Source organism: Amphiura filiformis, chromosome 2, assembly GCF_039555335.1.
Source record: "Amphiura filiformis chromosome 2, Afil_fr2py, whole genome shotgun sequence".
Lineage (NCBI taxonomy): Eukaryota > Metazoa > Echinodermata > Ophiuroidea > Amphilepidida > Amphiuridae > Amphiura > Amphiura filiformis.
This window is the reverse complement of record NC_092629.1, coordinates 10,743,849-10,815,937: the sequence shown is the minus strand read 5'-3', so window position 1 is coordinate 10,815,937 and position 72,089 is coordinate 10,743,849.

Sequence of the window (72,089 nt, the reverse complement as noted above, 5' to 3'; positions counted from 1 at the left end):
TCCGACCACGCCAACTCATGAACTGTGAAGTTTCTGATATTTTAATTGATACGAAAGCCAAAAGCGTGAATTTGACAACCGTTTTGAAAACAGTGTGATGAAACGTTAATGGGTTAACCCAATGTGCATTTCCAGTTTTAAAATTGAATTCAGGTTTCTTATAAAGTCAAAATTTCCGCAACTTTACTAATTTCAGCCTGTTTTTGTATACTTTTTGCTCAATTTCACGCGCATTTTCAGTTGTTTTTAGGAAAATGCAGTCTCATACTAAATATGATTATCACAAAGAAAGTATAAGGCCATGTGTCATAAATTGGGACTCTCTTTCGTGACAGGCTATTTTCACAGGTGAAAACATCAGTTTTGAGATAAAATGGTTATAAGTTTTTATATGACGGGTATGTAAAAGTATACATTGCTGGAATGCATAAAAACACAGATTACAATAACATAAACTTGAAATCAATATTCAGGGTGTGCGAGAAATATACATGGTGTACCAATTAACTTTTTAATGAACATGTCATATAGTTTTAAATTGCTCCAGGAATATTTTCACAATCTCAGGAGGTCAAAATCAAATAGGGATTGAAAAAGCCCACCAGAAAATATATAGTTTGTATAGGGTGCGATGCTTGCTTATATGTATACAGGGTGATCAAAATTTTTCAGTAATGGAGTGACCAATAAAGCAGCTCGCTAGTCTAATCAATGAATTTACAAATTTATATATAGCTAACCTTCACAAGCGCAACACAAGCTTAACCTTTAGCGATTCCTATTGACACATTCATGCTTCTATTAAAGATGCAAAGATGTATTTTTTGGTGAAATTTATTAGTAACGAATTTGAAATTAGTATTAACTCACCGTCGATAGTCCTTTATACTTCAGACACGATTGTTTGATGTGGTCATTTATTAAAGTTTCTAACAAAACATTATAATAATGTTCAATTTTAGACCTGGACAATACCAACAGCTATACATTTTTAGCTGTTTTAACATCAAAGTTATAGTCGAGTGTACAACGTGTTGAATGTACAATTGAATCATGAAAACAAAATACTGTAACTAACAAATTTATATTTGTACTTAATTGTATGTTTTAGAGTAACGGTACAGGCAATCAAGAGCCGGAGTTCAAGTTTGGATCATTCACTTATAAAGGAGAATCCAAGGATGACGAACCACACAAGGTATGGCTGGAGCAATGCAATGTTCTCTAAATACAAATGACCCCATACCTTATGGTGGTACTACATCCCCTGATAAATTTTGTGACTAATTTTGCATTTTTCTGAAAAAATAACTACACACTGATAACAAAAGTTATGTATATTATAGGGGCAAGGAATTCTAGCGGTACCTCTTTTCTTATCATAAATAACATACCGCTTGTCTTAAGTCACTGAAATTCCAGTGTAGTAACTGGATTCCTTGCCCCTATAATATACATAACTTTTGTTACCAGTGTGCTATTATTTTTTGAGAAAAAGCAAAAATAGTCACAAATTTTTCAAGGGTGTAGTACCACCTTAACGCAAGTTAATTAGCGATTCCAAAGTTTTAAAATTAGCTCGCCCTGGTTATTTACACGTAAGCGTATGCACGAAGCACCCCAAATCTCATTCAATTCGGTCGATTAACAATGAGATGTGCCAGCGGTTGCTGGGAAAGGCCAAAATACGCAGTGCATCATGGGCAAAAGTCGACAACGCCCGCGTAAAACGATACAACTCTTGCACATATATACATGTATAATGTGACCGTCCACCATAAATGTGCTGTAATGTCGGCATTTTCACTTTTTGAGATATTGAAAAGGCAACCTTTCCTCAGAATAAGCTTTACATATTAGTACATGTCCCTGTTGCTTGTTTGCATGGTAGTAAAAATCAGCAAAAGAGTTTTGAATTCCAGTTTCTACTGGTTTTTTTAGGTTCAATAGACCATAATCTCAAAACAAGCTCTGCATACAGATATTACAGCCCATATACGTGGTGGATGGTCACATATGTGTTATTGTCTGTTTAAATACACACTGAAACAAAAATTTACAATAATAGTAGATGAATAATGTGTCCGCAGTAAAACCGTAAATAATGGCTGAGACATCAAGATGCCAAGGAAACGTTAATGCAACATCCTTTACTTACAAAATAGTGGGATTTAAATATACTACAGGGCAAATTATTAATGTCTATAATTTATATTTTGTTTTGTTTGATTTAGCTTTGGTTTGAAAGCAAATAATACCAATCAATTTACGAAACAAGACTACAGTTGCTACAAGCTGCACACTATCACAAAATAAAATTGCTTTTTTTAAACAATTGTATATGGTAATTGTTATAGACATAGACAGCACTGTCTTAAGGCCATATAAAATTAATATTTTGGTTCTCGTCCAGAGGATTTTCATGAATTGATGAGGGAGGGAGGTGTTTTTTTTGTTTTTTTGTTTTTTTCAATGTAAAATCAGCATTGTCAGTAGTTTTCAGTCTTTTCCAACAGTGCTCGAGGAAACGATGATGCACTTTTTTTTTTTTTATGTGAGATTCTGAGGGATAAACCCTCTAGAGTACCACAAAAAGACTTGGAAGTGATCCTTGTTCTCTAATAAACTTATTTATATGTATGAAAATTCATAAATCATTCCAAAGTCTAAAATAATTAACAAATCTAAAAAATCAAAAAAAAATCTGTCAAATCCCAGAAATTGAGGAGGGAGGGGACGAGAACCAAAACATTAATTTTATACGGCCGAATGCAAAGAGTGAGAAACTCACTTTCCAAAAGAGTAAAAACCCTACTCTGTCAAGGTATTATATAAGGTAAATTACTCCTTTTCGAGTGATTTTCACTCTTTTGGAGGGATTTTGACTCTTCTCACTCTTTTGGAGAGTGAGATTTTTACTCTTTTGTACATTAAGGGAAGTGTAATGAGCGTGAACCTGGTTTGGATTCCAGAGGGCGTGTGCCGGTAACAGACACGGCCAGGGGGGGGGGGGAAGGAGGATTATGGCCTGTTGACTAACTGAATACTACTATCACGGATTCAGGGAAATATGATTGCCCAAATACGCAAATTAACGTGGTGTAGGGATTTTTTGAGCATCTTCGCTAGAAATATAAAAACAAAGAGAAACATAGACATTCATTTGATCTGCGTCATTTCATTACAGACTGAAATCACTCTAAATGAATACCATACGAAGAAAAACATAAAATCTAAATTTTAGCCATATATATTCCAGTATCTATGGGCCGTTTTTGAGAAAATTTAGCTTTTGTAATAACCTCATGGAGTCAAAGTTCAATCACAGGTCCGGTTAATGTTGCTATGTAAGCGATCCGTTGAGTCTGTTGCTGAGACTGTAAATTGTGTCGATATCGATTACCTAGGCAGCAGACGACGTTCGCAGGAACCTGAATCTCGACCTACTCCCCTAAAATCTTTATCAGGTAATGAATACGGAGTCAATCACAAATATTAGGGGACTAGATCGGGTTGGAGGGTATTGCGGATCCTTCATCCTGTTCATGTAGGGTCCTAGATCATAATTAGGCCTGTTATAAATCATTATTATATTACTTTTTAGAGGAGTTCTTGAATTCTATCTTATTTATTTATTATATTCATAATCCAGGGTAGCACAATTCAGCCAAATAGCTGGTCAAACATGCGGCCCTGCGATACATTTACACAACATTAAAATGCAACAATTATCAACATGCAATTTATATAGAATAGGCCTAGCCGGACTGTTACAGTAGGCCTACAACTATTTATACAAAATTAAAATACAGAAATGCATACAATTTTCAAAGTAAATAAAACACATCATTAACAAGTACATGCTCAGAATCTTGGATTCTATGCCTATACCTCCAAATCAGTAGGCCCAGGCCTACTCCCTGTAGAAGTAGGCCTATTAACCGGAGGTGGAGGGGGTACGGGCCATGAATAGGCCTAGGCCTATATAGGGGTCATAAAAATATGGGGGAAGGGGCGATTTTGCACTAAAATAATAGCCTATTTGGGATTGGGACTAGGCCTATAATTGGCCTAGGCCTAAATATTGTTTGAAAAATTAGTTGATTGACATGCAAGCAAAAGGCCTACAAAACTTTCGCGCTCTCCAAATGGACTTTAGGCTTAGGCCTAAGGGAACAAAAGAGACCCGTAGGCCTATTATAGTTCAGATGTTTAATTATATAGGCCTAGGAATATAATTAAACACCTGAACTTTGTGGAATCTAGGTCTATTATAGGCCTAGCTAGGCCTATAGGGGCCTAATAATTAAACGGGAATTAAACGCCTGAACTTTGTGGAATCATTTGTGCGCGGAAGGGGTGTCATAACAATTTTCAACCAGAGATAGGGAGTTTCATGGGGCCGAAATTTTTTTTAACCGGTCATTGTCTCTGGTCACTGACACATTTTGGGATTTTGGGCCAGAAATTGTGCAATTTGCTCATAGGGCCATTGCATTGTATTTGAACGATTTATAAAAGTAATCTATAGGCCTAAGCCTACCACTCATGTCCCCTCTCACGGTGTGGATGAAAAACTGATAATCTAAATCTCAAAAATGGGGGCCGAGCAAAACATAGGCCTATTGCAACGTTTCCGTACTGTTATAGGTGCCATGCCCCATAAATGTATGCCAAAAGTTTCCCCCTCATTTCAACCTCCATATAATTTTGCCCCCCCCCTTTTTTTTCTTGCCACACAAACCCCACCCCCTCCATTTTATCCTCCCCAGGGCTCATAATTGCATAGAGCCCCTAACCATATTTTGTTTGTTATTTCTAATTGGAGCGATGTATTAAGTAATTATCATAATCGGCTCGGGTATCGGGAGAGAGGAAGATTGGGATGGGGACAAGTTTTGCTGAGAATAAGTTTGGTATAGGCCTATGAATATTAAGGGATGGGGTATGAACGTTTGGACAGTATTTATTTTGGGACATTAGAGCACATCAGACATCGAACTGCATTCTGAATACGAAGAATATCCTTCTGATATCAAATAATTTTGATTTTTTGAAATTCGCAATGTAATACACATTTAATGGCAAATGATTAAAAATTGTAATTTAACAGTACTCAAAGTAAACTTTATAAATCTGATGATTTGTGCCCCCCCCATGGTGTCATTCAGCGAAACCTGTCAAGCTTTTGGTTAAACAGGAGCCTAAATAAATTGAGTAAAATTTGGGGAAATTTGAGGGAAAATTGCACAATTCTGGCTCAAAAGGATAATTTGGTGAGAGCTTATCTAACATTAGTTCAAAACTATTTGAGCGGGTCACTGGGTGACAGCAAACAAAAAAGAGGGTCGGTAATTGGGTGAACATTAATTAAAAAATGTGGGTCAATAAGCCACACATCACTGTCACCTATTTCAGCGAGTTCCCCCATATCAGTGATTGTCCCCCGCATTGTTCTACAAAATATTAAAGCGGCTCGTGCATTGATTTGAAAGGCCTAGTGATTAACCTCTAACATGTCTAATTTTGGAGAGTTCTACTAGCCATGAGACAATTACTATTAAAGATCTGTAACACATGCTTTTTTTATTAATATGTTTTATTGTTCACATTGTAGCTTTTCATGATTTTTACAAATTTCAATATTTATGACAATACCAAGTATAACATATTTTATTATTGTATGTACACTAGAAAATTTTTAATAATGCTAAAATCAGATTCGAAATAATTATTCTTACAGACCGAAAATTGAAAAAAATTGAAATGTCAGATAAAAATGCAATTATTGGAAAGCCTGACACTTGACTCGTTTCAGTCTCCCATTTGTTTTTTATCAGGCGAGATACAATACATGGCAGACTGGTTTGTGTGGTGCTGGGACCATGTATCAAAATGATTGGTACCATCAGTTTATGGATGAGTCTGACACATCAACATTCAACTTGAGATCCAAATAATTTGTAAATTAACTGCCATAAAAAGTCATAAACTATACATTCTGAATTTCAAGAGTTTCCAATGTTGCATTTGGCTTTTCGATAAATATCCAAATTGACGGGTACCACATTTTGATAGAGCCTGTAGTGTGGGCCCTGTTCTCACCAATGGTCAAATCATCAACATTACTTCCAAACTTCTGTAGAGTTAGAACATCCAAGGCATCATCATTGATCACTAATCTTGCTGTAAAATGGAATGAACAGGACCAATGACATTGCCTTGAGGAACACCTTACACCACCATGAAGTAAGAGCAAGTCTTAATATGAAGTTGTAAGTTTTTTTTAAATTTATACACTTGGATTTGACTTTCAACATTTTGTAAATAGCTGCTTTTGCTGTTTGTTTTGCAACAGACTTGTAGTCGTGTCACTAAACTTGAGTCTTGAGTATTCTTGAGGTTGAGACAAGTCTTTTGGTCTGAAAATTGAGAAGAATCATAACATATTTAGTGAAGGCATAGACTTTGTGCTGAAATGCATATTTTCCAAACTTGGACTTTTCAACTACAAAAATTGACATAAGGCACTATAAATGGTACATTACAAACATTTATACAATGTATTTTCATTTTGAAAACATTTCGCAACCACATCAACTTACAGGTTTAATTTTAATTATTGCTACTACATATTTATCAGACTTGTACCTGTGTCCACTTCATTCAAGTCTGAGCCGAGCCCAGTCCATTTATATTCGAGTCAGAGCCAAATTCAGGTCCAAAAAAGCTATGACCTACTCCGCACAGTTGACACTTCAAAAACTCAACCTAACAACAATACAAACAACAATACAAACAACAATACAAACAACAACTAAATGTACAAAACAACCATGATAATTAGTAGAGAGGCCCTGTTCTACGGGCGAACAGACCTTTCAAGTAGGGTCGGTTGGTCTGCCTTTTTTCATTTTTATTTTTTGGAAATGACCCAAAAAATCACCAAACTCTTTAAATAATTTGCAATTTGAGAAAATACAAAAAAAAAAAATTTTGTTCCTGAAATTTCTGAAATTTGGGTCGGCATTCATTTGTACAAGAAAAAAATTGTCCCCAATTTGTTCAAAATCTGGGTCGGTCGGGCCCGTAGAACAGGGTTTTCTTTTTTCGTTGCCTTAGAGACTCATCCTTCTGTTTAACCCGGCTGGCATTTCCAAATGACCTGAGATATTTGGGTTGAACAATATATATTCATATTTGTTATGGAGAATGCATGTCACATGTGTATTCAATATTTGTTAACAAAAAAATGCATCTTTATATCTTGATGCAACATTTTGGGAGAAATGCATTATTTTGATGATAAAAAATGAAATTTAATTTTTTTTAAAGATATTTGAAATAAAAAGTATACCAATACACTGGTATGAATGTGTACATCAATAAAGTCAATAATGGCAATTTCCTGTAACCAAAGGTTTTTGACCTAAGACCTCTTGAAAATCAAATGTCAACATAAAATCGTTTTTGGCAGTTTTGCCATCAAAATTCAACTGAAAAATGGCGGGAAACATGGTTGCTATCCCGGGTTGCTATGGTAGCTGAACAAACTGACTTCTACAAATATCCTGAAATTGTGGTACCATTTTTAACATCAAGAACATCAATTGTAGTTAAAGCTTTTGTATAAATTGTAGGCCTATAGCAACAAAACAAATTTTTAGCAATTTTTACCCAAAAATTGCACTGGCAATTTACAGCCCGAAACAAGCATTTTATGCTGACCTTTGATTTGCAAGAGGTCATAGGTCTAAAACATATGGTTTCAGAAAGTAGCTACGATTGACTTCTTTGATGTACACATTCATATCAATACAGGTATACTTTTTATTTCAAACATATAATTTTGTTTTTTCCATAATTTACCATTGTAAAATTAACTTTTTTGGGTCAAAATTGTACAAAATCACCAAAATAATGTATTTCCCCCAACTATTACATCAAGATATAGAGATGCAATTTTTTCATTAACAAATGAAGAGCTTTGTTTCAAAATCCCTTACATCCACTTGCCCATTTTTGAGAATACATCAAAAGATCATCAAAAAAACCCACTGATATATGCAGGGTTGCAACAAAAGCAGTTTTTGGCGGGATGCTTGGGTAGGATGAGCATCCCGCCAAAAACAGCTTTTGTTGAAAAACAACTATATATCAGTGATTATTTTGATGATTTTTTGATGTGTTCTCAAACTTGGGCAAGTGGATGTAAGGGGTTTTGAAACAAAGCTCTTCAAATATTGAATATATGTAGGGATGTAGCTACAGTGGGGGGTGGTGGGTGGCACTGTGGCAGAGCCCACCACTCAGTTTTGGAGGACACCAGTCAGCTGCAACTTTAGCACTGGAGGCCAAAATTGCACTTTTTATTGGATTAGTCAAGAATTTGGTCCATTTTGGCAAAAAATGCCAAATATGCAAGATTTTCATTAAATGCCACCCACAACAAAAACTATCCTAGCTACAACCCTGTACATATGACATGTATAATTCTCCACAGCAAATATGAATTATGAAGTTCATACTTAATTTACAAAGTTAAAGCTATTTTAATATTCACATTTTTGGTAAAAATAGTACTCACAAAAACTGCTTTTTTCAACACAAATATCTCAGCCCATGTCACTTTTCAGAAATAACAGCCAGGTAAAATGATAAGATCGGAGTATGTAGATACATTTTAACACCATTTAGAAGCATGAAAACCTAAAAATCACTGGCCTCTCTAAATCTTAAATCATAGGACTTGGTATTGTGGCCTGCCTGCTATTATAGGCCTATGTAAAAGTGTTAAAATCCAAATAACCAGCCCAAAGTGGTCTCTCTTTACTAAATAGCTTGACACACACAAAAATTATGTGAAACCATAAGCCCTATGTACTACTACAGTCATGATATGTATAAACTCACAGATAGATGCAACCAGGCCTGCATTAGGTTGTGCACATGAAAGGCAATGTATTCAGAGGGGACCAAATTACAGAAAAAGATGCAAATAATAATACCGTAACCACTCGGGTATAAGCCCACCCCCTAGATGGGGCAATTTCACTTCAAAAAATGCCTAAAATGGGTAAAAATGGGTGTGGGCTTATAACCGGGGAGCCCCGGGAGGGGCTATAGTAGTTGAATTTAAAAATAAGAAAAATCTTCCCCATTTGTATACAAATGCCCAATGTATCAGTAAATTCTATCATCTTTGTCAATTTCTTTTAAATTTTAAGTATGGAATGTTAATTTTAACAATTTAAATATTTGTTCTAAATGTGAAAGAAATCATTGATATGATTTAAGAACTAAGCCAAAATGACATGGGCTTAGACCCGAGTGCATCCTTGTAACTTGTTCCCCGAATGGTTTGAAAAATAGGGGTGGGCTTATAGACGAAGGTGGGCTTACCCGAGTGGTTACGGTAATATAACAATTAAAATTCACCTTTCACAAAATATCAATAGAAAATGTATGCTGAAGACTGAAGTTCTAATTTACCATTTTATTCAGCAAATATTCAGTTTACTTTTTGCCAAATTTATTGCCTGAAAATTAATTAGTTAAATGTACACATTATAGGTTAAAAAAAATGTTGGTTCTCGTCCCCGCCAAATTGTTTAATTTAAGACTTTGAATGCTTTAGGAAAATGTTTTAGGTACAAACAAGTTTACTAGAGAACAAGGATCACTTCCAAGTTTTTTTGTGGTACTCTAGTGGCCGGGTTTGTCCCTTAGAATCTCACATTTGAAAAAAGAAAGAAACAGGGCCTCCTCCTTTCCTCAAGCACTGTTGGATAAGACAACAAACTACCCAGCAAACACAAAACGTTTTCGACATAATTCGCAAAAGGATATAAAAGGTTGTCAGAAAACGTTTAAATGTCGGGTTATATAAAGGGTATATTAAGGTATAAAACGTTTTCATAACATTAAAAATCATTTTAATAATCTACAGCCCAGCACACACAAAAAGTTTTACAGAAAACGTTTAAATGTCGGGTTATATAAAGGGTATAAAACGTTTTAATAACATTCCAAAAATATTTTTGAAAACTTGCTACAAAACATTCTAAACAGAATGTTATTTTGGGGAGTTGAAAAAATATTTTATGCGAAAAATGTTTGCCCAAAATATTTGCAATAACGTTTTAAAAACGTTTTCATGACCTTTATATAACCCGACATTTAAATGTTATTAAAACGTTTAGAAAAAAACATTTTAAGAACATTTCTGTGTTTGCTGGGTGCAAATATTTTAACATAATAAGTGTTGACAAAATATATGGCAAAAAATGTTTGCAAAAATAGTTTACAATAACATTTTTGAAAACATTTAAAAAATATTATTGTAGTGTGTTTTCATACAAAACGTTTTAAAACGTTTTCATGACCTTTATATAACCCGACATTTTAATGTTATTAAAACGTTTTTATGTAAACCAAAAGCCAAAATATAACTTATTAAAAACGTTTTTAAAACGTTTTTGTGTTTGCTGGGTACTAACAATGCTAATTTTACATTGAAGAAGAATACTAAACACCTCCCTCCCTGACCCTCATCAATTCATGAAAATCCTCTGGACGAGAACCAAAACATTAATTTTATATGGCCAAGTTATAATATTCATTTCCATCTCAAATTACATGATATGAAAGACAGAGGATATAACAGTTCATTGGCTTAGGAAGATTTTCAACATGGGGGGAGGCTGAAACTTGTTTGCCACACTGGGGGGTTTCGCAGTCAGAAAATTGTGCAAAATATAGGTCACAAAGACCCATTTTCTCTCTATTTTATCACAATGTTTTAACTTCACCTAGGATTATTGCGGGCTGAAAGGTATTCCAGCCCGCACCAAATTTATTGAGGGGGCTGAGTCCCCAAGCCACCCCCTTCCTAAGCCTATGTAGTTCATGAATGTGTTACTAGTACAGTGTAGTATATCACAGACATAATGTATTATACTTTGTACTTAAGATCATACTTTTTATGATACCAATTCCAAACATCTTGGACAAAAGTGCAGTGCATAGTGAATGAGTGATTTCACTGATTTGTGAACACACAGTAACACCTCTAAATGAACGGTCAAGTAGGTACATATACATACATGCATCACAGTACTACCAGTGCAGTGCCCTAATAAGTGTACATATAGCTCAAGAAACCATTAAAACCATGTATTTATAGATGTGGAAATAATGTTACATTATGAAATGCAGCTGAATTAGAGCCACTGAAATGACTGAATACAAGTTGGGTCAGGGGCGGATTTAGAGGGGGGGGCGGGGCACCCGGTGCGTGCCCCTCTAAATTTTGCAGAGCGGCGCCTGACTTCATGTATTTTTGCATTTTGAGCGGCGCTTGACTTGGCTCTAGCTCCCTCTATTGAAAATTCGGGTCAAATGGTCTTAGAGTCAAGTCCGAGTCACCAGAATCTTGAGTGAAATCATTGAAGTCTCGAGTCTCGAGGCAAGTCATTTGGAGTCGAGTCGAATCCAACTCGAGTCAACTCCAATGACTCGACTTGTTACAAGTCTTTTTTAGCAGTGCTTGTTCCCATTCAAAACAAACAAAGTTTAATGTTTATGTTTAGGAAAGAGAACCATAATCTTTAAACTGATTTCCAATTGTAGATCAGCGTTGTGGGTTGATTTGATCTTGGGCAACTAATGTCATAGGTGACTTCCACTCTGGTACGATATCCAATTGCCAGGAGTAGATGATGCTGGAGGGGGGGGGGGCACAATTTTTCCGGGCCATCCGTCTCTGGTTTTTGTTTGTTGCTGTAGGCCAGTTTCTTCCAGACGTGCAAGTTCATATTCTGTCAAATGAAATAATTAAAGACAATACTGTGATACTTGTAATATTTGGCTATTCCAGTTGAAATCCATACACCCCTATGGAAGATATAGGTCACCAATTCAGGTAACCCTATTTGAAATTCACACTCCTTGTGTGCCTCGTGGAAGATTAAAGTAATAATCAGGGGTGTGAGTGACCACAGATAAAAGAGTCTCAAAATTCTGAAATTTGGAAAGCTCCTATAGTTTTGTACCGAGGAAGTGCAGAAAAAGAAATAAAAATAAAGATCAAAAAGTCTGAATAATGCACAATTTCAATCATAGATTCTTATTTGCTCCCATACAATGTTAGTTTTCACTGATCACATATGTCCCCTTTTAACTTCGAGCCAACAAATGCGGTAAAACAAAGAAAATTGCTATTTCATTATTATAGTGCCTGTAATTATCATCAACTGGAATAGCCCATTGCAACAGTAAGGGACCGTTCACAAACACTTGTTAAGGGGCGGCCTGATGCAAAAAAGGGGGGGGGGCCCTGACATTTTTTGAACCTCCTAAGGGGGGGGCTGAAAAAATGACCACAAATTTTCCTGGAAAAATTTAGTTTATATTCTTTTCTATGGGGTTGACTCATAATTTTCATGTCATAAAGGAGGGGGGCCCTGAAATTTTTGAGGTCTGTAAAGGGGGGGGCCCGAAAAATTTTCGTGATGAAATTATTTTGCATCGGCCCCCCCCTTTACAAGTGTTTGTGAACGGTGCCTAAGCTTACAAGAATGTTTTAAAAGCTAAACAATATTGTCACATGGAGAGCACACAACAACATTTCTATTACTGCTGTTCGTTTGTATGTTGCAGTATTTTGCGGCTTTTGCACTAGCCAGCCAACCACTTGTCCTGATCATCACGTAAAATCTGGTAAAATTAACTAGGTGATGTGGACGGGCTCTCCACATCACACAATGCTACACCGCTTGTTCATCAATCGAATGAGGTGCCGAATTGATGGTGCCGAATTGATGATGACATACTTCAATTAGCAATCAGAACCCTATACTTCCTGTTTACATGCCAAATTGTTTGTTACTGGTCAGTACGCAGAATTTTGGGGGGGGGTTGTGGATTTGGAAAAAGTGGACCAAAAGTTGGACCTTTTTTAACCAAAAGAAAGCATTAAAAAAGCATTGTAAATTGGGATTTCTAGTGACTTTTCCAAATGGGGGGGTAAAAATGCTGTTTTGTCAAAATAAACATGTTGTTGCATCTTCCATTTATTTATTAGATGAAATCACAGTATTAACAAATGCCCAGTAAGCCCTTAAGAGGGTACTACACCTGCCCAATTTTGTGCCTATTTTTGCATTTTCCTCAAAATTATAGCGCATGGGGACAAGTAAGATATGTATATTATAGGGCAAGGACTACAACTACTGCACTGGAAATTTTATTTCAGCACAGACAACAGTTGTGGAGTTACAGTCGAAAATGAGGAAAACCAATATTTGATCAATAAATCAATAACTACTTGCTTTGAGTTGCTGAATTTTCAGTACAGTAGTTGTAGTCCTTGCCCCTATAATATACATATCTTACTTGTCACCAATGTGCTGTAATTTTTGATAAAAATGCAAAAATAGGCACAAAATTTGCCAGGGGTGTAGTACCCCCTTAAATCAAATTACAAACTTATACTATAGAAAAATTATCAAATTCGTGGACATCGTGGAACATACTCTTTGCGTGGCTGTGCGTAGTAAGCAGTTGTACGCAGATAGCCTCGCTAATATGGACGCGTAGAGTAGCGTTGTACGCACGTGTAGTTAGCATGATTAGTCGTGGTGTAACAAGCGTAGTTGAATGTTCCACGATGTCCACGAATTTGATAATTTTGCTATAGTTGTACATACCAGGTCTTTGTGCTATTTGTTCACTCTGTAGAGTAGATCTATGTAAAATCACATTCTCCTCACAACTGTGGCATGTGGCTAAAGTAGTTGCATTCTGCAACAGTTCACACTAACCTAGCTGTTGGCAAAAGTACAAGAAACATGACTTCAGGTCAAGCTAAAAATCATAAAAAACAATAACCTTTTTAGTCCTAGCCCAATTTTAATAGTCGTTGAGTAGACCAGAGTCAGCACCTATGTTAGGCCTATATAGATGCCATGACATGGGTCTAAAGAAATCCCAACTCACACTTGTGTAAATTCACATTAGGGTGCGCCAGTCACACAATACACAACACAGACATTGTGTCCACGAAGCAGGAATCGCTGAGGTCTCTGGACTTAGGACCAGACTAAACCGGTTTTAGGGGGCCCCAACCGTCCAACTTCCCTCAGAGATAGACTAATTATAGCTTAAACGTGTATCACTTGTTGGGAGTGAAATTGTACAAAAGAATGCATGCGTACTGAGATGCGTCTAATGCATGAGCCCCGAAGGGGGAGTGCATTAGACGTATCAACATCTCAGTACAATTGCATTAAGTGATTAAATACGCATTTTAACCTATTTCATACACAACTAAAAAATCCTGTGATTTTTGTAATTTTTATAACAAAATTGTCATTAAGATGTTGGAAAATACAAACAAATTTTATTTAAATGCCTCGACCCGCAAGAAAAATGAATGCGTCCGGAAGCACTGCGCGTACTTTGCTGAGTACGTGCCCTTGCAATTATACAATATTTATGCACAGCTAGTAATTGTGTTCTGTTTTCAAATTAAAAGAAGAAAATGTGATGTAAATTGAATTAAAAAAGTGAAAAGTGACGCGGTTATGAATGAGTAGGTAACCCAGGCAAACCTTAGTTAACACATTTGCTAGTCAGTCAAATTCGCCGACAATGTCAATGCATTTTTACATAGAAATTTAAAACAAGTGCCCGAAGAAAGAAACCTACATAAATATGTTTTCTATACTTCACTTGACCCAAATATATGATTTTTTATGGTGATAAGTCACCCGCACATGGAATTTTAGAGGATTTGGATAGCATTTCCATTAAAAAAGCTGCTATCATAATGAGACTAAGATCTAGAAACACCCCCGAAATGCCGTTTTGGGGAATTTTGCTAGCTGAAACTTTTGATGAAAGTCAATCTTTGACAAGATGTAACTTTGCTACGGAAAGTGCTATGAAAAAATGGTTTTCAGTTTTGGCTTTGTTTACTCAAGGGCTTTAATTTGATATATAAAATGATGCAGTTTGATGGCAAATTTAAATTCACCTAGCATACCGGTACCTAGAATGAGGTTAATGACTTTGCATATGTTATTTTTCGGGTATTGTGAAATATCTAAACATTAATTAATTGTGCTTTGGACCTCGGAATATCCCTCGGGGCGCGGTTCCAAAGCACAATGTTTAGATATTTCACAATACCCTCAAAACAACTGATGCGCAGTCATTAATCTCTAGACTAAGTGTTTATGGGTACATACTACATAGGCCTACACTCAAGTGTTTACGGATATATGCTCGCAAGTGAATATGGGTATGCACACGCACATATTTATGGGTAAGCACACATTTTTGTGTAGGGGGGTGCATGCGCAAGTGTTTGTTGACTACGCACACACAAGTGACTCCACTTTGCAGGTACGCACGTACGCAAGTATTTGCGGGTACCCGCGCGCACGCAACTTGTTATGCTAGTGCTACTCACTGCAAGCGATCATATGCTAGCCCGAATGCAAAGCAAAGTTAAAAAGGCAAGTCTAACATGCTATGCTAGAGAAATACTTCACTTTAGTTCAGAATCAGTCTTCAACACACGATTTATGGGCTGCAGGCAGTGACTTCTCATTTGAACTGTACATGTATGCGTCACATGCGTAGACTAGTACGGCCATAATGCAAACGCATGTGTGTACTAGGGTGGTTCTTATTTTTCAAAAGTCTGAAATACAATTTTCTCACCCCTTCAAATGGTGATCCTGGATGAAAAACTTATTCTCTGAAATTTTCAGAAATATTGAATATGATTTAGAGGTAGCTCACAAGCCCTCAATGTGGTCGCGAATTGGCAGAATATTAGCCATCGGACATTTTTGAGCAAGTTTACAAAGGTGTATTTTCAAAATAAAGTGTTTCTTGATACTCAATCTTTGTAATTGCATTAACAATAACTATAGTTTAACATACAAATAGCAAAAGATATCTTGTATTTACTTCCATTGTTAATTTAAACCAGACCAAAAATGGCATTTCGTGCCACGCACTGCTAAATACTGCTTGTCGGCCATTTTGAGCAATTATGAAGGCCACTAGTTTTATAAAAAGAGAATATCATGATGCTCAAAACTTTGTAAAAGCATTAACATTAACTACTTAAACATATAAATAACAAAAAATATCTTGTTTTGTCATTCATTATTGTTTTAAACTCAACCAAATATGGTACTTCGTGACATTAATACCCCGAAAATACTGTGTATCGGCCATTTCGGGCATTTTTACAAGGGTCTATTTTCAAAATACAGTGTCTCTAGGTACTGAATCTTTGTAATTGTATTAACAATAAGTAGTTCAACGCATATATATGCATGTAGCACTAGATGTCTTGTTATTACTTCCATTATTGTTTTGATATCAACCAAATATGGTACTTGGTGCCATTTGACCCCGAAATACTGCGCGTCAATCGGCCATTTCGGGCTATTTTACAAGGGTCTATTTTCAAAACACAGTGTCTCCTGATACTAAATCTTTGTTTTTGCATTTACACTAACTAGTTGAACACATATATATACAGGCATGAGAATTTTCAGTTTAAAAACTGAATTCAGTTTTTTTTATAGTCAAAATTTCTGCAACTTTATTTAATTTCAGCCTGTTTTTGGTACTTTTTGCCCAATTTCACGCGCATTTTCAGTTTTTTCAGTTTTTTTTAGGAAAGTGCAGTCTCATGCCTGTATATAGTACTAGATGTCTTGTATTTACTTCCATTATTGTTTTAAGATCAACCAAATATGGTACTTTGTGCCATTTGGCCCAAAAAACTGTAATATGTCAGTAAATGGCCATTTTGAGCAATTTTACAGGGGCCTATTTTCTCTTGATATTAAATCTTTGTAACTGCATTGGAGGCATTCCCCCTCATGGTACCCACTTCATGAAACCGGATCCCATGCATCATGCGTGTTGGCCGTTGGATGGCCAAGATCATTTTTACTCATTCAAGGTGTGGATGTTCCGAGGGCAAATTCAAACTGACACGCTATGAGGAGAAAGGCATTTGGAAGTTTTGCCTATTTTCTGTGACTCTCTACCTCAAAGTATGGTTCACTGCACCCCTAGCTGCCTGTGCTCCACATAATGACCTCCAGCTACTTAATTGGGATTCCAGGTAAAAACCACATGTGCCTGCTCACGGTCAAAAATATTTTATTGCATGAGGCGAAGGGGCTTTGGTAGTAGGTTTCAAAAAGTCACATCAAAAATTCCTCCGGAGCTTGTTGCCATAGCAACGGCAGATTTTATGATTTTAGCGGTTTTTGCTTATTTTGGGGTGAAAATAAGAGAAAATATACACTTTTCTGAATTGCTCTTGACTTAAAATTTGAGGTCAAATTAAAAACGCAACCTTATCACCATAAAGTACCATCTTTGCACTATTCACAGGGGTAAAAAATATTTCAATAATATTTCCCCATGTGCAATTTTAGGGATGGGCAACATTGACATTTTAGCACTTTTGAAAAAATGACATTTTTACCCTATCTTTGAAGTCAAAAAACTAATTTTGCTTGAGCACCCAGAATTATTTCCTCTTTGGTGGTACTTGAGCAGACATTGCCCTTCCAAATCTGGTAAAAAACTCTGGGGCTATTTGTCCTGTAAAGCCAGTGTTGCCAGAAAGTTTACCAATTTTCAAAAAAATGCATTTTTCGAAATAATGCATTTTCTACATATTTTCTCATATAACTTTTTATACGACCAACTTAATTGAAATATTGACCCTTTGCGTATAAGATTTGACACACAACTGCTTCCGGAAGCAACACTTCACGAGTGACGAGTCGTATTCTGCAAAAACCGGTATTGCCAGAAAATCCGACTTTTTAAATCTATAGATATTTCCAATAAGCGCATTTACTACAGGCTCTAGGGAGGAGTTCGTGTACATAACTCTTTCAGAAATTTACCTTGCATTTTCATGTTATATAAATTATGCAAAGACCTTCAAAAATTTGAGTAAGAAAATCAAATCAAGTGCAATCAAAAATGGCGTCCAAAATGGCCGCCAAATAGGGATTTTCCATTAAAACACACTATAGCAACATACAAATGATCTAATGATGAAAAAACATTGATAGAATATGTTTCTAATCAAAGGAAATACATATATGCCCATTTTGTTTCATTCGGATTTTTAAAATTCAAAATGGCGTCCAAAATGGCCGCCGGAATAGCCTATTTCCATTGAAATACACTAGAGCAACATGAAGTTGATATAATGATAACGAATTACCAGTGGAATTAATTTTTATAACCAAAAAAATAAATATGCACACAATTTGTTTCATTGGTATCTCTCAAATTCCAGTGTTGCCAGAAAGTTTCCCAATTTTTTAAACTGCATTTTTCAAAATAATGCATTTTCTACATATTTACTCTCATATATAACTTTTTACACGACCAATTTAATTGGAATATTTACCCTTTGCATACAAGATTTGACACACAACTGCATCCGGAAGCAACACTTAAAGCCATATTATAACATTTGCTGTTGAGGACGCCCTCACTGATTTTTTAAAATTCATTTTTTTACACAATGATATTGTACTTTATTAAACCAATATACCCTGCAAAAATCAAGACTCTAGGTGCTGTAGTTTTGTCAAAATCCGATATTTTGAATAAAGCGCCGGAACCGGCGTCTTATTATTATTACGATGGAATTATTAGTCGAACGCATACACGATGTTCATAGCACACAGTGCGGGACGGTGATCTACACAACAAAGGGTCGTACCATAACATGACCAAAGGAGTGGTACGTATTGGCGACATACGCGCTGGTAGTAAATTCCAATTTTCTTTGCTTTGACGTAGTTGTTCGGCTCAAAAATAAAAGGGGATATATCTGACAGTAAAAACTAACATTTTATGTCAAAGATATGCTAATCTATTTTGTATGATAATGTTATAATATTGCTTTAAAGGCTGCAGAAGAGTCGTATTCTGCAAAATCCGATATTGCCAGAAAAGCTGACTTTTTAAATCTATATTTCCAATAAGTGCATTTTACATAATTAAATTTATTTAATTATTTTAACTTTTACCTTTATTTTATCTAGCTTTATCTGTACATATGCTAGCACGAGCTCATACAGGTTTTATACAGGCTTGGTGTTGCCAGATAGTATGAAAAACTGCTGTCACCCAAAGACCCCTTAATTTTCCTTAATCTGTCACCCAAATACCCTTATATATATCCATTTGAACAGCTAGCAACCAGTCACCTATCACTGATTTTGTTACTTCTTTTGAAATAACAAAGCCGTCAAAACCATTCGAAGCCATTTAGAACTAGGTTTTAACATTTAATTTGACTTTTTCTTTTGTCTTTTCAGTTCTATGAAAAGTATGGAGAGTGCAGAGTATAAAGTTCCTATATAGCTTTTCCCTAGTTAACTTTCGAAAAAAAAACAACGATATCCTAGTTAACCTTTTCAACATAGCTGTAGCCTATGAAACTTTTGTAACGTAACTGTAGCCGAGTCCACTTTCCTAACATATTAATACTAGTAATACTTACAATCGTTTTACAAGGATGGATTATGTATTACTAATAAAGCCATGACCATGCATGTTACCAAGAAGCTGGTTGATGAAGATACATTAATCATGTGACTAATCAATGTCATAAGAAGTATACCATGAAATCCATTCTAGAAATAATATCAAAACGGAATCCTAAGACTCAAGACCAAAAAGAATCTCAGTAGAACAACATAGATGTTACAAACGTTACAGTTATCCGACATCCGCCTAGAACAGTTCCATTGTCTCTAGACATTGGTAGAATGGATTTTAGGCTATTATTTCTGATAACATCGATTAGTCACATGATAAAATAAATGCGCCTCAATCAACTAGCCTTGGCCTCTTGGTAACATGGTCATTATGTATTTCACCGACTCTCGCATTCTTTTACCATTGCTGGTACTTGTACCATTGCTGGTATTGCTGTTATCACCAGTTACCCGAAAAAAAACCCCTGTATTTGGACATAGACCATATAAACTCATATCTAGGGTCATGGTGTGGACCGCGCAGCTCCAAAAAACACATGCATTTTACGAAAGTAGAGTTCTGAGAGACTCCTGATTTTTATAATTTCAGCTGTAAAAGACTCTAAATTGGTCATTCCTTACATTATCTAGGTTATTCCAGATGATTTTCAACCAGAGAGTTAAGAAAGACCCATGATTCTAACCGTTTGCAGGTCCGAAAGGCCCCCTTTTACCGGTTCGCTGTCAGCTCCCAAAGACCCACCATCTCCAAATTCCGATTCAGTGGAGCATACCGACCCCGGGAGGGGGGGGGGGCACTTTATCTCATCAAGCAAAACATCGTGGGAAGTGGGATAGCTTTATTAGCCAGAATCCATCCTTGCAACCAGATTTTAGGTACTAGCACTCAGAAGTTGAGTCTGCAACATACTAGCTACGTTACGAAAGTTGAATAGGCTACAGTTATGTTGAGAAAAGTTAACTGGGCTATAGCTATATTAAGATTAACTATATGCTACAGCTATAAATAAGAACGTTGACTAGACTACAACTACTAAAGTTCACTATGGTACAGCTTTGTACTCTCCAAATAAGTAATCATGGCATCACACTGCTTATTCCATTTGGCTCACGGATCGGAAATATGAATTCTATTTGTATTTAATTATTACTAGGACATTAACTGGAAATATCCTAATTTGGCGGCCATTTTGGATTCCATCTTGAATTGCAGAGATTGAAATGAAACAAATTGTGTGCATATTTTATTTCTTTTAGTTATAACAATTAACTCCATTGAAAACACTTTATTATTATATCAATTTCATGTTGCTCTAGCGTATTTCAATGGCAATATGCTATTCTGGCGGCCATTTTGGACGCCATTTTGAATTTTGGACGCCGAATGAAACAAAATGGGCACATATTTATTTCCGTTGATTAGAAACATCAATTGCATCGATATTTTTTCATCATTAGATCATTTGCATGTTGCTAAAGTGTGTTTTAATGGAAACCCCTATTTGGCGGCCATTTTTGACGCCATCTTTAATTGCACTTGATCTGATCTTCTTACCCAAACTTTTTTTGAAGGTCTTTGCATATATAACACGAAAATTCAAGGTAAATTTCTGAAAGAGTCATGTACACAAACGCCCCCCTAGAGCCTGTAGTAAATGCGCTTATTGGAAATATAGATTTAAAAAGTCAGATTTTCTGGCAATACCGGTTTTTGCAGAACACGACTCTTCTGAAGTGTTGCTTCCGGAAGCAGTTGTGTGTCAAATCTTGTACGCAAAGGGTCAATATTTCAATTAAGTTGGTCGTATAAAAAGTTATATGAGTAAATATGTAGAAAATGCATTATTTCGAAAAATGCATTTTTGAAAATTAGTAAACTTTCTGGCAACACTGGCTTTACAGGACAAATAGCCCCAGAGATTTTTCACCAGATTTGGAAGGGGCAATGTCTGCTCAAGTACCACCAAAGAGAAAATAATTCTGAGTGCTCAAGCAAAATTAGTTTTGTGACTTCAAAGATAGGGTAAAAATGTCATTTTTTCAAAAGTGCTAAATTGTCAATGTTGCCCATCCCTAAAATTGCACATGGGGAAATATTATTGAAATATTTTTTGCCTCTGGGAAAGTGCAAAGATGGTACTTCATGGTGATAAGGTTGCTTTTTTGATGTGACCTCAAATTTTAAGTCAAGAGTAATTCAGAAAAGTGTATATTTTCTCTTATTTTCACCCCAAAATAAGCAAAAACCGCTAAAATCATAAAATCTGCCGTTGCTATGGCAACAAGCTCCGGAGGAATTTTTGATGTGACTTTTTGTAACCTGCTACCAAAGCCCTTTTGCCTCATGCAATAAAAAATTTTTGACCGTGAGCAGACACATGTGGTTTTTACCTGGAATCCCAATTAAGGACTTGCAGGCTTATCAAGACAACCATGCAAAATCGTCGGCCGCATCACATACTGACGTATTTGCAAAATACGCATTTCGAGAAAATCGAACTTGAAAATTTGGCGATTTTCATTTGCCTTATAATCTTGATTAAAATATTATTGTCGATTAAAACCAGGTTAACAGTAATGCAAATATGCCATATTTTCAATATAATTCACTTATCATGTCAGAGCATAACTCATTCTGCAAAAAATCAATATTAAATAAAATACGTCACTATGTGAAAAGGACTAATGTCAATTTCGCCGTTCAAATGACAAATACGTCGCGCAAATACGTCAGTATGTGAAACAGTTGCGCAAATACGTCAGTATGTGAAAAGGACAAAACAGCAATTTTGCCGTGAAATGACAAGAGTCGCGCAAATACGTTGCACAAATACGTCAGTATGTGAAACGGCAAATTCTTCAAATTGCAGATACGATATACTGGGCTTGCGCAGTATAGGTGATCGGCAAATACGTTGTTATGTGATGCGGACATTTCAAGGTTTTGTAAATACGACATAATTAAATTAATTAATACCTTACTAATGAAGCCACTTTGAAGCATGGTTTTTGGTGAATATATAGATTAGAACATAATAAACTAATATACCAATTTTCTCAAAAATTTTAAAAATGTCGAATACGTCAGTATGTGATACGGCCGACGAAATGTCTCTAAGGCCACATCTGCCAAGCTAAAAGTCCCCTCTGGTATCTCTGTCGGAGCAGTTGGTTGGCCTTGCGTTCTTTGATCCTAATGTGTCAGCAGCCACAAAATGTGAGATGGTGAAGTCGATGCAAAGTGAGGGTGAGATTGAGCCCTTAAAGCGCATCAAACTTGCCACAAGGCTAGTTCCAGATGGCCAGCTGGAGGATTTTGTAAGGCAGAACACCAGGGGACTATTTGACAAGCTGGGCATTGAAACAGAGTTTTTGGAGCATGACCCAGAAACTTGGTCCAGCAATGATGACTTTCAGAAGGGGATGGAAATTGTTAAGAACATTAAGGTGACAAATGACCATGCAAAGTGTGGAGTGGCACTGGTGCAGGAGTTTAACAAACACATTGCACACGATGAAGACCAGCTGCAGTTCTTGCTGCAAGTTGTATCTGAGCATCGGCGGCACGGCGCCAGTTTCCTGACAGCAGAAAGTCAACGTTGGCAGATTCTCAGTCGCAATGTCAGATATCAGAAGTATGACCTGTTATCTAGTTTAATGAAAGTAACCAAGGGGAATCTTTTGTTATAAATATGTTAAACTAGTTGCTGTTGATGCAATTACAAAGATTTAGTACATCAAGAGACACTCTGTTGTTAATAGGCCCTGAAAAAATGCTCAAAATGGCCAACTGACATACAGTTATTTTTGGCCAAATGGCACAAAGTACCATATTTGGTTGATCTTAAAACAATAATGGAAGTAAATACAAAACATCTAGTACTATATATGCGTTCAACTAGTTAGTGTTAATGCAAAAACAAAGATTTAGTATCAGGAGACACTGTGTTTTGAAAAGAGATCCTTGTAAAATAGCCCGAAATGGCTGACTGACACGCAGTATTTCGGGGTCAAATGGCACAAAGTACCATATTTGGTTGATATTAAAACAATAATGGAAGTATTAACAAGACATCTAGTGCTATATATGTGTTGATCTACTTATTGTTAATGCAATTACAAAGATTCAGTACCAAGAGACACTGTATTTTGAAAATAGACCCTTTTAAAAATGCCCGAAATGGCCGATACACAGTATTTTCGGGGTATTAATGTCACAAAGTACCATATTTGGTTGAGTTTAAAACAATAATGAATGACAAAACAAGATATTTTTTTTTTTTTATATGTTTAAGTAGTTAATGTTAATGCTTTTACAAAGTTTTAAGCATCATGATATTCTCTTTTTATAAAACTACTGGCCTTCATAATGGCTCAAAATGGGCGACAAGCAGTATTTAGCAGTGCGTGGCACGAAATGCCATTTTTGGTCTGGTTTAAATTAACAATGGAAGTAAATACAAGACATCTTTTGCTATTTGTATGTTAAACTAGTTATTGTTAATGCAATTACAAAGATTGAGTATCAAGAAACACTTTATTTTGAAAATACACCTTTGTAAACTTGCTCAAAAATGTCCGATGGCTAATATTCTGCCAATTCGCGACCACATTGAGGGCTCGTGAGCTACCTCTAAATCATATGCAATATTTCTGAAAATTTCAGAGAATAAGTTTTTCATCCAGGATCACCATTTGAAGGGGTGAGAAAATTGTATTTCAGACTTTTGAAAAATAAGAACCACCATAAACAATTGCATTTATTAACACTTGTGTGCATACCAATAAACGCACACGTGTGTGCGTACCCATATTAACACTTGCAAACACATGCGCATGTGTACTGTACCCATAAAACAGTTGCAAACGCATGTCGCGGCATGTGCGTGCGTAGTTGCGTACCCATGCCAAGCAATCTTCCGTTTCATGGTTTATTTTAGTCGAATGACGGAATCCCACTAGACTAGGTTAGGTATATTATTCATTGTATAGTATAGCTACTTACTTACCGAACATTCATGTCAGAAGTACTGTCATCATGATGATGATCAGCCCATGCTGCCATGATCATGATGGCCATGTCCATGCTGATTTTTAAGCCATTTCAAATGCAGCCATCGATCGGCATCCTGGCCTGGAATGGCCGGGGATCATGCATTGCCAGTCATTGCCATTGCAGTGCTGGTCTGGTGTGCAAACATGCAATGCATGTGTCGTAGAGTCTTCTTCCTGGTCTTCTGACATGTCCGATTAGCATGATTAGTGTATGAGTATCTGGAACTCTTGCAGTTATCTCAACTAACTTTCTACACACAATCCATGCATGCATGGCATAAATAATGGGTACATTTCTGCACCCTTGGCCGGCATTATTTACGTCCTGAAAGATCCTGCTGAGTATCGACGTAAACGTAAACCCCCGGCGTAAACCCCCGGTGTCGTCACTTAACATTCAAAGGCGTAACGCATGATCGTTCCCCAAGTCAAAAATACCCCCCTATTTTGCGCGGTTTCAAGAACATTTTCGTCATTTTTTACCCCTATTTTACACGAAAACGGGTACAAATTAGCCTTAAAAAATACCCCTATATTTTGCATTTCAAGTACACTTTTACAAAAGTACCCCTTTTTTAACATTTCAAGAACACACACAAAAACACTTATTCTGATTCATTGTCTTTTGAGGAGAACTCTTTTGTCCTTCTCCTTTTAATATATATAAAATGAGGAAAATAACAGAAAAATATAATACATCCAATAGGATGCATCATGTGTTTTTTATGATACAGTTATCAACAATGTAATCTTTCCTCCCGTTTTTGTTTTTGTTTTTTGTAAAATAAAGCTTCAATGTGACCAATACATAAACTGACTGACCAAAATTACGAACTCTGGCATTCCAGGGCTGGCATTTGCCACGAATTCCCTCACTCAAACCACTAGGCCTATATCTAGGTATCCTAGGTGAATTCAAATTTGCCATCAAACTGCATCATTTTACATATCAAATTAAAGCCCTTGAGTAAAGAAAGCCAAAACTGAAAACATTTTTGTCATAGCACTTTCCGTAACAAAGTTACATCTTGTCAAAGATTGACTTTCATCAAAAAGATTCTGCTAGCAAAATTCCCCAAAACGGCTTTTATGGGTGTTTCTAGATCTTAATCGCATGGCGATAGCAGCTTTTTTTAATGGAACTGCTATCAAAATCCCTCTAAAATTCCATGTGCGACTTGATTATCACCATAAGAAATCATATATTTGGGTCAAGTGAAGTATAGAAAACATATTTATGTAGGTTTCCTTCACCAACCTATTCTCGAAAAAAATTCAAATTTCTATGTAAATATGCATTGTGTTTGGGCCCCGGTCTCGGCGAATTTCGCTGACTAGTAAATGTGTTAACTAAGGTTTGCCTGGGATACCTACTATATCAGCCCCCTCTTTAGATATTTTCAAAAAAACCTCTAGCTTGCCGGTCACCAAATAGTTAGCGATTTGCGGTTTTCGCCCTGCTGACTACAACTTCAGAAGGTTCAGAAGGAACAATTCCTTTATGATCAGGTGCCATTTCGAAGAGTTTGTGGCCCGTTTTGTGGGTACTCAGTTTGTCAAGGCTCCGGAGGCTGGGCGAGTCATTAATAAAGCCGATGAAAAAAGTCCCATGGAATCAGCGGCCAAACTGGGTAAGTCCCCAGTGACGTAATCGGTGTAAACAAACCATGAAGCAACAAAACCGAGTCGAGCGTGTTGCTGAATATTTAGGCCGGATATTAGGAAGGCAAAAAAAGTTTCACAAAGTGAAATCCGGGAGTAAATTGAGAGAGAAATGGTAAGATTTCTTGGGATTTCATCATTATCATGATTCACAAAAATATACCCTATTTTTTAATTTCGAGTACACCGTCGTCAAAAACAACCCTATTTTTTAAACATCGCTAACATTTTATGTTCGCGAACATAGTTTAAAAATAACCCCTTTTTTCGCGAAATTGGGAACGATCATGCGTACACATAGTCAATGTTAAGTGACGACACCGGGCGTAAACCGTAAAATGGAAAGTCGCCACTGCAATTCACGCAATGATTGCCAATAACAATGTTTTACATGCATGACAGCTCGACAGTCATGTACTTGCATGTCATTGAATTGTATGTGAAAATTGTCAGTTGCCGGTTCGCTTTCTGCAGTGATTTGACGACCTTTTATGGGCAAAATCTCTCAAAATCAAAGAGTTGCGGTGTGCCCATTTTGATCTATGTCCGAAAATCTTTACACATACGAAGTTTTAAGTCATGAACATCAGGCAATGTTGACTTTTTTTGGAATTTAAAAACTGTGTTTCCCGACGACAAAATTTTTCCGATCCAGACCTGCCTGGCAAAATCTGATCACGATTATCGATTAGGACCAGGGAATAAATAAAGGGTTGCCAGTCATCAAGAAATCCTCCGTCCCCCCCTGGACACGGCCACCAGAAAAGGACCAGCTCAGATCGCGCGCCAAATAAGTTTGCAGTTCAGAAATTGCATTTTTTTTTCTCAGCCTTGAAAAAATAGGCTGAGGTGGGAATCGAAACGGGGCCTCACTTTTATAAAACCACTAAGCCAATTGAGAAGCTGTGAGAAGTTTGATAGTAATCCTTGATATTGCTGAATAGAGTAAATCAATACTGATACTGTCTTATTTATCTAATGTACGATGCTATTCAAATTTAATATACGTTCCATAGGGCCTATAAACTAGGAATATAATATGAAATGATTATCAATCGACCAATCAATCAAGTTTTAAGTTATCAACAATCAATAATAAACCGATGAGTCATGGAATATTACTAATTTCTTACGTATCTACCAAATAAATAAATAAATCCAACCCTTTTGAAACCATTCTAAGGCATTCCATGCGCTACACTGTCAAAATTGTGGCTACATCATAGATATCTGGGCCATCTCAGATCATTAACAGGTTTGTGCATATGAAAGTAATTAAGGTGTTCCGTCAAAGCTTTAGTCGTGTGCTGTAATCAGTAAATAAATAAATAGGCATAGGCCTAAATAAATAGATAAATACATAATGCAGTTAGTATTTTAGTTAGAAAACTCCAAACATTCTATTATAATTTTCTGCTATGCACGCAAAGGACTTGTGCCTTTAATATCCGCGCCTAATCAATATAAATGGGTCTTTCATCATGCTCACACCATGTTAAACTACTGACCATGCTGACTGTATCCAGGTGCTAAACAATTCAGTAAAGTGGATGCTTTTACTGTACCCAATCAAGTCTACATATCAAGGTCATAACAGGGCATTAACAAAGAATGGTCAAAGGTCAACGTTTCCAAAGAAAGACTAAAGAAGTAAAGTATAGATGTTGACGCAAGCTTTCGTGCGGGAAACATAAAAACATACTCGCCAGTCGTGGCCTTTTTATGAGGTCACAGTGATACGGCGCTGAAGTCTATGGCTGTCCCAAAATCAGTTCCAGACCAGGTTTCCAGACGCAAATTTGTATGTTATTTCATGCATTTCAAACTAATTTTATCATCAAGTGACCCACATAGAGGAATACGACATCTATCGTGAGCCAATCTGCATTCTGTTGCATGCAAAAGCCGACGATCAGGTAAGAATTCTAAAAGCAGCGTGACTATATATTCCAGTTAATTTCATTATAAGCTCAAAACGCGTTGAAAACGCCAAATTGCAGTCACAAAATATATAATACTAGTAAATCACCAAAGTAAATGGTAACGTAGGTATGTGGAAAATAACTGGAATAACTATAACAAACTATGTGCCCAAAGAGTTGTCTTTGGCATGTCGCTTTTTTGAAATATCACCAAAAATATCAAATTTTGGACAAACGTCCCAAAATTTAAATCAAACACGAACCTTCCAAAATAAATAGATATTCACACTCGGCGGCCCATTGACTACCTGCCGCTGTGATTTGGGGTAACTCGTTGCTTCCCCTCTCCAGATACATGTACTTCCAAGTTCGCCCATACCCCACGCCTTAAGAGAGTACTATTTTGCCTATTTTGTGCAACAGCAGAAGGCCCTTGAAGGTAAGCATGTGGCATCACTTTTATGATAGGTCAACTCATCCATAATAAAAATTCCTTTAAAAAGGAATAGGGCGGGCAAATGAAAAATTGTCAAGAGAAATGAAAGAATGAGTAAGTCTTCACAATTAAAAACAGGGAAAATATGACACAACATCGATTTCCAATGGGGGAATAACACAAAACGTATTTAAACAAAGTTAAAAGAGTTTTTAACTGTATACGTTTATACGTTTGTTATTCCCCATTGGAGGTTGTCATATTTTCCTGATTTTAATCTTATCTATTGCTTATCCTTTGTTCTCTGCTGGTCAGTTGGAACAGATTTTCCCTGTTTTTATATTAACCCTTCACATCATAACAGAAGACGTTTTATGTTAACATTTTATATAAAACATTGTTTTAAAACTTTTGTAGATAATAGTTATTTAAAACATTTTCGTAATCATACCTAGAGTTTTTTTATCATCAGATAGAAAGACTTCTGCTCATCTTCTCTGGTGAGACAACAGGGCTGGGGTGTCTTTCCATATCAAAGTTTAAAAATCTGTCATATCAATTTCCTCAATATGTTGTTTTGATACAACTTATGAGGGGAAAAGTTTGATTTTACAATATTTCGATATTATTTTTTAACTTTGTAACTTTATTATGATTAACATAAAGGTATTTCAAAGCGTCAAACTATATCATTATTCTGTCCCAACAAAAATAATCCAGGGAAAAAAATATTCATTCATATGTTTATTTATTTTATTCAACCTGGGCCATTTCTACTGGTGCACATGCATTCTAATAATTTGTCTATAATACCTTATACAAGCATCAGCAAGCACAATTTGTCACAAGATTTGAAAAGTAAATAGCCTATGTACACACTGAACACAATGCACATACAAGCTGTATTTAAGTACCCAGCAAACACAAAACGTTTCGACATCATTCGCAAAGGTTATAAAAGGTTGTCAGAAAACGTTTAAATGTCGGGTTATATAAAGGGTACATTAATGGTATAAAACGTTTTCATAACATTAAATAACATTTGTTGGTAATTTACTTCACAGCAAACACAAATGTTTTACAGAAAACATTTAAATGTCGGGTTATATAAAGGGTATAAAAACGTTTTAATAACATTCCAAAAACATTTTTGAAAACTTGGTACAAATCATTCTAAACAATGTTATTTTGGGGTTGAAAAAATATTTTGCAAAAAATGTTTGCCCAAAATATTTACAATAACGTTTTAAAATGTTTTCACGACCTTATTATAACCAGACATTTAAATGTTATTAAAAGGTTTTGTAAAAAACATTTTAAGAACATTTCTGTGTTTGCTGGGTGCAAATATTTTAACATAATGTTATTTAAGTGTTGACAAAATATTTGGCCAAAAAGTTTGCAAAAATAGTTTACAATGACATTTCGAAAACATTTTAAAAATATTATTGTAGTGTGTTTTCATACAAAACGTTTTAAAACGATATCATGACCTTTATATAACCCGACATTTTAATGTTATTAAAACGTTTTTACCTAAACCAAAACCCAAAATATAACTTATTTAAAACGTTTTAAAAACGTTTTTGTGTTTGCTGGGTACATACGGAAGCTGTCAGTATAAAATGATATATATGACCTTCACGAAGCTATTAATTTAGCCCAAAGATTAGGAAAACTAGCAAAACTGGTGAACTGGTACTGTTCAAATAAAAACATCTGCAAATCTTGCTGCAATTTCCAAATAGTATTTCTATTACTTAAATAATTATTTTTGTTATTTCTTTTAATTCAAACACATTACTGCCTATGACGACTTTATCGTATTACTTACATATCAAAATCAAGTAATAATTACAAAACTCGCCGTAAACTATCACCTCTGTGGGTGTTTGGGATATAACCGGCATGAATATTTTCTCAACACTGCGGCATGTGAAAAAGTAGGTCAATAGTCAGAGAATATAGGGCGGGTGCGGCACGCCGCACCCGCCCAAAAACGTAAATTTCCTTTACGATTACAGTATGTTAAAGTAACTCACGAGCCTAAGGACAAGGTGGATGTAAACATGGTGAAGAGACTTGTGCAAGCGATTAAAACAGAATGGCAACTGGAGCGTCCAAATCTGGTGATCTCTGTGACAGGTGGTACTTGGGACTTTCCTATGGATAGACACGTTAGGGAAGTGTTTCGTAAAGGCATTGTAGAAGCAGCTGATAGTACAAGTACGTATGAAGGATATAGTTAGCTAAAGTTGTCGGTCTGTGCTCAAATGTTGAGTTTTAATTGACAGCTATCAAGAACTCATTACCGAATTTAAAATATGAAAATGCACTAAAAGGGCGTCCATATCTATTAAAGATTGGTACGTTGAAGTGGTCCTTTACATACATGGAATGTTTCGTAAAAAAGGTAGATGCCCAATAAAAACGCTGTGACGTGTTAATGGTATTAAATTTTATTTTATTTAATCATTAAACAAAACACTTGTATGGTTAAAGGTGCAACATGTACAGTAATCAGTTTCAAATATGCAATATCGTAATTGTTGTAGACGCTGTCATTATTACCGGCGGGACCAATGTTGGCGTGATGAAGTATACAGGAACAGCGGTGAAAGAGTATAAGATGGCAACTGGAAAAGGCAAAAGGATCGTAACTCTAGGTATTGCAACATGGAGCCAATTACGACAAGATATCAAGAATGAATTGAACATGAACAATGTAAGTAGTATTATAATAACCTTTCCTAATTCAATAATTCAACGTAATTTCCTGCATTTTATGACTCATGACTGACAATATAATTCACGGCAGGCATGTATGCAAATATTTTTAAACTTTCCATGTTCATATCTACCTCTCCCAGTGAATGGAAGAACACAAAGGTTACACCCATATTCAAGAGTGGTGACAAACGTGATGTTGCAAGTTTAGGCCCATTTCAGTTCTTCCTTGTATAAGATTTCGGAAACTTGCTGTGCATGATCAATTGTATAATTATCTTACATGTAACAATATTTTGAATCCAAGTAAATCAGGTTTAAAGAAAAATCACAGTACTAACACTGCTCTTTTAGATGTAACAGATGAAATTCTTACTGATAACATAAACAATGGTAAAGTTACGAGCTAAATTTTCTTAGATTTAAAGAATGCGTTCGATACGGAGAACCATGACCTTCTTATTTCTAAACTTAAATCATATGATATTAAAGGCAATGCAATTAAATGGTTTCACTCTTATCTTAGTGGTAAATATAAACCCTACCCTTTCAGATTTTAATGAAATGGTATCGATGTCCCACAAGGATCAATAGAGGTTATCCGTGTTCTATAACTGCGTATCCTATCAGCGACTGCTATACCTCAGCGACTGCTATACCTGCATGTGCAACCATGAATGTTTCAAAATATCCCGCCAAAGTCATGCAGGTAATTCCGAGGCCATGCATTGAATTGGTTTGAATGAGGAATACTACGGGAACCAACGCTCTTCAGGGTCTATTGTTCTATTGTTTCCGATTAGAGCGCTGACATATTGGAAAATGTTGCCAATCAATATTCATGAGAGTGTACATTCAACGTCCAGTTTTCGAAATTGGGTGACTTGTGTTTGGCAGGTGTGAAATATATCTGACTGGGCGTTTTAATCACGTAACGAATAACAGTACGACAGCAACTTAGCTCACTTCCGGTAATTTTTACCGGCGTGACCTATGCTGTTACGTAACGCAATGTTCAAATCAGGTGCCAAATACGGTTTTTCAGGAAAAAAAAAGGAATGGGGCGCACAATATGAGCTTGGACGTGATATGGTGATTTCCATGGTGTGTAGATTTGGTATTATAATGATTTTTCTAGGGAAGAGTAGAAGATGATCAAATGCAAGAGAAATGTGTTTGATTGGGGAAGGTGTATGACAGGACCGTTTTGGATGAAATAAATGGGAATGAAGCTTTCGTGTCAATTTGCGATTATGTGGGGTGGGGATTTCTGTTTTTGGGACCTATTGTAGTGAGGATATTGCTTTGGATATTGAATATTGTTGAATTTCGTTATGCAGGGGTATATGATGAATATTGCTTGGACGTGATATGGTGAATTCCATGGTGTGTAGATTTCGGTATTATAATGATTTTTCTAGAGAAGAGGAGAAAATGATCAGATGCAAGAGAAATGTGTTTGATTGGGGATGAAATAAATGGGAATGAAGCTTTCGTGTCAATTTGCGATTATGTGGGGGGGGGGATTTCTGTTTTTGGACCTATTGTAGTGAGGATATTGCTTTGGATATTGAATATTGTTGAATTTCGTTATGCAGAGGTATATGATGAATAGTATAGAAGACACAAATAAGTAAGCTCCCCTGGCAAAATATGGGGGGGGGTTATCCCCCACCCGGGATCTACGCCTATGTTGACCAATAGAAAACGTTAAGTTTTTATAAATGTATAACGTCTGTGATACATATACATCATCTACTTGCTAATACTGAAAATCAAATAGAGATGAATTATAAACAGGAAGAGTCTTTCAAAAAGACACAGTTCACGAATCAGGTGTATAGTCATTTGTTGTAACTTTCCATTTTCATATCTAACCTACTCTGCACTAATCTTACACAATAATTCGTGATTTGAGGCATAATGATACCTACATCCTGACTCTGACTTATATAACTCTCCAGCAAACAAACTTTCCAAGTCAATTATACCATGCAAATAATAACCTTTGGCCCACTAGAGCTGTAATTAAGATAACATCTAATTAAGCAAACATTACTTTGTAGCGTCAATGTGATTACAACTCAACTAAACACATAATGCAGTTCCGATGGCATTTACGTCAATTTTGGTCTTCAGTGTTTTAAAATACAACAATGTAGAACATGTATAATTTTTATGCCGTGTTGTTTGCATACAGTTTGCCGCCCAATTGTGCCACCATATTGCAACTTTGGCAATAACCGCTATATAGATTTTATGGTAATTAGCAAACAAAGGCCATTGAGGCCTCGTTAATTGATCTTATCACTATGGACCACAAGAGTCTCATCCCAATGGCATAGTCCAATAACCTCAATTACATAATCATAGTGCAAAATTTGACCTCAAGTTGCAGAGTAGAGTTTGTGTACCCAAATCTTCAAAGGATGAATGTACAAATGTATTAGGGTTTAAGAATTGTTCCCATGATAGATGAGCATGTTGTGGATCCTAGTGTATGGTCAAATGTCACCGCCGAACGGGTTCTAAGAAACACGGTAAACTTTGGGTACAAAACTCATACTCTGCAAATTAGGTCAAATTTTGCACTATGATTGTTTATTTGAGGTTTTTGGACTATGCCATTGAGATTAGGCTATTGTAGTCCATAGTGTTGGTCACTGTCTATCGGGTTCTAAGAGACGGTAAACTGGTTAAGCCATACAAAGGTCAAAGGTCTGGATTTATTAGGTGTTTTTATAAGTCCATTAATTTTGTATTTTAAACAAAGAATATACGCTCAACATTTTATCCCGTGCATATGAGAAAACAATAATAAAATAAAATCCAAGCATATTGTGGTTTTATTTCTGAGCTGGGCATAATTTTAGCAAAACAATTGCAAAGTAAATCTAGCAAGAGTGAAATTAGAAGCTTTTCACAAAGTCATGCCTATATGGTGCACCCTCCGTAGAGGGCGCGCCAAAAATGGAATACACGAGTCGTTTCTCCCTTCATTTCCATATTGAGCCCATAGATAAGATATGAAACATGAGTATAAGGCAAAGAATAACGTGTAAAAGTTGAATTATTGTGGAAAAAATGAATGCTTTTGGTGCGAGAAGTGGCCTAAAAAATGAGAGAAAATGCATGTCACGATCACTAAAATGGTTATAACTACAGCTTTGAGGAAACGCCGGTCTAATGCTTTTCTGTTATGATAAACATTAATTAACCAGAGCTTGTATTAAATTTTCAGCGAAAATGAGCGGTGGAACAACCTAGTCGTAGGTTGGAAAGGTGCGTTCTTTGAGTCCTCATGTCGTAAGCGCACGTTGCAAGTGTCACGATGCTTCACGCAATGTATCCCAGCCGGCGTTGTCTATTATACATGTTATATTGATCAATATAGCAATTGTCTATTGTTATATATTTTATTAATGCAAAATACTCTATTGTGTAACAAAATATTGTAGTCGTCAAAGAAGGTAGTATCATCTCATTTAACTGAAGTACAAGCAGTTTTGAAAAGATTGTTGCCCGGGGGAGGCACTCCCTATCTGAAATGGCAGGGATGTGCCTCGGCCATGTTAAAAGTAGGGGGCATTCAGGTCAAATGTACAATTACAAAAATATGGAGTCATTCAGTACACAACCTGAATAAAAATGGGGTCATTCGGTATGAAACTTTGAAAAAAGGATGGTCATTGGGGTAACAAAAAGTAAAATGGGAGTCATTGAGTACAGGATGGCCAAAAGAGTATCATTAAGTACACATAAATAAGTGCCAAACTGCTTAAAAACAACTTGGCCACCTTGGAAATGTGAAAAATCTCATTATTTCTGGAGGAGAACACAAATACCACCTAAATTTGGGAATTAAAAGGGGGTCATTGGGTATAACAGGAAATAGAAAAAGGGGTCATTGAGTACATGATTTTTTTAAAGGGGTCATTGGGTAATAGGTAGGACCATAACACAAAAAAGGGGGTCATTGGGTACAAGCCGGTTTGAAAAAGGGGGTCTATCCCGAGGCACATGATGCATATCTGTCATGGAAGTGCCCCCCCCCCCGGGGATTGTTGTTGAGTGAGATACTTGTACATGTTGAACGAGAAATAAGATATCAAAATAATACCCTATGCAAGAGCAAGATGCGATGGCTTAGTGTACAGAGAGATTGTCTGCAGTGCGAAAGGTTGAGAGTTCGATTCCCGTGTTATTCTTCGAATTTTTCAATTCGTTTTTCTTTCTTTTTTTCTCTCCCTTTTGTCTATATTATAGGCATAATGAATGTCAGCTAGAAGGCCCACTTTTTTCATGATTTATTTCTTGTTGCTAAGTATTTCATATTTAGGCCTACCTTCGATTTGATATCTTTTTTTAAAATTGCATTTAAGTTCAGTAGCTTTCAATATGAAATAATTTCAAATGAAGCATGGCATTTTTAAAAGGTAATTTTTAAGAAAAAGCGCCGGAATGACACCCATTTTTGATTCCGGCGCTTTTTCTTGCTTGATGATATCATATCATCAAGCGAGAAAACGTTCCGGAATAAAAAATGGGTGTCATGTTATAGAATAACTTAAGTTAGCTTGCCTGAAAATTTCGTGAATTTTGGTTGGGGTATATTCTTAGTCGTATATTGAACATGTTGAAATGTTTATCTTTGTGCGTGACAAAATGAGGGGGTGTCCCGTTGAAAAATACCAATTTCATTTTTGTGAATCACCCTAACTTGCATGTATATACGTATAGCGATTACCATTATAGTGTAATATGTGGAAATGGCAGCCTTCATACATTCTAATGTGTAATCGATCAGCAAGAGCATTCAATTTATTTAAATGAAGCGCATAAAGCCAGGTGGGTGGTAAAGATGATTGCATCGACAGCTAAAGCCTCCTTTATAGACTTCAGACCCAAACAAGCACAAATTGGGATACATGGGAACAATGGTACCACTTTACACATGACTGCCCTTACACATGACTGTATTGTGGTCACTTATTGATACTCGCCTGTTGTGTAGAGCGTTAATATGATGCCGGATCAGTGACCAATTTAATGGCGGACCCCTTTGTTCGAAACAATGGTACCATGCACTTTTATGAACAGCCTGTCGCAACTTCTAATCGGCATCAAAGGAACAAAGCATTATATAATCTATTGCGACTCTACTTCTATTGAAAGCTCTTTGACGGGAACCAGCTCCTTTTGTTAGAAGTCACTCATGAGTAAAGTGGATAACCTCTATCATTGTATTTGTTAACTATCTACCCCCTCAGTACGTTACTGGCCAGCTTCTATTGTTATGCATAGTCGCGCTAAAAGTCGATCGATACATGTTGAAATCGGCACAATTCAGAGATACACCTTTTTGCTATGAAATTCATTTTCTCGGTTAAATATAAAGCAATATTTTTTTTTCTTCAGTAATGTCAGTTAATAAAAATAGTGCTTGGAAATACCTTAAAAAAATTTCTGGTTTAAAATTAGGCTTAAAATTGTGTCTTTCAGTGTAAGATTTTTGATATTTACAGGCCGCGAGCTTTTTTCGGATTTTTTTTTTTTTTTTCAAACTAATATAGTTTGCTAAAGAAAGATATTTTGCCACTTCTGTAAAGCACATCGTGTGGGTCTATATATTATAATTTTGTCAGAATATCCGTTTTGATTTCACTTATTTTCACTTGCGACTGCCAAAATGTCCAACCAGTACTTCTTTTCTAATAACCAGCAGAAATAATCGATATTTCTATTGTGGCTTGCAAAATCATCCATCCATGGGTATATTCGCGAGTTGATTTTGACAAAATTGACAGTCGGATTTGAAAAATGGTGCAATTGGAAAGCAAAAACATTGACCCCCCCCCACCAAAAAAAAAAAAACCTCGCAGGGCAAGTTCAACCCTGTGAAAATCGAAAATCTTACACTAGAAGTCTAAAATGTAACATCAGGGTTTGAAAAAAAAATACAATGCCAAGCATTATAATTTTCTTCTGACATTTACCAAAGAAATTAAAATTATTGCTTTTCATTTGACCAAGAAAATTTATTATGAAGTGAAAAGGTGTAACTAAAATGTTTGCCAATTTCAACAACGAATTCGATCGTTTCAAGGGCCTAATTAAACTGACCGAGTGGGTCTTGTTTAGCAATAGCCGTTGACTGACTAGCGTTCTACGTGTACCTGAGTCTGTAAATTCTAACTGTAAGTGCGTGATGTATGCAGATGATACAACTCTTTTACTTCATTTAATCCCAATATTCTGCAAAATGATCTTAATGCTAACCTGAATAACATTGCTGATTGGTTCCAGGCCAACAATTTAACTCTAAACATAAACATGATAAAGAAAACTAAACTGATGTGGTTTGAAACAAGACAAGTTCTTCATACGTTTAGCAATGTTTCGATTGTCTATGGAGATGAAAAATTGAAATAGTTGAAAGATATAAATATTTAGGAGTTCACATCTAGCATGGAATGTATCTATCATAAAGTTATTTATCTTCAAACATAAGCGCAAAGGAGTTATTCGTAAAGTAAAGCAATACCTTTGATGAAAGAGTGTCAAAATGCTTTCACAAGCCTTTGTCTTTCCTCATTTTGACTGATGCAGTTAATAAATTCCAGGTTTTCTGCGGGGGAGTGACACTAAATTCACGGTTTTGTATTAGCAACGTAAACCTATGACGAATTTTGTTGGCTTGCTCTTCATAAAGTGAGGCAAGATATCGATCGGTTATGAATAATTCACATCAGCTCTTACTCCTGTTACTCGGCCCATGTGATTGAGGTTACCACATAAAGATGTCGTAAGTTTAGTGAACCGAACCTGTTGAAGAGAGTAAAAACGCCCTCAATCGAGGTCAGACCGGGCGGAAGTGGGGTCAACTACTATAGACAGCAGTGATTTTTTTCCCAAGAAAGTCTTCTAATTTGATAAGCGAATGTCTTTTTGCTATAGTAATGTCGAAATTAGGACCTATTATCAAACATACGAAAGAAATGCATGTCAGGTATATCAAAACAAAATATGAATGCAAGCGAGTATTTGAAGTCACAAAAACATCTGATACCTCACATGACCTTGCATCGTGGTGCCATATTTGTCTATTTGTTCATAATCATGTTCTCATTGTCCTGTGAAAAACATATCAATCTTCACTATAATCAGATATAATGGTATTTGGCTTCCAGCATGAATTATTGATTTATAAGTAGGTAAAGAAAATCACATTATTCTCTAATGCGTGCCTTAAACGCGAATAAAGTATTTTCTATTTATACCTGCAAGAGAAACATACACAACAAAAACACTATTTTTACCTGGGAGGCGACGTACTTCACTGCAGCAACTGAATAGCACGCGGCGTCAAGGGCCTAGTTCAGAATCTGGGCCTAGTCACCCGCGATGGTGAAACCGTGTAGGCCCTGAACCTTAAGGTGAAATTAATATGATCAGCCGTATAAACTTTAGTAGTCCGGTACCGCTCTGACTGATATGACTGGACTGAACTTTATCTGCACGCTCGATGAGAATCAGATACCACTTATTGAAAATGTCATTGAGAGACAACTGACCTCACAACCAGCTAGCCCGTTTCTGATCTTGAATGATCGATGTCAAAAAACGCTAACTTCTTAAATTTGAAACGATATGTCGTTGCAAGCGAAAACGTCAAGTGAATAAACACTTGACTAAACCTCAAACAGGTGACCACTCACTATCGTGATGTCACAAAAGCTCAACACCTGTACCTCTTATCGGTAACAATAGAAAAAATATTTATTCTCTAATGCGTGCCTTAAACGCGAATAAAGTATTTTCTATTTATACCTGCAAGAGAAACATACACAACAAAAAACACTATTTTTACCTGGGAGGCGACGTACTTCACTGCAGCAACTGAATACGCCTCCCTCTATCAAATATCAAAGAACGGGCAACGTTGGTGAATTAACACTCAGCCTTCCGTTCCGCCATAAAGACGTTGATTCATATGACCATGATGACTATCTAGCATAAATTTACCGCAGTCATTAGCATCCATTCCTTACGGATAAATCGAAATCATTATGAAGCAGTCCTATGAATACTAAAGGCATTCCCAAAAAGCAATAAGAGACGGAACGTCCTGCCTGAAGTGCACGTTGACTACAGGCCCATCATGCCCTGACTCCTGAATGCCTACATATGAATGCCTATAATTTTAACCATTACGAGCCTATTTCTTCACATCTTTGTTCCAACTCACATCAATGTCAAACATACCAAAGAAGCTTAACTTTAGATCAAATCACTACTATAATAGGCATAATACTCATAATCAGCTGATTTACCGAATTGATCATAATCATAACCATGGCAATACTTATCATATTACTGATTGCCCCGCAAGCGTATACATGCTGTTTAACTTCTCGAGTGCATGGGTATAAGCAAAGAATATTCTTTTGGTATAAGATACTCGCATCTATACCCGAAATTTCAGAGCCAAATACAGTGCTCTAAACATCAAAAAGCTTTAGATTGTAACAAAACATATATGTTTGCTTGTACGAAAAACAAACAAAAACAAAATTAACCCAAAAAAACTCGGTATTACCACAGAGCGGGTGCCATACAAAACTACTTAACCAATGATCCCTCTAACAAAATAGCATTTTTGAAACAACACCCCCCTCAGAAGACATCCTCAGTCATATTCAGACAACCTCGATCCAATGCATATCACCTGCTAGCTCTCAGGTACAGTTTCTGTTCAGTACCTAAAACCATAGATCCTAAAGTTTAGGATTTTCTAGAAGTTACCGTACTTAAATAAATCCGATAAAGCCCTCACTGTATCATCGATCAGACGCCCTATAAACATGAATATATAGGCCTACATAGGCCTACTTTGAAATTCGAGCCAGTGCTAACGATAACCCATATGTGATCAACTTAGACCTATCTCAATATTTGAGTGTTCCCCGACAACTCCGTCCGCATCTACCATACCACAACAAACAAGCCAGTGCTCTTGACAAAAACTTTCTCCAACCTCAAAATGAGCCTTAACGCAAACCATCTAACCAAACTTCGGCCTATTGATATTACTTCCCATACCCTGTCCAAAGAAACAGTGCAACTGCTGATCCCGCTGTATTACCCCGACAGCTCGCACTGCATACCGTATCACAAGTTTACTGCCAACAAGCGCATCAATGCTCTAGTCTAAGCCATCTGGCTTTCTCTGATATGATCATCCATACATTATGTAGCATGAACATGGAACCGATTTACACCCGAAATTAGCTTGTTTCCCTTGTTCCGGCGTAATCTGAGCAGACAGTACAAGTCTCACCGGTGATATGCATCACAACAAACAAGCCAGTGCTCTAAGCCATATGGCTTTCTCCAATATGTTCCATATCATAAACCATCCAACCAAGAATACTTTGATCCAACCTATTACCCAAGATACTTGCGTCTATTATATATTCCGGTTCTATTAACCACTGACATTTACTTTTAATACCTTCGCCGCATATTCAACCATGCAGTTAAGTTCGATCTATACACCTCCTCAACCGCATCAACTAAGCCAGTGCTCTTGGATATCTGAGCCGGTGCTCTTGGGTAATTGAGCCAGTGCTCTTTTCGGATCTTGCATAACTGAGCCAGTGCTCTTTATGAGTCAATGTCGAGTTCCTTCGGGAACTAGGACACCAATGTACGACTTACCGCTTCAATTTCTGACATTTAAATCTGATCATATATTCCCGTCTCATAGATCAAAACTACTAAAGCCCGACAGCTTTCTGTTCGTGCCCCAAACTCACAATATGTTTAACATACTTGTTGTAATAAAACAACGAATCCACAACAAAGTGTTATTATATGATTATATCACAGATCAACGAAGATTTCTACCTGACCGAAAACATTTTAATAACCCCGGGATTTATACATTCCAGTGTAGATACATGTGCGTGTATCAGACAATTCAACTTTGTCGAACTAGCTACCACTCCATAAAAAGCCAGTGCTCTTGACAAACATAACGGCTAATGTCACCATTTCCATTTCATGTTTTTACTAAAAAATCATGCACAGTATGAAACATGTGATAATATTGAGGTTTCATCTTCGCAAACTATCAGGAAGCCTCACTCCTGATCTAGAAATGCTAGAATTCCTATTTTAACTATATTACCATCATCAACCTATGATGAGAAGCCACACTATCATGACTATGAAGCCATAGACTACCAAGCGAGTTCCGTAACAGACGAACAAGAAAAAGGCCCACAAGTACCAAAAAAACACCCGACTCACACGACTTCTTTGTTGCTCTTTATACCTTCGTCTCTTTGGTTGCTTACCTTAATTATAATTTAGGCAGAATGCTTATATACTCTTTTAGCCTGGTTTGAATAAAATATACACGAGCATGCAAAAGCGACTCCGCACGGACGACAGTTGTAAACGTGATATTATTATTCATCGACAAATCATTTCTCTCTCTTAGTCAATGGAAAATTAGTTCCCATGATTTACTCAGTGGGAGTGATCTTAAATGCTATTCTTTATCTTTCAACTCTTATTTCTTTCTGTTATCTTTAGCTCAGCATGCTTATGTAATCTGGCCTAAGCATTTATGCCTGTACGTTATCGTCCGAATTCATGTGTCTCCACTCGGAGATACTATTAAAACAACCATCAATTCAACCACCAAACCTATAACTTCATGATTATACTGAAACAGTATAACCGTCACCAGCAAACTCTGGCACTCTTTAAACTTGCTTTAATACCACGTACCACAAGTATTGTGGCTTGAAATACTCGCAATTCCAAAACAATGATATTCTATAGAACAGAATCTGCAGTAACTTACGACTAACATTATTTGAATAAACATTCCAGCCAACAGACTAAAATTCTCCGAAATAACCATTTAATCCAAATTAAGCAACATCTCATAATCTTACAATGATCATGCAATCATGCATCCTCAAAAATAGCCCATTGACTATATTATCTAATTTGTATCACCTCCTATGAAAATAACGAAAATACATCGTGTTGGCTGTACCTGGAACCGTATCCTTGATCTGGCACTGCACTCACACGCTCTAGGCGAAAAACCTTACGACGAACGTATTTTGCTTTATAACGTTAACATTATGCCATTCTTTGATTTGATCTTCATATGGAAGAAACACGCTTAATTGTTTTGAAAAACAACTCCAGTCTGTAAAGCTTTGAAATTCTTGAGATTATCTCAATATGATATTGGCCAGTAAATAAACCTAGTACAATGCAATATCTCGACTACACAAATATAAACAAATTCCATACTGTTAATCAGTCTAGCTTTCTTAACACGTAGTCTATAAATGTCGAATCATCAATACAATCTTAATCCCATTGCAAGACACATTCGATCCAAAAGGATATTGGGATTTAAGAAAGCCTATTCACTGTATCAAGACCCGGGATCAAGCCCAGAAGACACAAAATCTAACACATGTACCCTATCGAATTATCGATTGTAATTATACTAGGAATATTCACCCCCATTTCATGGAGTCGAAAATCAATGCCGCTGATTGCTAATATACAAAAAAGCGCTATGCTTGAGCACGCATACAATAGATCAAACACAATAAACGCGGATAATCTTAATCGCCATAGGTCTGTATCTGAAATCCTAGAAGAAAAATATCGCCCAAACCTGGGAAAGCTTTTACTCATACTACAGCCTGAAACAGACGAATAACCACGAGGGCCTGAATAAAATTTGGACTCAAACTCCTCCTCGGCACGGTCATTATATTTAATTGAATACATTATTAAAAAAACGTATTTACGTTTAAGCAGAATACGCCAAATCCCACTCAACTTGAGCTCAATATACTTTAAAAACTGAACGAGAATTAATGACCTAAATGCGCAGCCGGTTATGCTTCTCGACTTGCAATGAATATACGTAATAACTATTATGACATGTAAACCTCCATAACTGATTATCCAGAAATTATCGATTCTGGAGGATGAGAATGAACAGTGTCAAGAGTCCCATAGAGGTTGCGCATATAACGTATAGGCTACCGTTAATATGGCGAGATACTCAAATTCATTCAGCAAAAGCATGATTGCGATCTACCACGACAGATCTTCTCACACACATAACAAAATGCGCCACTATAAATAGGTTGATGACCACATTTGAATACACTGTAACGTGCTTACGGTGAAGGACACCGGTTCAAATCATTTGTTTGAAGCCAATCAATAAAATCATGCATTGCCTCTATACCCACCTATTCATCATGAAGTAGAAAAAAAATCAATGCTGTTGACATGGTTGACTAAATGCTAGAAAATTAGTGCATACGTGATATTGCATGCACGACTGCGAGAACAATACGTGTAAAAGGACCCAACTTTTCAATTATCCCAGTATTACCATCATGAGATAATGCATAGGCCTGTGCTGGAGTAATACACATAGGCCTACGCGGTAAAAGACTATTCCTCAATACCCGGACCTCTATTAAAAATATTCCTGCGCAATAACTCGTCATCCCACATGTCAGTTTCAGAAACCAACAAAATCCGCTCAATAACCACTGACGGCTGCTATCGAACTAGGGTATGTTCGACCTGCGCAATCCGCAGCCCATAATCATTCTTTCTATTGACCAGCATCTGATTTAAACTTGGCATTTCAAAGCCAAGTGCAAGTGCACCAAATGCTACCTTACGCTACTCGCTTACCTTGTATTTACGAAACATCAAAGTTTAACATGTAAATGTACAACATAACTTATTTGGCTTTTAATGCCGAGTCCTACTCTTATTTGACGTCGTTGATTGTCGTTGATATACCATTGAATCCTCAGTATGCCTATATGCATTATTCAATAAATAAAATGACCGCAACATCTTCCCAATCATTTTGAAATCTCGCGCTAGTACAAAACCCATCTGCTCTCCGAATGTACGTGCTATGTCGTTGCAAGCGAAAACGTCAAGTGAATAAACACTTGACTAAACCTCAAACAGGTGACCACTCACTATCGTGATGTCACAAAAGCTCAACACCTGTACCTCTTATCGGTAACAATAGAAAAAATATTAACAGTGATTACAGCTGTATTATCGTAAAGCACAAATGAACCAAAAAAAGTTTGAATGAGAGGTCACACGATGGTCTCGGGGTTACAGTGACGTGTCTGGGATTGAAAAGCACGTGGTCCGTCTGCAGTATATTTTAAGATTGACAGCTGGTTTGCATGTAGTTAATTGACATGTGTCTACTCGATTGTTTATTTTGTTCAGTTAACATCTCTTTAAACTGCTGATAAATCGTGGTTTACTAGAGTTTATCTGTTAGAATTCAATATTTTTTTAATATAATTCTATCATCCAGATGGGGCAATGCAGCGGAATTTGACATTACTAGATTAAGCTAGATTTCACCCGAGCTCGCCACTTTAGATGCTAAAAATTCACGTACAAACTTGACGTTTACACAAAACAAATTGAACAGTTACATTTATTTGATTACAAAAATGGTATACTATGGAAACCCGATCATTTGACAGCTATTTAATTGCGCATTTAACCCAAAATAGAATTCGAGTCAAGCTCTGTCTGTGGATATTATGAGCGCCTTCTAGCCAGGTCAGACCATCATTTTAATAACAATGTGAGCTAATATGCTATTAACATATGAATTGGACACATGCAAATTACATCCTGATTTAAATGATCCTTGTTTTCTGTTACATCATTACTTATTTTCGTTCTATTCGCTGTCGAAGTGATGTATTAAATAATCGGATTAACTACCATAGCAATAGGTTCAAAAATGTTTTGAATATATCGCGCTGTTTTTCTTTTATAGACGCCATTAACTCTAGTACCTGAATTTGAAATACAACATGGAGCAGAAGCAAACGGCACGTTGGAACCCAACCACTCCCACTTTATTTTGGTTGACGACGGCAAGATCGAATGGGGAGCTGATGTACCGGTGCGTGCAGAACTTGAAAAGCAGATAAAAGGTATTAGAATAGTAATAATATTATTAAAAATGACTTTTAACAAAATAGATACTAATAATTGCAAGTAATAATACAGACGACAACAACCAGAAATTCTTGAATTAAAATTAAGGATATTTATATCATATCCGTTTTCTTATTGATTGGCAGCAATGTATGAGATGCCATTAGGCTTTGAGGCTAAGATTCTAGAGCCTAACGTTACCTGCTCCAATAAAAAACACAAATCTTGCAGCCACTTGCAGTCTAGGTTAGAAGGAGAATCGGCATGGACTCCAAAGATAAGTGACGACTCGCAACGGATAGATATAGACCTGGGTGGCATTAAACGTATATCTAAGATTGTGACCCAAGGAAATCCAACCGAAGACAAGTGGGTAACAAAGTACAAGATTCAATATAAAGACAAAGATACAAGTACATGGAAGTGCGTCCCTGATGATTCTGGCGAGGTAAATCATTACATCATGGTAAAACAAAATTAAAGGGCCCTGGCCCGACCATTAATTTCTTCTACAGGACCCCAAGATTTACGGTATCAGATGAAAGCTGTGGGTTTTTTTGGTTTTTTTTTTTGTTTTTTTGGTGTTTTTTCCAATTACCCTGTGTAATTTTAGGGTTGAAATATGTTAAGTTGGATGTTATGAACAAAACTATGATAGCCTCGTCACATTTTTCACATGAGTATTTGCGCTAAAATGCGCGCGCGCGAAGCTAGTGAAAATTTTAACTTTCATCGCTTGGTGTGGGCACAAAATCGATGCTGAATTGGTCAATTCGGCGCTCCCCATTGCAGATAAATTCGTTTAGCAAAATATTGTGAAATTTGAATTACGTTCTGGTACACCAGACCGAAATTACAATACATTGTCTATGTAGCAGTGTAATACTCCTTTACATAAAATGGTACAACTGCAAAAATAGGCTATAAAGCAGTATACAGACTTTTTATTGTACGTACAATATTGTATGTACAATATGTACGTTATTTAATCTATTGCCATTCTATTTCCAGTAATGTTTAAGTTCTAACGAATGTTTGATGACGTAAAATCGATAATATATTTCTGCTAGATATTGTATGTAACATATTATCGATTTTTCGTCATCAAACATTCGTTAGAACTTAAACATTACTGGAAATAGAATGGCAATAGATTAAATAACGTACATATTATACATACAATATTGTACGTACAATACTCGGAGTCTGAAAAATTGCCCTTGTAGAATTCTCGAATGACAGACGCTTATCGCACTCACGCCTTTTATGCTTCATTGTTCAAGAAATACGGTATTACCGACTACTTGTTAAATTCTTTTTCAATGTCCGAACAGTCCTAATTTACCGTTTTACATGCTTTTATTAAATGATGTTATGTTATACCGGTATTTGAATATTTTTAAGGACAAGGTATTCAATGGAAATTGTGACCGCAATACGCAAGAGCCCAACGAATTTAAAGCCATAAGAACATCTGGCATCAGACTGGTTCCCACTGAATGGGAAAATAGCATCAGTATGCGGTTTGGAGTGTTTGAGTCCGAAGGTATTGCTGGTAAGTGATATTATCAGTATACATTCTGCTTTTTCGGTATAGTGATCCACTCATTTTGTTCTCGGTAGACCGACTGGCAAAGTCTGCGGCCCATGTCCGAGGATATAAAAAAGAACAACCTGTCACTGTAACGATAATTATTATAACACTAAAAATAGCAATAGCAACTAAACAACGTCAACATCCTCGATTATTAAAAAACAACCATCAAATAATATTGGTTTCTATTTAACAAAACAATGACTATGTTCTCATTGATTGACTACAGAAAGTCGAATAAGTTGCTCTGATGACAAGCACGAAATTTGCAACCACTCAGAGTCTCGTTTAAATGGTAAATCAGCATGGACCCCGGACATGCCGGAAAGTAGTCCCGATGGTAGCAAATGGCTACAAGTAGATATGGGTGTCACCAAGCTCGTATCTGAGATAGTTACCCAAGGGAATCCAACCAGTAACAAATGGGTGACGAAGTACAAGATTCAGTATAAGGACAAAGATGAATGGAAGTTCTTCAAAGATGATCGTGATGATTCTGGAAAGGCAAAGGTGAAATAACATTAATTATATTAAGATTTGAACATACTCTCAAATAATACTGACATTATTGTAAACCGTGTTCTGTAATTATTAACAATGTACATGTGATCTGTAGAAGTACTTATGAAGTATCGATCAGGTAGAATAGAAATGGATGGTTTGCCGTTCACTGTGCCATGATAGGTATGATATACCGTAAAACCCCGTCTACAAGCATATAGTGTGCAAATAAATTACGGATCCAAGCATATACAAACAAGTATTATTTTAAGACCGATCTATTGTATTGGTATATTAACGTTTGCTTCGAATTAATTAAGCTTTTATAAAAAACACTATATATGCTTGTAGACGGGGTTTTACGGTATGTCAGCAGAATATTAGCTTTCTTTTTATGTGTGTTGAAAAAAGGTGCAACAATAATGCATTTATCATGCGTAAAACGAGGCTCATATTATTAGGTGAGGTTTCGGGTTCAAATCTCACACATCGTAATCCACTGATAATAAGGATTTAGAAAAAGGGTACTTTAACCTATCTATATGATGTACGGTTATGGTGTTATGGGCAAAAGAGTCACATTGTGACGTCATAAGAGGCTGTACAATAATTTTGAGCCGGTTCCGAACGGCCCTCCAAACTTCGCTTGCCCCCCTCAGCCCGCCCAAAACTGCTTGCCCCCCCCCGGCCCGCCAAAAATCTTTGCCCCCCCCCTTGCACATGCCAAATTGTTGGGATCCCAATTTGCAAACTTTAAATGGTCTATGTTGCGAGTGCAGCGAGCAGGAAAATTTGCATATTAAAGCGTTTCCGTACTGTTTTTCTAAGCCTTTTTAGAGCATCAGGATTGTCTATATAAATTATTACTAGAGTTCTCAAAACAAATCCAGGTATGTTTCGCAACATTACTGGCTGGTTGTTTCTTCTTGACTGAGCTGTATCCAGTACTAGCACTTGCTGTCTTAGCTGTAGTGTTGCCAGTTGATTTTTCTTGGATAAGCTGATTGTATGCATGATTGAGAAAATAAGCTGCACCCCCTCATTGTTCATAGCTTGCTTGCGCCTCATGATCCAGATAGATTCTCTTATCCATCTTGGAAACTTTCATGATGAAGAATTTCGGCCCCTCCCAGTCTATGATGTGATTGTGTTCTGCAACGTGATCTGAAATGGCAGACTTGTGTTGTTCTGAAACCGATGATAACCGAGCGGCTCTGGTGCACGTCCTTTGACTGATTTTATCTGCTTCTTTCTGATGTTCTTTCATTCTAGTTCCAAACTGTTTTCCCAACATATGTGTGGGTGGAGTTACGACATGGTATTTCATACACACACCCTGATCACTTATGTCCCTTTTATCTTTAGGGTGAACTAACATGTTCCCCAGTGTGGTGAGTGTGGCTTCACTGCTGCAGAGACAATGTGTTTCTTAAGAATCCGTTGGACTTTGTATGAGATACCCTGCATGTATGGAATAACTACCATACCCCGAGATTTTTAGAGCGTTTTATTTAAAAGGCGCCCCATGAATGTGTGCCAAAATTCGCTTGCCCCCCTCTCGGCTGGCCAAAAATTGGTTGCCCCCCCCCCCCCATTTTACCTCTAAATTTTGCTCTCGTTTTGATTAAACTGGTCTCAAATTATTGGTCTTGTTGTAAGAAATCAGAAAAGTATAGTTTTAACTATCTTTGGTGCTTTCTTATCCAGGTAACACGACAATTTGTCAATGCCAATTTGATTCAATATAGGACTCAATATAGGATTCAATAGGTATTGTCGATTTTGATGAGTTACTGAGGTAACGAAACATCCCACATAGCACAAACTATTATTTCTCTGATTTATCATGAAAAGGCCAATACTAAGGCCATTTTCAGCCAAATCGGAGCATTTTTCAATTTTGCTCCATGTGGTGCCAAAATTAGACCTATGACGTTACGATGTTACATTTTTGTTCATAACTCAATTACCGTACATCGCAGATAGGCAAACTATACTTTTTCAGAATTCTTATGACAAGATAAATACATTGCTTGTACTTTTTAAGCTCTGTGTAAAAGTTCACGATTATTTTCCACGGTTATTTTATGGTGCTGTTGAAATGTTTTCATAGCCTATAATGATGAGCGCTATAAGTACCAAATACAGTAAATTTAACATGATTTGCACGATTGTTACGGGAATTTATTGGACTAAGAAAGGCATACCGCACTCACTCCTTTTATGCTTAAGGGCTCGGATAGCTCCGAATATTTAAATGTCCGAACAGCCGTAATTTTCGCTTGCTGTAGAACTTTAGTACTGAGAGATACAATAGAATTAGCCTTAAACAACTTAGGAAGGGAAAGCAGCTGGACATGATGGTATCACAGCAGAGGAGTTAAAAGCTGCTGGTGATACAGGAATAGACACAAACTATGCCGAAAGATCTGGGAATCCGAATGTGTACCAGAGGACTAGGATAAAGCAATCAATGTTCCCGTTTTCAAGAAGAACGACAAATTAGACAATGCCAACTATAGAGGCATAAGCTTATTGAGTCTCACAAAAAAAGTCTTCTGCAGCATACCTCACAGCCAGGGTTTAAACCTGGCCAACTGTTAACCACAGGCGCGTAGCCAGCAATGTCAGTCCGGGGTCAACTCAATTGATGCAATGAATACTAGGGCTGAAACCTGTATTCGCCAAGGAGGCAACCAGGTAGAGGGCAGAGCAGTACAGTAAACTCACTTAAAAAACAATGACAAACCAAAGAGCAAGAAATTTGGCATCACTATAATAAACAAGGGGAAAACTGACGTTCAGATTACCAACAAAGTCAGCCACCCAATGACCATTTTCATAGAAAGGGACAAACTGAAGCAAGTCCAAACCTTCCCCTACATGAGAGGAGTTATTACAGAGAACTCAACCAGTAAAGACATCAGACGGAGGATTGGACTGGCAATGGGAACTTATGCAAAAGTTAACCTTAATACATGTAATATGGAAGTCAAAAGAAATCAGTACTGACACAAAAATGGAACTCTACCAGGTACTAATCTTGTCATTAGCAATATATGGCTCTGAAGCGTGAGATTGTCGGTGTTTGAGATGTCTTGTTTAAGATGGGAGTCTCCAGAAGAGAGACTGAGGAACGCATCAATAAGAGAGGCAACCAGCAGCCAAGTCACAATAATAGACCAAATCAAAGCCAAACAACTCTTCTACTTTGGACACATCGTACGGATGGCAAAGGACAGATACCCTAAACGTGCCCTTTAAGGTAGAATACCTGGACACAGGCCTAGAGGTAGACCCCCTAAACGCTGGCTTGACAACATAAAAAGCAGCTGCCATGAACTAGGGATTTATACATCAATCCACAATGCAAGGAGTTTGGTCACAAACAGACTGGCAAATGGACTTCCATGGTGAAACGGCTGCTAGCTCCAAGGTTCCCAGGATCCGAGGGAGGAAAGCAATAAGCCCAAATAAGTCCAAAGAACTTTAAGTTAAACAATAATTATATTAATACAACCTTTCTAGGTTTTCACCTAACGATATTGACTTTAAAGTTTCAAGTTCAATGCATGTGATGAAATTCAATTATGATGTACCGGTACTTGCATTTATTTAAGGAATTCATTGGAAATTGTGACCGCAATTCAAGAAGGACTAACAGATTTGCAGTACCCATACAAACATCTGCCATCAGGCTGGTTCCCACTGGTTGTAAGAATGGCATCAGTATGCGGTTTGGACTGTATGAGTTCGAAGGTTATGATGGTAAGTGATATTGGCAGTATACATTCTACTTTTTCAGTATAGTGATCCTCTCATTTTGTTCTCAATAGCAAATATTGGAATGCAACACTAACGTAAGTGCCACTTACAAAGCTACTACGGATTTCTAACGTTCTGTTTTTGGAGGCCAAACATGTTGAAAATAATAGAAAATGTATCTATATTATTTATTTAATGATTATTTACACATTTAATCACTATTTATCAAATATAACCCTAGTAATGCATTATGTCTACTTACTTTTCGTTAATATTGTATTCTATTTGTTTCTTAAGGGATATGCCTATAGGAATAAAGACCAAACAAACATATTCTTGTTTATGCCGTAATATTGTAGTCTTTCAACCCTTTCACAACTTCAGCTGTGCAACTTACAAAAATTCCCGCTGAAAAGTGGTTCTTTTAATTTTAGAAAATAAATGAAAAATCGCTTTGGACTTTTAGTACTGATTATACTGTAGACGATCACAGACTATTTTGTACTGATCATACTATAGACTATTGTGACGTCATTGCCAGACAGTTTGTCTGTATTATGGCTATTGTTCCTTGTCTGGAAATATGTTCGGGCTTTATGTTATGTTCAGGGGCCGTGTTTTTAAAACTCCCGCCTCATCACAATAAGGCATAGGACAGTGTACTGATCGCATTGAGTTCAGTCAAGCATATATTCCAGACCAATCCCTTTTCGCCTCATTAAATATGTGTCACATTAGGTCAGGGACGCTATTTATAATGGTTCGAATCCTTTTATTTGAGGTCAATAGATAAAAGAGACACATTGAATTGAATCAACACAGGTGTTGCTCTAGATATGATCTACACCACATTTCGCCATAATATATTCTAGAAACGCTTGCTGTTGGAATAAGAAAAATTTTAATTATTGCACAGGTCACGGCGACCCTGTGACCTTTCCGGAAAAAGCCGAGTGGCAGGTTTTTCAAATAAATATTTTCTGTGTAAAAACTGTACCATCAGATAGGTAATGGAATATATGAATATTAACTGTACATCTATCACAACAATTTTTGATAACAACTTGCGTCACAATTGATCTAGTATAGAAGGTAGATAATTTATTTCAATCTTATATACGCCTTTTTTTTGGAATTAAGTGAAAATTAATTCTGTAAAACTGTATTTTTTAATGTAATTTTCACATTAGACCCGACAAAAGATTACCGTTTTGTTGTTATGATAATCTAATCTTTTGATTTTGTAAATAAAATTAGGGTCTAATGTGGATTTAGGATGCAAACTGGAACAATCCAATGCCTTGTCAAAATCATTTGCTTCAAAATGGAGTTCGGATGCACTTCGTAATACAACTTCCGCCACTGCGGGAAACCACATGCACAGCAGAGCACATGGCCGATATCAAAATCGATTTTATGTATTGTGTATGTAGGCCTATTCATAGGACCCTCGTATTAATTGTCTCTATGCGCTTGAGAATTCAACAATATAAATAATGGTAGCTTTATTATAATACACATTAATGTTTTAAGCAGATAAAATTCCAAAATATGATGCAGTAATGAAGTTGCGATTTATTAATATTATATGTATAAATTTTCACGATGACACTATCAAGTTCTTCGTGGTCGAGCGGTCTAAGGCGCTGGACGTATGGTATACGTGATACTAGCCAAAGCGGTGAGCCGTGAGTTCGAACCCCGCCTCTGCCAAACTTTAAAAGAATAAAAATAAAAATTTTACTTTAAAAAAATTTCATATTGGGGAAATGTGACTGGGAGAATTTATGTATGGCGTGGAGTGGTGTGGATATGATCATCAAATCTCCCATAGCAGATTTCACACAGGAGGTGGCTCTTGCTCATTCATAGCGCTCAAAATTCCATATTGTAATAATATTGGTGATTACAATCTTAGCAGCGGATAGGTGTGCGCCGTGTTCGGCTGCAACCGGCCTAGTTGATTCATAGCGCTATATAAATCTAACATGAATTTAATTTTGTATATATATTTTCAGGGCCGGATTTACCTTTTTGGGGGCCCTGGGCCAGGCCAAAATTCGTAGGCCCTCAAACTCACCGTGGGGAAGGCATATGCACTCAAGTGACCAAGTTTTGGTTTACAAATAAGGGGCCTACAATAAGATGGATTTTACTAAGACATTTGCGCAAGAAGCGCGAGAAACATTTCGATTTCAGACAATTTTAGCCCAAAATGAAGGTGAATTTTGTTATAATTATACAATACAATACAATACAACCAAGCATTTATATAGCGCCCTCCAAGGACCACAGCGCTTTCCAGAAAAAAGAACATATATAATAATAATAAAACAAAAATCAATGCATTCTACATAATAAACATACAATTACCAAAGGCCAGTGGGCGCGAAGCGCGTAAAATTTGCAATGTTAGCATATTTTGGTGCAAAATATGGTGTATTCGGGCTAAAAAGAAACATGCACATGCCAAATTGGGGCCCCCAGATTTCGGGGGCCCTGGGCCCTGGTCCATCTGACCCAATGGTAAATCCGGCCCTGCATATTTTATAAATATTTTTTGTTAACATTATCTAATGTGGTGCTTAGGACTACTACATGTGGAACCGATGCGAAAGGCCGGGTCTGCAAAATAATGATCAGTGCATGATGGCTGTAGAGATTTAGCTTCATCATGTCCATGTTCAGTGTAATCAAATGAAATACTAGGCCTATATACGCCGTAGAAGTGACGTCATAATCGGATTAACTACCATAGCAATAGATGAATACAATTTTTGAATAGACCGCCCTGCACTACAAGTAGATTGCACTAATCACCTATGTATGTCAGCAAACATAGATTGAATACAATACCGCTCTTTTCAAAGATACTTATCTTACAGGTGCGAGTAATCAGCCTATCTTTGACATCTATGGTTCAATGCATCGGTAGGCCTACCGCGTGAACGTTGTAGTCCAGGGTGGTATAGTCAAAATTGTATTCATCTATTGCTATGGTAGTTAATCTGATTAACTACGTCACTTCTACGGCGTATAGCTGGATATCATAAAATCGTGGAAAATGGTATCGCCTATCGCAAACCACCAAATCTGTCGTAGGTTTGAATTGCCAATATAAAAACCGTGAATTTAGTATCACACATCTACGACTTGGTTTGAAATAAGGCGAGCCTGACGCCAGCTGACGCCATGAACAGTTTTGGGAATATAGCACACCATTCGGTGTGCAAACTTGTGCTAAAATGCAATTAAATAACTAAAATCGGATTACTGGAATAACACCAAACAGCAACGGACATTGAGTAAGGACTACGTGAGAAGTTTGGGGTAAGTAAAACATTTCCTTGTTATAAAAAACAGTCAAAAAGCTGTCCAAAATTGCACAAGGCGATATATCTCGAAACTAAATTTTGAGAGGGCCTACGCTGATTCTTTTAATTCTAGTTTAAAATCTATCCGTCACCTGCAGTCTGATATGGTATCTATGGTTTCATCCAATTCTTGGGAACTAATGTGGAAGGTATTTTGGTTAAAAAACCCGATACTGTTAAAAATATCGATATTTATGCAAGCGACATTTCTATCGTGTAAAATGCATTGAAAATTGTCGGCTAAAGAGTGCATAAATAAAAATCGCGAACAGTAATATCAACAATAACTATCTACATTCCAAGCGGAAACGCTTTTCAAAAACATACAACCTTTTTTCGGGCAATCGCTGAAACCGAAATATGCAATTCTAGGCCATCTGTAAAAAGTGCGTGAACGTTTGTGACTATGAACTTGGGTCACCGAAACAAATGTTTATATTGGTGTCAGGCCTTTCAAATTGATACAATAATTAGCCCCCCAATAATGGCTTTCATTTTAACCGTTATTTGTTAAACTGCGATTTTTACTTTTTTAGAAATCAAAGAACGTATCAAAAAACTTTTTGTAGATCGCTTAAAAATGGACCCATCCCTTAATACAGTGCAAGGCTAACGTAAGTAGCAATTGTTGTATTTAAGATTGAATTGTTTATCATTATACTTTTGTTTGAATCTTATTGTTGCTCATATGTACTGGTGCCCTCTTCTTTATTCAAGGGTTCCCTATTTATTCTTGCCTTTGCGTGTTCCTCATATTGATTCATATTTTGAATTCATTTTGCATTATATTTTGCATATATTGATCTTTGTTTTGCTTGATCACATTATTTGGTTTTGTTTTCATAATTAATAATGATCTTTCAGATAACTGTTCATTAGTGGTTTCAAATAGTTTGTTGAAATGTATGCTCTTATGTTACGTATTCTGATGTTTGTTTAGGTATTAGGTTTTGCTTGCATTAAAATGTTGTTGTTTGTCATGTTCTTTTTTGCCGATGCCGGTCATCCATGCTCTCTTTAGGCCGCTTGTAATTGAAATATTTTTATGTTATATATTTGCTTTGATATATTTGTAGTTTACTTTCATATTACATGTATATCATTATATTATAAACCATTACGTTTGAGTTTCAGTCTTTTCGCCTTGTCTTGCTCTCCTTCTGACTGTAAGGGGGGTAACCCTATTGGTTTTGGATATGGATTGTCTTTAAAATTACATAATAATATCAAACATCGCCTCCTTTATGCTGCTTTGTGAAAAAACGAGAGCATTTTCAGCGTAAATGTGAATAAATAGCCAAATTTGCAATCCAATACCTTGGTATACGTGAATTGCATTCTGGGCAGGCAATGACGAATGCTGACATGCTGTACAATGCCCGGCCCGTATTGAACGGAAAATGTTTTTTTTTCGTACCGTTTCAGAAAAAAGGAAACAAAATATATTTCCCCTTGCAATATGTACATTTCAAATGAATATAAAAAAGTTTGGGTAAAATGGAGAGGAAAAAACCTTCCGAGACCGGGTTTTGAACCGGGTACCTCTCGGGTAAAAAACAAACGCGCTAGTCAATTGAGCTATTTAGCACATCACGCTTACTGTTGCCGTTTTCATAACTATATACGGCGCACCGTCTCCTCAGCAGTTAGTGTGGTTCGCTTTTTTCACAGAATATGTATGACGCGAAACCAAAGTAGCTGTTGCGGTGACTGATATTTCGTTCATAATTCCCTCCCAGAAATCCAAAGTATTTACCATTGTTTACAAACTGGTATACCTGTAAAAACCGCTGTGATTCATGATTTCTCCGGAAATACATCGACTTGGAGCGTCAAATTTCAGGATAGTAATGAGAAAAATAGTATCTATTATGTGATACCAAAACCTCATCAACAATGAAAAAATCGGGGGATGATGCTGTCGATCGGGTTACGGACCTTTAATGTTTTTATGCTTGTATATTTTGTTGTAAAGCGCATTGAGGCTCTTCGTAATAATGCGATGTATTAAGTGTCTGTTTATTATTATTATTATTATTATTATTATTATTATTATTATTATTATTATTATTATTATTGTTATTGTTATTATTATCATTTATAGTGCTGCATTCACCCTAAAATCACCGAATGTACTTAAGATATGTTATTTTCGTCAGTTATAATTACCTCTTTTCTTTTCTTTTTTTATCCACAATATTTTATTTCATACATTAAATTAACTATGTGAGTCACATTTTATTTCCAAACTAGTGAAACACAAAAATGCTTCTCTTTTAAAATGTAGAAAAATGCACTTACCTTAGTGTTGCATTCGGCCAACGAAATCATAGTGAGCAAAGTCTGTCTGTCGGCGCGGGGTGTGTGTGTGTGTGTGTGTCCGGCTATGCGTTTCCCCGCGCTTCTACGCATCGATCCAATATTTCGGATATGGATAGGTATTGGGAAAAGCATGTTGACTGGGTGGTTTTAAACGTCATCGGATGTCAAGGTCAAAGGTCAACATTTCAAACTTTGTCCGGTCGGGCTCAAACTTGGTGGATGGAATCCTTGATACGAGGGGAACGTATGCGCGAAATAAAATAATGGTCAACCGAGGTCAAAGGTCATAATGACGTAATATCAACGTCCAAAAAACAACGTTAAAAATAAAGTTGTCCCAACACAAATACGAGTTCACAGATTTACGTGTTTACAACCTAAGTCCAACGTCAGCGAACGTCGTGAAAACGTAGTGTGTTAGCTGGGAAATAATAATTTTGGTTTTTATCTAACAATGACCATATTCTTTGCTTGACTACAGAAAGTCGAATTAGTTGTTCTGATGACGAACACGAAATTTGCAACCATTCAACACCTCCGTTAGATGGTAAATCAGTATGGACTCCGGTCAGTCTCAATGGTACAAAATGGTTACAAGTAGACTTGGGTGTCACCAAGCTCGTATCTGAGATAGTGACCCAAGGAAATCCAACCAACGACAAATGGGTGGCGAGGTACAAGATTCAATATAAAGAAAAAGATGAATGGAAAATCTTCAAAGATGATTCTGGAAAGGAAAAGGTAAAATAATATTAATTTGCACATACTGTCAACTAGTACTGACATATAGCCGTGTTCTGTAATTATAAGAGAGAAAAGAGTGATAATGAGCTCAGACAAACGAGCACCTAGACAAATGACTTCCACTTTGGTGCTCGTAGTGAAGTCAACACTGCATAGCAACAATTATAGCAATGACGCAAACAAGCAGACGTGTTTGCGTCTACGCTGATTTCCCTAGGAAACGAGCGCATCTTTCTTTTCAGACATGTTCGCGATATTTCTTCTCACCTAGTAACTCCGTCAAAATCACCATGCATACGAGGCTTAACCTTCCGGTTTGGTAAGGTATGGGCACTCATAAGTCCAGGTGATATGTCTATGATAAGGAGACTGCTGCCCTCATTCGTCAACCGTCTGGTTGAACGACTGAGAAAACTATGTGGAAATAAAAATCCCTTTAAAAAGGGATGTACCGGCAAAAGGATGAATTACAATGAATAACATTAGATTTTATTTTTAAAATATAAATATTCAGTAAAAATAATTTTTAAGTGTAAAGATTATGGTTGTATTTTGAGCCAAATTCCATTTGTTGCTATTCTCTCAAAATCAGTCTTTACGTTGTTACATAAATTTGAAATAAGATGAAATAAATTCCAAACATTTAATAACATTTAGCACCAACTGTGATCATTTGGTACCAAATGTGATCATTTGATGTGATCCCGTCTACATCCTTAAGAATTTCGGAAGCTAATTCATTAGCGATTTTGCCCAATAGTTTATGTATTCTTCTCTCACTTACGTCAAAACTGTCTATATAGTATAATTGTGATTGCACAAATGAAACTTGTCAAAGCAAACAACATTTGCATCTTTTAGTATAGATTAATTCATAACAATCTAGTTTTGAAAATTTAAACACACAGAATATTAAACACTATATCAAGAATAATTATTTTTGGAATATATATATAAACAAATATATTATAGGCCTACACATACTGAAACCCAAAGCTATTGTATTCATTTTGTTAGCATGGTTAAAGACTAGTGATATACGTATATGAACATAATTTGTTACATTTGCATTAAAGCTCCATTTTTCTGATTTATATCATCATTATTAGAGACCAAAATATATGAAGTTAATCAACTTATCCAAAAGAAGGTAATTGTTTATCATGTGTGCAAATAGGTTTTGATAGCAAACTTTTGATTAAGGGCATAACATTACACCCTCTTCTATCATAACATCTAATTATTACCCTGTGAAACTCCTATTAAAATGTAGAACCAATTGTCCTGCCAATTATTCTCTCCCACCAATTACCAATTAATTTTCATGTGTAAGTTTTCTGGAATAGATGTGTAATGACATCAAAACAGTTTCATTAACTTATAGCAAGTTCATACATACTCGCTATATAACAGCATGCGTGATTGGTCGATAGGCGGGCATAAACAACGTTTATGCCCGGCGTTCCGGTCATAAACAAGCCGCGCGAGAACTGATGGACGCTCGCGAGTAGGATATTACGCGTCTATGTTCGCGAGCTATTTACGCAAAGCGCGAGTGATGTACGCGATGTTCGCGCGCGTCCAAGCACGGTGGACTGAGCAAGTAAACGTTTTCTTACAATTAGCGATGGAGAAACTGTTAAAAAATGATAAGGAACTGGTAGTTTTTAGTTTAAAATGATGGTATTTTTAGTTTTGGAGGAAAATAATAGCAAGCAGAATGTTGCGTATGTATGAACGGGGTTCATTCATATATTTTCATGACTAAACGTTGTTTATGCCCTCGGGCTAAAGCCCTCGGGCATAAACAATCGTTTAGTCATGAAAATATATGAATGAACCCCTAAATCGCTGCTAGATAACCTTGACCCTGCTTGAAAAGCACTATGACCACAGACTGACACACATATATTGGAACTTGTACTGAGTATTGTATTGTCCCCTGTACTTTATACTCTAATAAGGTCAACGTGCATGGTAAGAGGACCAGCGAATTTGCGAAATTTTCAATTTAGAAAGAAAGTTCCTAAAATATATACTGATTTTACCTTAGTAATACAAAATCAACACAAAACTTCTGTTGTCTTCACACACCAATTTGGGTATTTCTATTTGCCTTTACAACTTGATAATGTTTTGACAATATTTTCTGTTTTGTTCATACACTATCTAATAGAAAGTTAGAAACAACAACAAACTTGAGCCAATTAATAAGTACCGGCCAGTACAAAAAGTAGTGGGCCTTTGCAACCAGATTCTGATTGCACTAATTGCACTGAGACTGCGCAGTTGAGTCCAAATTGACCTTTTGACCAAGTTTGTTGTTTTTCTTGTTTTAAGAACTTCAGAGCGCGATCTGGTCACAATAGCGCGGTACAACGGCGCGGTACACGGACACCGCTAGTCTGTCGCGCTATGGCGCATAAACCAAAGTCGCGAGAAAATATTTTCATTGTTTTCAACTGCGCAATACTAATTCAGTGATGTAACATTTGAGTCATTATTTATCTCAACACATCAGTTGGATCTCAAATTTAATCCAAAATTTGTGGACTAAAATTAATTGTCAATTTTCCAAAAATCCACGCATTCACGTTATATCTGTGACCGCCATTAGCTTAAGTACTACATTGAGTACTAAAAAGTCACATGGCTCAAGACAGCTTAGTAAATTGGCTGGAAATAATGATTCAGGAATGCGCGAATGCGAAATATTGTGATTACGCGCGCGATTCGCGTCGCATGACTCGCAGCAACCCGGCGTATGTCCAACGCAGTCAAGGCGCATTCCCAGTGGCGACACGAGGATATTTTTTTAGGGGGGCGGGGCATTAGGGAGTAAAGTGAATTTCAGGGGGGTAAAAATTAACAAATTTTGCGCAAAATTGCCGCAAAAAGTTTTTTCTTTCCGTTTATTTGGGACTCCCTAATCATCTTATAAAATCTAATTGCATGCCTTTCTGTTATCATGCTTATGGCGTAATAAATGTCACCTCCATCTTCATCCAGGGCCATACTGCCCCCCCCCCGAGCCCTCTGGAGGGTTTACATTTGCTACCCCCCTTGAAACTCGTGTAGGTCATCCCAATAAGGATGGTCAATGGCTCCTGCGCCTGAACTTTTCACCCGATCATGGAGGGTGCGATGGAGAGTTTTCAGTGCCTTTATCTTAGCATGTATCTGCTCCCCCGACCATATGGGGAATCAACCCTTGACATGTAATAGCGTGGCTATCTCCTCCCAAAGCTTTTTTTATCCAAGGATTACTTTCCGTGTCTCTCCAAATTTTAAGGATAGCCAATGTTTCCTTGTCATTCCAATTGACAGATGACCCAGATGACATCACGCAGTAAATTACTCTGCTCATGTTGTGGCATAGATTTCTTGTTGACATTGGGGGGACGGAGTTGGAAAAAAAATTTCAAGTATAGTCAATCCAGCACCTTTTGGTGACTGAATAAGTTTCTGGTTCAATTGTGCGCGAAGCGTGATGAAATATGGTGTAAAAGTAGAATAAATGTGACACGATCTCGTCCAAGGGGGCCAAAGGCGGCAAATTTGAAACTGAGATAAAGGTTAAAATATGGAGTAAAAAAACAATCAAATACATAAGAAAATATACATCAAAAAACTTCATAACGTTAGAACCAAGTATGCAAGACCTTTGGTATTTTCAACAATAGCCTATTTTATATATATGTATAATGTAACAATTACAGTAACCCAATTTTCAAAAATGCCTCCTTTGGCCCCCGTGGACCAGATCGTGTCACAAATGCGCGCGAAAATTTGCACTATTGGGGCAAAAAAATGAGCAAATGTGAGGTTAATTTAATAACCCATTATCAGGCGTCAACATTGGGGGGGGGGGAATGATTGTATGGACCACCCCCCTGGTAAAATATTGAGGGGGGATTTATTCCCCCCCCCCTATCCCCCCGTGATCTACGCCTATGACTCTGCTTAAAATTTTGCGCAAGTGATATACTCACAGTTATATCCGACAGCCCAATAGTGCTGCATGTCCACACGTAATTACTATTACCGGACGTAACGTTTCGATCGGTCTTAACAGCTCTTAACCCTGGTCATCTTCGGCTTTAAATTGTCGGATTTAAAGCACATTACGTCGGATATAGTAATTTGTTTTATATCCGACGCTCATTCACACTGCCACTTATATCCGATACTATAACCATAACATATCATGATATCAGCATGATATGGTGCATTTTATATAGCCATGACCAGATTTACACTATTTCAGGGCCCTGGGCCAGACTAAAATATAGGGCACTTGCTATCTTGTTACTTCCCACCCAACCCATAAACCTATTTGTTTTAATTATGGGTACGGTACCGGACCATGAGTACGGTTCCGGGTCCCATGTGATCCATGTCATGACTCATGAGTACGGGTACGGGGCCCAGGCCATGAGTACGGGTTCGGGTCCCAGTCCATGAGTACTAGTACGGGCACCAGGGCCGTCGCTAGACCATTTTCTCAGGGGGGGGGGGTCGAGAAATAAATTTTGGAACCAGAATTAAGCCCATTTTGGAACATTTAGTAATAAAATGCCAAAATTGCCGCGAGCTTTTTTTCACCTAGGATATTTGCCTTTAGTCGGGTGATGTCATACACTTTAATAGCTTCAGTATTATCAGACCGGTGGTATAATAGTTCTCTGGCTCTTGACAAGAAGTCATCTTTTTTCTTGAAAATTCCGTCTCTGCAGTGAAGTGAACAACTAGATGGACATTTTGCCCACGTTGTTGGTGTGTATTGTGTAACCTAATTAGTAATTAAAATGTCAGAGCAATTCACGGCACATCTAACAACTAAAATGTATGTTGTGTATGATTATGGCCTATTTATTACTTCAATTTCATCTATAATACCTCTAATCAGTTTTAATCAACTTTTCAACATCAAAACATTGCTGGAAAATAGCGAAACAAACTTTCTTATGATCTCATGAAAAAACCTGTGCTTAATTAGCTAATTATGACGTCAGTCCCTGACGATCACCATAACAACAGATGACGCCCGGGGTATTTGAACTCATGTGATGCATAACAAATGATCAATGTTATGAATAGTGATAATAGAGGAATTAAGGTATCCCCCGATTACAACGGATTAGTAATTATTATGCGATTATGTTATTTGCCACGATCCAAAAGAGATAACTTCCATACAGTTAATATCATACAGCCTCACTACATGGATTTCATATCTAGCAGCGCATTATAGTTTAATTTCGACTTCCAAAATTGTTCAGTTTTAACATCAGATCAGGCTCAAAATGCCAAAAATTACCAAAAGGGAATGATAGAAGCATATCATAGTGAAGGAAAATCTAACCGTGAAATTGCAAGATTATTGAATTTTAACGAGGATCTGTTCGATATAATTTGAGGAAAAAGGGAGATTCGTGGCTCAATGGACAATCACCCGAAATCTGGACGGCCGAAAAAAACCAACACCAAGATAATAATAACAACCGAACCCAAATAACGTTGTCCCAACACGAATACGAGTTCACAGATTTACGTGTTTACAACCTAAGTCCAACGTCAGCGAACGTCGTGAAAACGTAGTGTGTTAGCTGGGAAATAATAATTTTGGTTTTATCTAACAATGACCATATTCTTTGCTTGACTACAGAAAGTCGAATTAGTTGTTCTGATGACGAACACGAAATTTGCAACCATTCAACACCTCCGTTAGATGGTAAATCAGTATGGACTCCGGTCAGTCTCGATGGTAAAAAATAATTTGAGGAAAAAGGGAGATTCGTGGCTGAATGGACAATCGCCCGAAATCTGGACGGCCGAAAAAAAAAACCACCAAGATAATAATAACAACCGAACCCAAATAACGTGTGTATCAAACATTGTTGATGATGACCAGCTGTGCAGTCGGGATAACTGCAAGTCGATCATGATAACTTTTTTTTGATAACAACAGGGTATTGACGTCATAATGAGCCTCATTAAACAGCGCCGCCACTTTTTTCAATGGAATTTTACTGTGTAATTTACCAAAAAATACGGATATTTTTTCTTTATTTATTTTTTGTAATAAATGATGGTTCCAGGTTCCTGCAATTTGGACTATTATTGATTAAAGGGTTTATATTTTAGTGACAGTTAGGTTTGGTACGTTTTCCATTTGTAGTATCATTGCAATTTAACATTTTCTACGGTTATAGGGGTGCGGAAGACATTTCAACGCGGGAGTATGCCTTTATTTTGTTTCATAGGAATTCATTGGAAACAGTGACAGTCAGTCAACAGTAGCTAACCGATTACCAGTACCTGTAAAGACATCTTTTATCAAACTGATCCCCACTGCTTCGTCCAAAAAAGGCATCAGTATGCTGTTTCAGATCAAAGGCTCTTATGGTAAGTGATAAGATTAAAGAGAGGAAGAACAAAACTTTATTAGCAATGCACCGTTCTACTCCGTTTGTGGACAAGGGGCACACAACTTTTGTCGCATAAGGATTCATATGTACAGCCTGTCTCAAAAAAAATTGTGCACGTGAAAAGCGCCCTCTGTGGCAATTAGAAAATACCGTTGTGACATAATGCTTACATCAACGTCAAGGGCATAGTCTTAGCTCTCACATGCCGTTTAGTCTGTTCAATTTGCGTGTTTCAATCTCGAGATATGCTTACTTAACAACGAAAGGGTAAAATCACAATTGTGCCACTTTTACTAGGGAAGAGGGCTGTACAGAGTACATGTAAATCAATGATAGCATCAAGTTTATCAAGAGTTCCTTCGTGAAATCAAAAGAATGCATCAATTACACAACAATACAAAATTGTTTTTAGTGTTTTATCATGATAAAGGTATAATGATTCTCTTTTTCCACTTACGACAAATTAAACGATAAATAAATATTTCACATTCTGCTGTAAAATTAAATACATGTACGTGCATGTCAATGATTTTACCATGGTAAATACTGTTCTCTTTATCATTCAAGACATGTTAAAAGACAAACAAATATTGCACACTTATAGGTTCGTGAACTTTGACAAGTTCGTGAAATTTGACAAATTAATGAAATTAGACAAAATAATGCACGCACGCTGGTGTTGATGCGTCTAATGCACGAGCCCCGAAGGCAGGAGTGCATTAGACGCATCAACATCAGCTATCATTGATTTACATGTAGGCCTACAGCCCTATTCCCTAGTAAAAGTGGCACAATTGTGATTTTACCCTTTCGTTGTTAACTAAACATATCTCGAGATTAAAAAGAGCAAATTGAACAGAACAAACGGTATCTGAGAGCTAAGACTGTGCCCTTGACGTTGATGTAAGCATCATGTCACAACGGTATTTTCTAATTACCAAAGAGGGCGCTTTTGACTTGCACAATTTTTTTTGAGACAGGCTGTATACATTAAATGATTGTGGTATTTGGAATGCAACATGATGTACTATTTTTGTTCACCTGATATCCAAAAGTTGGACATTCTACGATCAGTTTTTTTTATTTGCGTTTTATTGGATCACACTGTAATCACAGATTTATGTGAGATCTTGACGTCCTAAAAATACGTAGATATAGACATGAAGCCATCGATATATTGTATAATAACGACTTATGGATGCCGTTAATTTTTAGCTTTATGGTTTCTCTTCAGATCTCCCCGTTGTGCGTATCCTCGTCGAAGGAGGTCCAAGCAGCATTGAACAGTCATGTAAGGCAGTTAAGAAAGGAATTCCTGTTGTGGTGGTTGCCAACTCGGGCAGGGCATCTGATGTGCTAGCATATGTCTTCCAGCAAGGCGTTGAACAAAAGTAAATTGAATTTATTACACTCCGTGTAGTATATTTTCCCAACTGTCTTTTGGGAAAAGAATGTATATCTTCAATACGAAAGGTCAAAATTTCCAAATGATGGTCGGCTTATCCTCCCAGCTAATTTCACTAACGTATCATTAGATTGATAAATTTTACTTCGAGGACTGTTAAATGTCAAAAATATAAATGTTTAATAATTTGCCATAAAAAATTGTATTATATCGCGAATTTAAAAAAAAATCAAAATAATTTGATACCAAAGGGACATTCCTCGTATTCAAAATGCAATTTGGTGTGCCTGATATGCTCTCAGGTCCCACAAAAATACTGTGAAACGAAAAATCATAGAAACATCATACGATTTTCACCAAAATAATGGTATTGTTCTTTTTCTTTACCTTACAAAGGAACGATGCAGACATTGAGAACAGATTAACAAAAATCATCGAAAAGGAAAAGATTACGGAAACCATGGAAATGATAAAGGACGCATTAAATCATCCTGATCTGTTACATATCTACGACGCACAGTCAAACAGAGAAATTGATCAGATGATTTTGCAAGTATTGATGAGAGGTATGTGACATCGTTAGTTTAACCAAAGTATTCTTGGTTTAACTCATGTAATGTTATCGCGGCATAAAATCTGAATTACCACAATTTAAAAATGTATGAATATTGAAATAGAAAGCCACTTAGATATACACCCCTAGATACTCAGCCTAATCATCGCTTGTCTTCAATGTCTTGAATGAAGCGATCCGCAGATGAGTCCGTCAATAAATTACCAAATAAGAAAGAAATCAGCTTTGACGTGATCAGTGCATAATAATTGGTATCAGAAACCTCACACAGTTTCTTGTTAGCGGGTATAATATGTAAAGGTAAAGTATCCCAAAAGTTATTGAACCCCTGGGCCTCAAGGGAAGAACAGATGATTAATTGTGTTTTCAACTGATTGAGTGTCCCAGGTTAAAGAAGAAATAAAACACAAAAACACAAAAACCCATGTTTTTTATCATAAAATTATTTCACTGTTATGATATCGAACTATTTATATAACTAATCCGGTAATTTATAAACCCTTTTACGAAAATATCCCCTTTTCACACGAGACACCACTAACAGTGTTATAAATACGCACTTGACCATCTCCGCGCTGCTAAAACAGCTTGTAGACAGGGATTCTGGAAGTGACCTTTGACACGCGGATGGTCTTCCTGTACATTTGAATGCAAAGGCAGTAAACGACGCAGATTATGCAGCAAATTTTTCTGTTTAACTTTGTGATATAATTCTAAACGGTTTCGTGGATAAACATTTTTTTCCGAAGGCAAATAATGTCAAAATGTTGTTTTTTATAATATATTACAAATTCGGAATCCCCATGTGTAATAATTTTGCTAACCAATTAATACTTAATCATGATATTTACCTAAACAGTTCCTATCCTTTTCTGTTTAGTGGTGAATATTATGAGAATTTGGTAATTCTTGCTGCTCTTATGTCGCGCCCTTGGGTCATGTGCATTTTGTAAATACGTATCTATCAATATAATCGAAGGTAGCTGACAAAGTTAAATATATAATTTGACTATTTTGCGTGCTGTTGTATAATAACTCTCAATAATTTCAACGCCTTTGTCAAATGGTAACATTATTAGGTGTCAATTTATTCTTTATTTTATTGTCTATTTGAAAAAGAAATGAAGACACTCGTTTAAACTAGACCACTTGATCAATTTGGCAAAACATGACATGTCAACCAACTTCATTTAAGAGATTTCTTTTGAACAAAACTATTTAAAACTATTGAGGATTTTACCTATCATGGTCGATAGGCATCATCAGAATAATTGTTCAACCTTACTTCCAGTTGGACGTGTCCCGACGGAAGAGGGTATATATAGACGGCAACATTGCCCGACCTGCATGGGTCATCTTGAATCATACACTCTCAAACAATATATAAAATAAAATCATTTCGAATATGGCAAGGGATCATTCGCAGCAGGGGTCCCCGGCAGACATCCATATCTTCATATGTTAGGTTATACCGTGAATGCTCCTTATACCCGCATGCAGCGCATGCAGGGTATCTTCCCATCCTGTGGTTTCTTATACCCGCATGCAATAGCATGCAGGGTATCTTCCCATCCTGTGGTTTCTTCTCCATCTCCTTCTCCTCCTTCTCCATCTCCTTCTCCTCCTATCAAACACATCATTCTGTCACGGCTAGCGCTAAAACTACAAGGGCCCCAGGACCCATATGTGGTACACTTATGGGCCCTACCCCCGTAGAAGTGCCTTTTGCCCATCTTGGCCCCAGAGGTCAAAGGTCACGGGCCCCAGGGGCCCAAATGTGAAAATACAAAGCACGCCATTTCTCATCAAATGAAGCAGCCTCAGGGCCCTGAGTTGGTACACTGATAGCCCTAGGGGTGCTCTATATTTACAAATATACAAGCGCCCCATATGTTATATATTATGGGCCCCAGGGGCCCAAATGTTAAAATATGGTGCAACAGATTGACAAGCCTAGCTCTAAGAGTACAAGATCACTAGGGCTCATATGTGGCATATGTATGGGCCCTAAGTTGTAGATGTGCCTTTTGCCCATTTTGGCCCCAGATGTACAATGCTGGGGGCCCCAGGGGCCAAATGTTAAAACAAAGGGCCGGCCGTTTCTCAGCAAATAAAGTAGCTACAGGGCTCAGATTTGGTACACAGATATGTCTTTAGTATTATATTGTCATATGTATTATATAACCTCCATATGTCATATAATATGGGCCCCAGGGCCCCAAACGCTAAAACATAGGGCCGGCAGTTACTCAGTAAATAAAGCAGCTACAATGTCCAGCTTGAGTCTACTGATAGCACTTGAGAATCATACTTCAACATATGTACATGAGCCCCATAAGTCATATATATTGGGCCCTTTCTCGTCAAATAAAGCAGCTTCAGGGCTCAGAGTTTGTACACAGATTGCACTTGAGAATTACATTGTTATGTACATATGAGCCCCATATGTCACATAATATGGGCCCCAGGGCCCAAACGCTAAAACATAGGGCCGGCCATTACTCAGTAAATAAAGCAGCTACCAAGCTTGAGTCTACTGAGAGCACCAGAGAATTATACTTCAATATATGTTCATGAGCCTCATAAGTCAAATACTATGGGCCCCAGGGTCCCAAATGTTAAAACAAAGGGCCAGTCGTTTCTCATTAAATTAAGCAGCTGCAGTGCTCAGAGTTTATACACAGATTGCACCTGATAATTATATTGTTACTAACACCCACCCCATACACGTAGGACTAAACAGATCCACAGAGAATAGCGTAATTATAATATAGATGACATCAACGCTAAGGCTGTTCCAGTTAAATTACATACCCATTGGCTGTTCCATATAATTTACATACTCCCTCTGAAATGACCCAAAAAAGGCTGTTCCGTTTAATTTACATACTCCCTCTGAAATGGCTGTTCCATTTAATTTACATACTCCCTCAGGAATAGTTTCCCCCTAATCATATTGCATAGCCTCACTGTGAGTAAGAGAGACTGACAACAGCAACCTATGGAGAGTAAGAGAGACGAATCCCCTGGGAGGGGACTTTTTACAATTTCTTTATTTTAAGTGCTACGACAGTGCAACCTACATTCAATTAAAGCTTGTGACTTGGATTTTCACTTTTTACACATTTTCTGCCCAATTGGGCGACTTTTTACAATTTCTCAGCAAAATAAAGACGGTAAGTTTGGGTACACCGATAACATGCGGGTATAGCCGTATTTGTGTACAAATACAAGTTGGTACAGTGATAGCCCTAGGGGTACTCTATATTTACAAATATACAAGAGCCCCATATGTTATATATTATGGGCCCCAGGGGCCCAAATGTTAAAATATTGTGCAACAGATTGACAAGCCTAGCTCTAAAAGTACAAGATCACTAGGGCTCATATGTGGCATATGTATGGTTCCTACGTTGTAGATGTGCCTTTTGCCCATTTTGGCCCCAGATGTACAAGGCTGGGGGTCCCAGGGGCCCAAATGTTAAAACAAAGGGCCGGCCGTTTCTCAGCAAATAAAGTAGCTACAGAGCTGAGATTTGGTACACAGATAGGTCTTCAGTATTATATTGTCATATATATGACCCCCATATGTCACATAATGGGGGCCCCAGGGCCCCAAACGCTAAAACATAGGGCTGGCCGTTACTCTGTAAGTAAAGCAGCTACAATGCCCAGCTTGAGTCTACTGATAGAACTAGAGAATTATACTTCAACATATGTACATGAGCCTCATAAGACAAATATTATGGGCCCCAGAGCCGCAAATGTTAAAACTAAGGCCCGACCGTTTCTCATCAAATAAAGCAGCTTTAGGGCTCTGAGTTAGTACACAGATTGCACCTGAAAATTACATTGTTATATGTACATGTGAGCCCCATATATTACATTATATGGGCCCCAGGGCCCCAAACGCTAAAACATAGGGCCGGCCGTTACTCAGTAAATAAAGCAGCTACAGTGCCCAGCTTGAGTCTACTGATAACACTAGAGAATTAAACTTCAACATATATCCATGGGCCTCATAAGTCAAATATTATGGGCCCCAGGGCCCCAAATGTTAAAACAAAGGTCCGGTCGTTTCTCATCATATAAAGCAGCTTCCGGGCTCATAGTTTGTACACAGTAGCACCTGAGAATTATATTGTTACTATTCACCCTCATACCCACCAACCCCACACACGTAGGACTAAACAGATATATCCGAATTATAATATAATAATTAGAAATACCAGGGTGAAGCGTTAAGGCTGTTCCAGTTAAGTTACATACCCATTGGCTGTTCCATTTAATTTACATACTCCCTCTGAAATGGCCCCAAAATAGGCTGTTCCGTTTAATTTACATACTCCCTCTGAAATGGCTGTTCCATTTAATTTACATACTCCCTCTGGAATAGTTTTCCCCTAATCATATTGCATAGCCTCACTGTGAATAAGAGAGACTGACAACAGCAATCTATGGGGAGACGACTCCCCTGGGAGGGACTTTTTACAATTTCTTTATTTTAAGTGCTACGAGAGTGCAACCTGCATTAAATTAAAGCTTGTGACTTGGACTTTCACTTTTTACACATTTTCCACCCAATTGGGCGACTTTTTACAATTTCTTTATTTTAAGTCCTCAGCAAAATAAGGACTGTAAGTTTGGGTACACCGATAACATGCGGGTATAGCCGTATTTGTGTACAAATATAAGGCCTTCTAGTTCTCCTCCTCCTTCATCAAACACATCATTCTGTCAAGGCTAGCGCTAAAACTACAAGGGCCCCAGGGCCCATATGTAGTAAACTTATGGGCCCTACCCCGTAGATGTGCCTTTTGCCCATCTCGGCCCCAGAGGTCAAAGGTCACGGGCCCCAGGGGCCCAAATGTACAAACACAAACCATACTGTTTCTCACCAGATGAAGCAGCCCCAGGGCCGTGAGTTGGTACACTGATAGCCCCAGGGGTACTCTATAAATACAAGTATACTTGAGCCCCATATGTTATATATTATGGGCCCCAGGGCCCCAAATGTTAAAAATAAGAGGCAACAGATTGACAAGGCTAGCTCTAAAGCTACAATGGCACTAGGGCTCATATGTGGCACATGTATAACCCCTAAATTTTAGATGTGCCTTTTGCCCATTTTGGCCCTAGATGTTCAAGGCTAGGGGCCCCAGAGGCCCAAATGTTAAAACAAAGGGCCGGCCGTTTCTCAGCAAATAAAGTAGCTACAGGGTACAGAGTTGGTACACTAATATGTCTTAAGCATTATATTGTTATATGTATATATGAGCCCCATGTGTCACACAACATGGGCCCCAGAACCCAAACGCTTAAAAAAAAATAGGGCCGGTCGTTACTCGGTAAATAAAGCAGCTACAATGCCCAGCTTGAGTCTACTGATAGAACTAAAGAATTATACTTAAACATATGTACATGAGCTTCATAAGTAAAAAATTATAGGCCCCAGGGCCCCACATGTTAAAACAAAGGGCCGGCCGTTGCTCATCAATTAAAGCAGCTTTAGGGCTCAGAATTTGTACACAGATTGCACCTGAGAATTACATTGTTATATGTACATATGAGCCTCACATATTACATAATATGGGCCCCAGGGCCCCAAACGCTAAAACATAGGGCCGGCCATTACTCAGTAAATAAAGCAGCTACAGCGCCCAGCTTGAGTCTACTGATAACACTAGAGAATTATATTTCAACATATGTACATGGGACTCATAAGTCAAATATTATGGGCCCCAGGACCCCAAATGTTAAAACAAAGGGCCGGCCGTTTCTCATCAAATAAAGCAGCTCCCGGTGTACACAGATAGCACCTGAGAATTATATTGTTACTAACATACACAAACCCACGCACCCCACACACGTAGGACTGAAAAGACAGATCCGTATTATAATATGATGGTAATTGTAAATACCAGCGTGAAGCTTTAAGGCTGTTC